We start from the raw sequence: 72,089 nt of genomic DNA, 5'->3' as shown, positions 1-72,089 counted from the left end.
GAGTAATGTTGTGTACCGTTGTTCTTCTGGCCATTTAGCCGCCAGGCCTCTGCTGAGGCCAGACGTTGCCCACACTTTGCCCCGTGGAGGCAGACCAGGTACACCAATATTTTAAATAAGTACTCTGGCAGGTCCTGCCACCTAGTTTCCTGAGATTTCAGTGGCTAGGACCTAAAAAAAAAAAAAATAAAATAAAATAAAAAATAAAATAAATAAATAAAATAAATAAATAAAAAATAAAAATAAAATAAATAAATAAAATAAAAATTAAAAATAAAAATAACTAAGTAAAAAAAAAAAAAAAGACAATTGAGAGGTTATCGCGTGGTAGTTGTGCTAGAATTGTGAGGCCGAAAATTGTGGGCGAATCTAATTTGGCTGTAATTAAGTTTGGATGTGTGGGGCATTCGCTTGCGTGCAGTTAGAGTGGGAGGGAGACTGAAGGCTCGGGGGGGACGACAGACAGAAGAATGGAGTCGATAGAGAAGGTAACTCCAAGATTTGGTGGGGCATGCATACCCCACCAGAAGGGAAAGTGTGGGTGGCAAGGAGGGAAGGAGACAGAGGGACCATCACCTCCCCCCCCCGGCCAGGGAAAGGGAAGAAAAGTGGACCAGGCAAGGGCGCCAGGTCAGATCGCCAATAAGGCTAGTGTGCAGAGAGGCTCTGCAGTTTCTTCAGTCGGTGGAATGTCATTTTTGGGACATTGTCCCATCCGAGGTTTACAAAGTCCAGTTTATTTTGTAGCCATTCATTGGTTAAGATCCCATCTGAGGTTATTTAGTCCAGTCAGCTTGGATGTGCATTTGCGATTTCATTTTGTTCCTTCTGTTATGAAGTCGGATCCCTGCGGGTTTGATTTGTTTTGGTGGTCCTTTGTGGTGTCGAATTGTTTTCAAATTATGGGCAGCTTTGATAGGTACTTGCATTCTCTTCATTGCAGTGGTTGCGGCTGGGGGAAGGTCCGTCTTCTGCTGAAGAGGCCCTGAGCGAATTTTGTTAGCGCTTTGTAGCTGTCTTCTTCTTCTAGGATGAGGTGTTCCTGGTTTTGCAGTGTGAATCGAATTTCAGTGATGAGCCGGCAGCGTAGATCTTGATACAGGTGACAGTGATACATGAGGTGTTCCCATGTTTCTGTTTGGCCACAGTGGCAGAGAGGAGTGTCACTGAGTCGGAAGCCTGACAACTTGTGTCTGAATGCACCGTGTCCGGTGAGTAGGTATGTGACCAGGAGTCCTGGAGACAGCCAGTGGGGATATTTTGGATATACCGTCTGAATTGTCGGCACGAATTTCCGGGTGATTTCACCTTTGATTGAATTTTCCCAGCGGGTTTGCCAGGTCTGTTGGAGATGCAGTGTGAGTCGCTTCTTTTCCATTTTAGGGTCATTGGTTAAGTCAATCGTGTAGTTCAGGCAGGTGGACGTTTTTCCTTTGCTGAGGTGGTGTAGGATTCCGCGACGAACGATCTCCAGGTCCAGGGGGAGGGCACCCATAAGGACCTGCAGCGCGTGAGTACTCACCGTCCTGCAGGCTCTGGAGATTGTTAGCAGGGTATATCTTTGTATCGTCTCGAGTTTTCTCCTGTTGACCGCGGTGGTCGCTTTGTGGTACCAGACTCCGGAGGCATATGAAATGGCTGGCAGGAATACTGTCGTATAGAAGAGGGCGAGGGTCTTTTTCCTCAAGCCCCAGTCCTTACGGGTGACTCTTGCAAAGAGTGCAGAATAGTTTCTGATTTTATTCCTGATGTATGTCAGATGTGGTGTGAAGGATAGATTCCTATCAAGCATGACTCCCAAATGTTTTAATTCCGTTGCGAGTTTGACGGTTTTCCCCTGGACTTTGATTTGGGGAGGCCTCCTAATATCTAGGTTCCCCCTGAGTAGGACTGAACATGTCTTGGTTGGAGAAATTGTGAGTTTGTTGTTGTCAGCCCAGTCTTGCAGGATAGTGACTGCTCTATTTGCGGAGTTCTCTAATTGTGCTCTGGAGTCCTCAGCAAGCATCAGAATAAGATCGTCTGCATAAGCCTGGGATGTGACGTTTCCAAGGTTGAGATTTAGGAAGCCGTCTAGGACGACATTCCAAAGAAGAGGGCCCAGAACGGAACCCTGTGGGCATCCTCTGTGTATCAACCGTGATATGGAGCAATACGGAGTAGTGACTGTGACTGATCTGTCTGAGAGGTATGTACTGATGCATTTGTATAGATTTGCTGGCAGGTTAGCCTCCCGGAGCCTGCCGAGGACACTTGGCCACCAGAGAGTGTCAAACGCCCCAGCAAAATCTATTGCGATGACGAGGAAGTACTTTCGGTTGGTTGTGGTTGCGGCGTTAACAATATTTTCCAATGCATCTACGGTGGAGTGTCCTTTTCTGAACCCGAACTGATTTCGGGATTGAAGGCCTGCGTTTGAGTAGTGAGTTTCTATCCGATTTCGTAGAAGGTGTTCCATCAGTTTGCTCAGTACAGACAGTAAGGCTATGGGTCTGTAGGACCCTGGGAGATCCTGCTGCTTTGTTGGATTTTTGAGGATGAGCCGAAGCGTTGCCGTTTTCCAGGTGTGTGGGAAATAGCCTTCTTTTAGGCACTGGTTAAATAAATTTAGTATTTTTTCTGGGACAGTCTCAACTGACTTTTTTACGATTTCTGGCTCTAATAAGTCTGCACCTGGTGATTTCCTGTTTCTTAGTTTGGCGGCTGCAAAGTCCAGTTCGATCCTAGTAAAGGGCTCCTCCTCTTCGATTGTTGTGTAGGTACTATTTCTTAGGCAGAGCGATGTTTGTTCTGGGGTGGTTGGATCCAGGTGTTTCTGGAACATGGCATCTAGGATATTATTGATGGATTCCTGCCACGTTTTGGTGTACTCCTCTTGTGGCTTCTTGGTTGTGGGGATGACTTCACCTCTGGGGAGTTTATTTGTGGTCACTCTGTAGACCACTCCCCAGGGGTTGTCGTTTCCAACTGTGGATACTAGGTGCTCCCAGGAGCGTTGTTTTCGTTCACGGATCTTTGCTGTATATTGATTCCTGGCCGTTCGGTATTGTTGTCGTAGTGCTTCCACCTCTACTGCAGGCCAGCTACGCCTGGCACGTTGAAAATTTTTTCGGCAGGTGTTTACCACACGTCTGAGTTGTTGTAATTCTGGGGACCACCAGGGAACAGCTCCCGGAGTAGGTTTTTTCCGCTTTATGGAATTGTTTGCTGCATCTGTGATAAGCTTGACAATTTTAGCTTGGTGTCTATCTGGGTCTAGTCCTTCTGTGTCAAGTGCTTGAGCAGCTGTACGTAATGACTCCTGGAAGAGAGGCCAGTCTGCCTTCTCAACAGCATATCTGTGTTGCATTTGTCTATGTACCATTTGTCTATTTAGTTTCCGGTTTAGTTGAAAGGTAATTGTTCGGTGATCAGATGAGGTCCAGTCTTCTCTGACAGTCCAGAATGCAATGTGGTCCGCTAGAGATCTGGTAGCCAAAGTAACATCAATCGTGGCCTCCCACATCGTGTTTGAAAATGTTGGTAGGTTGTTTGGTTTGTTAAGGATCATATAGCAACTGTTTGCCAGATACTCCTCCAGGTGTTGTCCATTTACCGCGCCACGTCGCTCCGGGGTTTCACTAAACCACGCCGGCGAACGGCAGTTTGCATCAGCGCCCACTACGATTTTAGCGTTCGAGAATTCCTCCAGAACGTTTTGCAGGTAAGTTATAGCTGGGAGGATATCTTCTCCTGGCCGACAGTAAAGCGATACTGCATAAAATTCGCCCAGTGCAGTGATGACGTGGGCACATACAGCCCATGAGAGACAGTAATTTGTGATTTTGGTGACTGTGTAGTCTGGATTTCTGATTAGAATGGCGGCCCATGGCGTTTCATCATCAGTTTGCACGATTTTATACTTCAGGGGATATCCCTTGACCTTCTTACTGTGCGTATATGGTTCCTGGATGAGCAAGATATCCAGGTTTTCCTCGTTTGCTGTCCTGGTCAGCTGCGCGGCAACTGCCTTGGACCTCTGGGCGTTTAATTGTGCAAATAGTACCCTGTTGTTATTATATGGTCTAAGATGTGTACCCATAATCGAGTCTCAATTGGTATGTACTCCTTGCTTTTTGGTATATAGGGCACTTATTGTCCCTGATAGAGTGATCCGCCTGCAGCTTTTGTGACTTGCAGTTTGCACACATAGGTGGTTTGTCCTTTTTTGGGCATGATTTAAATTCGTGGCCTCGTTCAGCGCAATGGCCACATGTAGGCTGGGTTTGGGCACAGGTATGTGTTGTGTGCCCAAAGCGGCCACATCTAAAGCATTTGGGTACAGACACATGTTCCCTGTAGCGGTGGCTGCCCCAGTTTATAAATACTCTGTTTTGCTGGCTGATGGTTTTCCACGCAGCTGGCGATAGTTCCACGACCCAATTTGTGACCATGCCTGATCTGGATCTCGTTTGATGTTTTGGTGTTATTAGGCTTGTGGGTTCCATGTCTGGGTAATCTCGCTGGAGGTTTCTTGTATAGAGTTCATCCTGCAACATTTCTGGGGTCATATCCTTGTCGGTGTCGTAGATTACAATACTTGGTCCTCTTCTTTTTGGTGGCGCTGCTTCCAGGCCAAGGATTTGAATCTTTGGATTTGTAATTATCTTTTTAGCATCCTCTGCTGTCTGTGTCTCAATTATCACACCTATGTTACGCGTTTTGCGGACTGACTTTATTTTAGTCGTTTTTAGATCGCCTGCGAGGTTTGTTATGACAGTGTTTTTTACCTCTTCGCTTGTGGGATGTTCCTCTGTGGAGGTTGGTCGGAGGATGACCAAATGTGGTGTTGGCAGGAGAGTCTTTCGTTTGGGTATGTTTTCTGCGGTTAACACTTGCGGTTCTTGTGTTTTGATCCTCAGCACGTCGGAGTAGGACGGGGCGCGCTGTGGCATTTCTTTCGCCTTTCCTTCCTGATAGACTTCCAGTTTGGCGTTTGCGATTTCATACTTTGATTGAGTGTCAAGAAGTATGGTCTCTAGTTTGCTCCATATGGTGACTATGTCGGCCCGAAGCACTGTTGTTATTCTATTTGTTTGCTCTTTAAAGAGTGTTTCGAGTGCCGTTCGGAGCACAAGTATTTGTTGGAGAACAGGGCCCTCAGGGATGTTAGGGTCCAGGACATGTTTGTCCTGTTTTTTACTATCACCTGCCAGGTCTATCTGTGGTATTGCAGGATCTTGTTGCTCTTTTTGCTCTGTCTGGCTACGCGTCTCCCTCTTGTTCTTGCGTTTTGGTGCTGGAGTGGCCCTCACCTTGTCTGGGCTTTCCTGCTGGCTGGGTCGATTCCCGGTCCCATTTGGGCATCTGCAGGTGTTTTTTCCATTTTTCCTTCTATAGTTCTCGGATTTTACGGATAATCGGAAAAACGTCGGATTAGCGGGTACTGGGTCAGCAGTTATAAAGGACTGCCAAGTTGATGATGAATGGAAGTTGCCACAAGTCCGTAGCTATAATAGTAGCTGAGTTACAGCTGGCAGCAGATGTGTGGGGGGGGTGGACAGTCAAATTAAGAGATGTTCCTAGAACGGAGCAGATTTCTGTGGGGGTATTTCAGGGAGCTGGAGGCGTTAGCGACACTTATATTTGCATAACTTAAATACTTTACAATTTGAAAACAAAAACCATGTAGAGTCTATGGTGGGGGGGGAGTCACTAAATACATGTTTTTAAGTTCATTTTACACAATTGAGGGCACAGTTTGTTGGAACAGTCTTCCAGCTCGGATTTACACTGGTGGGGCACCCTTCCCAGTCAATTGCAGCGTACTAGCGTGGCCACCGCGTTATATCGGCGCCTTTCTATAGCCTTGCTGCCAGCCACATGGTGACCAGTGCAGTCTGGCAAACAAAGGATATAGATACTAACGCTAGTAATCTGCTAAATTCCCAATAGAATGTTCAAAATTTCTTACCAGGGGGATCCTCTAATCAGCATCTTTGAAGGAGACCACAATTTAAAACTTAAACTTTGGTTTAACCACATATTTAAACAGAACTTTTACGGAGCGTTGCGACAGACGTCCACGCTGGTTCGGCGGCCATATTTCTTTAACGTACGGTGTAACAACGTGGTCAAGCTGAAATTTATGAACGTCCGTAATTTAGCTTTGCCTTAGAAGTTTGTCACAAAAATAACATCAGTCAATTCGCCAACCCAATAGAAATCCAGTAGACTTGATATTTTAACAGAAATATCCAAATACACCACTAAATTTTAACATTTTGAAGAGCACTGAAAAAACGTACGTCTGGCCAGTACTTGGTCAGCGCCACCTCAGATGATAATCAAAATGTGAAAATGAATGAAGTAGTAATTACACCGAAAAAGGACTACAAGTTGAGCAGAACATCAAATGACATCAGTTAACTAAGATCGCCACTTACATAAATGTCCCGTACAAACAGCAAGACAGGACAAGATGCCATCGCAATATGCCTTGTGTATATTCGACAGGTCGATGTCGATGTTGAGCGAGTTGAGAGTGTCCAGAGTCACATTTGGGAAGTGTCTCTTGAAATTCTGTAACCGCTGGAGACTTGAGCATAAGGAGGGAGTACTACGGAGATGTCTGCCTGGCAAACGCCAACCAACCGTGTTCCAGATGTTGATGTGATCCTGCTTAACTGAGCACAGATGAAGGAATGACTTTATTTTTAGCACATGGGCTCTGTGGACTGTGGGCGTACATTGCAGGTTGCAGCAGAGAGTAGATTTAGATGTTGTGTAGATGTGGTGCGACCACAAGTTGGCCCACTTCAGCACCCAGAATTCGAGGCCCCATAGTTTCCTGAGGCTAGTGGGTGGTGCTGCCGACCAAACTTCCACGGCATAGGAGAGTACACTACAGAAGTAAGTTGCGAGGTACTTCTTTATTATTTTCTTATTGTGCGTTTTACACAGATCAATTTTCATTCCCCAGAACGCTCTCAGGGCTTTGGAATACTGAGCTTGGATTTGTTTTTTATAGGTGAGGTTGGCATCAAGGATTACTCCTAGGAATTTGATACTGTCTGTGGGAGTCAGAACATTTCCTGCCAATTCCGGAAGTAGAGAAGATGCAGTATCAGTAGAAGTCATCCGACTTGGCGTAAAGATGAGATAGTTTGACTTCTCTGGATTGACTGACAGGCCAAAAAATTTAGCATACTTATAGAATGTATTTAGGTAGCTGTTTACAGATTCAGAGGCTGTTTGTCTTTCTTGTGAGTCACCAGCATGGCGTTTGCATGGCAATAGCATACAATATCATCAGCATACGATAGGAAAGCTGGAATTTGATCCACTAGTGGAACGAATATTTCTGCAAATAGCAAGGCTGAGAGAGAACCACCTTGTGGATCCCTACTTCGACGCTTTTAGTGACTGTAATGATATCGCCTTTGAAGTGAAGCATTCTCCTAGATAGCAAATTATTGAGGATCTCGAGCATATTTTCGGATATCCCGTAGAACCTCTCAAGTAAGGCAAGAAGGGGTGTTATTTGGACTGAGTCGAAAGCAGTTTCATGTCCAGAAAAATGGTGTGAAGATCTTCGTTGTCATTCCAGGCGCGAAGTATTTTCTGTGATAATGTCTGTAGGCAGGTTACAATAGATCTATTAGGCATGGCATAATGGGTGTGTTCCGGCCTATGCGCAAAGATTGCGAGTGCTACATCATTATAGATGCACTTCTCGAGGCATTTCAGGAAGGGAGAGACAATTGATATTGGCCTGAAGTCAGTCGGTCTTTTTGCACGAGGCTTTTTCGGAACTGCCACGGCTCTGTATGATAACCATCTTGAAGGCACCTGTGCAAATTTGAGTACTTTGTTGTAGAGTTGAGTGAGCTCTTTGCTGATGAAATAAGAAGCAAAGAGCTCACTCATTTTAGGCTAAAAAGAGGTATTGCGTCAATTCCTATGGTGGACTTGTCAGGTAGTGAATTTATTATTTTTATTAGCTGTTCTTCGGAAATTTCTGTATTACTAGAAGGTGAAGAAACGTTAAACGCTTCGTTCCAAGGATATGCTTCGGACACACGGTGATCTCGCTTAAAACGCAGCACATGCTCACACCATTTCTGGACATCTAAAGATAGAGGGGTGCAAGTATGACTAGTGGACCACACATGTTTTCCCCAGGACAGCCGGCCGTTCGTGTAATTGTCAATAGCAAATTGTTTACTCTTCTGGAAATCCATCCTTGCTTTGGAAAATTTGGCGTATCGTGTCGGGCATGATTGCTGCACGGTAGCAATCATGCGTGACGGGCCTTTGAGGTTGCTGAAACTGATTCTAAGTAGGAGCCTTCGGTACACTTCATTTGTTTCAGGAATTCGGGAGGTTTTTTGTCAGATTATTTATCTCAGGTGCGTCGAGTCGGACTGTGATTAGTCTGACCAATGCAAGAATGTTAGCTGCCACAATCTGTTGTTTCCATAGGGTGACTTCAAGATTTCGTGTCTTCGGCGCACTGGCAACTAATACACTAGAAATAGTGTATTGGTCGCCAGTGCGCAGATTGAGCCATTTCAGGAGACGGAATTCCAGGCTGAGGAACTTGTTGTGTTGTAGTGACAGTGGATATTAGCTGCATAAAGAGGAATGGGATAAAGACATCGGAGGACGTATTTCTTTACCAATTCTGCATTGTGTATCCACGTTCCTGGCGGTTCACCGCATAGCAGAATACATTTTTTTTTTTTGTGTGTGCAGAACTTTGTTCCATACTAACCCCAGATCATTGTACGTTTTAGCCTTTTGAATGGATGATCCATTGATGGTGACAATGATGCCATTGCGTGACTTCTTCCAAGTGAAATACATTTGAACTGTCTTGCTTGGTTAATCTGTAAATCGATTGAGACTAGAAATTGTTCAAGTTGATGGATTTTTCTTTTTGCCTGCAGAGTAGTGCTAAGATCCTAATTTCGAGTCAGGATGTGATGTAGAGTTACAGGTCATCAGCGTATGACTGTACGCCAGTTTGGTATGCCAAGGATATTCAGGGGATATTCATGTGTTGTTGTGGCGGACCCCAGGGTTTCCCCCATTAGCCGCTATTACTCCTTGTGTTGAGGCTCACGCCAAGACCAAGTTTGGTAAGCCAGCAAGGACTCTAGCTCTGGGAAAATTGGGTTGATGATAGGACTCCTCCCTTGTGGAACACCCCTATTAGTAATGCATAGAGGCCGCCGGAGCCAAGTGGTCACCGCGAGGGCGCATAAGTACACGTGCCTTGAGTGACCGGGGTTCAGCCCCGTGACTGCTGAATACGGGGCTGTTTCTTGTATTCTGTCTGTCTATCGTATGAACTCCTCTGACCGTTTGGTCGTCCCGGAGTAAAAACAGAAAAAATTATTATTTTTATGTTGTCTGAAAGCTGCGATGCTAGATGATGAGATGTCTGTGCTTCAGGATTGATTTGAAGTAATGCTGGAGAATGGTGATTAGTCTGTTTTGTCATAGGCCGCTTTTATATTATAGAAAAATAACATCAAGCTGGGTTCTGTCGTCGAGGGCTTTCTGGATTGTGATAACGGTTTTAAGGAGGTTGCTATTAGTAGATCTCCCTTAATCACCGTATGGAGGTACGGGGACCTGTGATTGAAACAGTGGTCCGGAATGGAGGGCTGAATTGCTTTTTCAAAAATACTTATATCTTAAATATCTTGCAATGCTTACGTAGCATGGACCATTCGCTAGTAGCAACAGGGCATTTCAAGAGTCGTAACTTCAGTTGCGTTTAATCAAAAGGAACAAAGAAAGAAACTGTTTCTTACCTGCAGAGTAGAAAATATTCAGTTAGGTGTTAAACTATATCACGGAGAAAGACTCTTTGTAGTTTGTGTTCGGTTTGAGCGTTTCCTAAATTGTTTGTTTTACGAGTTGTGACGAGCACGTACATCTACGGGCTGTCGTCTCTTTACAATTTTTGTGAACGAAATTTAATATTTATAACACGAACTAATCGACGAAAACATCTCGCTGCGCGTCACGTGATCAAAACAGCATCCTCCGAAATAAATAATTGCGAAAGCAATTTGCGGGAAGTGATAAGGGAAGGAATCATCTCGAGCGTATTACACGCGCAAAGTAAACAATTTTGCGAAAACAGCATTTGACGAAAACCATTTTTCAATAAAAGTCTCGCTTTTTTTCTGAAGTGACGTGAGAAGTTGCGGGACGAACACAGAAGCGGCGTATTAAAGTAAAACACTTTCCGGATTTATCGAAGACGTTGCTTTTAACTGTTGATTCCTTGTCACGAGCTTGGCAGACGCGATGGAAGTAAAACCCAAGAGCACGAGGTGCAATTCCCTCTTAGGCAGAGATGCTGGAAAATGGATGATGAGGCTGTCGTACGTACACCCCGCAGGCATCTCCACCCGTGATCCATTAAATTCTGAATGGAAGGTGACAGCTCTCATCCACAAAGATGGCATCGCTCATTCGCTAAAGTACCGGCTTTCTTGTAGCAGCCGCTAATCCACCCCGATATTCTTGAGCACTTTCTTCCCTGCGCGCGGAACGAGGAAGTTTATTTTGTTTACATAATCGAAGGGAGGAATTATTTATGCAGCGGGTTGCCCGAAGAAATGCCCCGAGGGATGCGGCAAATTCATTTCGGTAATCCCCGAGGATGTAGGAAATGGTTGAGTGGAAGAAATGGATCTGTCTTCGGACGAGCACGGCTGTTTCTCTTCGCTCATTAAAAGTTTATTTATTTAATGGCTCGCTAATGCACTTTACTTGAATAAAGCTTCCTTACTTGAAAAGTGCGGGGCTGAAATTATAAACTTGTCTCAGAATTTTGCCCACATTTTGATGAAGCGCAGTGAAAATGGGAAGAATTGTAATTAAAATGGTTGTATAAATTCCAAGACCCTGGTTTCAGAGTTTATCAAATTGTTTACTCCCCACCTGGACGAAGATGGAAAACCAATAATTATCAGGGGAAAATGTGCTTTCCTTCTTTGCACACTCTCGCTCTCTCTTCCCCCTCCCCCTTACCAATTTAAAAATATGTTTTTAACTCCATTTGATGTATAACTTAATCCTGTTCGCATTGGATATAATCACCATCATCCCTATAGCGGCTGAACAAGAAAAAAAAAAAAAAAAAAAAACTGGGTACGAATCCCCTGAGACGTGAGTCTGTGACTGGCGAGGTTTGCGCCATTTTTCTACCGGAAACAAGTTTTTTTTCCCAGAATAAAAAAATAAATAAATAAAGTGGCAGATCGACCGCAGAATATTTACAGACACAATATACTGATGCCACATAGCCATAACAGACACGCACAGGCACACGCTGTCGTGTAACTTAATGAGGTCAAGCCAACAGAATAAGCGAATCACCTCATAATTTCGTTATTCTTACGCATTCCTTTTGCTCAAACACTTTTGTCAGACTGTGTGGACACTTACAGTGTTTCTCGCAACGGAAAGGTCAGAGGTTGTCGATGCCTCCGAAAGTAAACACCGCAGTCTCATCGCTTGATTGGTTTAATGCACTTGTCAATAGTCGAGGTAATGTAACAGTTCCCCTCGCGTGCAGGGCAGATTCTTGATGACACTCAAGTAGCAGTTAGTGAACAAAGTGAAAGTAATTCGTGGCACACACACCGCTTTTCTCCTCAGTGACCTTCCCAGACGATGGCTGTTTAGAAATTTCCTCAGATTTTATATCGTCTTATTAAAAAGATCGGCGCTTTTCCTTTGAATTCTAAAAAGCATCTGTCGGACCACTTTGTTTTAAGGGTTTCCTTCAGACTGCGTAGAGTAGAGCGGACCAACCCTGATCGCATCTATATTGCAGCACGAGAACGATGAGATGACGACAAGATGGAGATGCTTCCGGCGGTATGGGTGAATACACTGGTTTCCAAAAATTAAAGAATGAATACCTAAATATGAATATCTTGAAAACCACGAAAAGTTTCTTACTAACATGTCACTACACCGTAAACCTTTTTTTCCCTGAAGCTTGGTCTCCAAAACGGAGAACACACATTTATCTGTGCCGTTGCAGATAAATGTTACATTACAGACACCAAAAATATTCAAAAGAAGCAAGTGGAACCTTACCTCTCTGATCCAACTTTTCTCTGATTAAGAAACCTTCTGCATGCGTTCTCAAACGTACCAGTCAGTTTATAATGGCCCTGACCTCACTGGTCTTCTTGTCATCTTTTGTCCACAACGTTTGCTCTACATTCGGATATTTATCCTGACCTCTCTAAGCAAATCGCCTTTCGAAACAAAAATTTCGCTGAGAACTTGAATGTTTTTCTGTTGCTTGGTGTGTGTGTGTGTGTGTGTGTGTGTGTGTGTGTGTGTTTGCACCGGGTAACTAATGCTGTACCTGGAAATGCGGGCATTCTTCAGTCGGTTTGCTGTTCTTTGGAAGAAAATATCGTATTTTCAGTAGAAAAAAATGTCACTGCCTCAGACCGACAAACTCATTCACTTAGTGAAAAAAGCCCATAAAAATTCGTCACGTCATTAACGAGTTCGATCATAAATGAGTATAAAGCCAATATTACCCCTCGCTACCAGCGAGTACTGCAAACAGGTAGAGCAGCAGAACACACACGGAAAATCAACGTTTGATCGAAACAATCTGCTACCAAACTGCAAACTATAATGTTTTATCTAAACATTATATGGGGTTTACTGGAAGGACAAACGTGGTTGTCTCCGAGACTTATAAAGATTTTGCGATCGATGTAAATTCTTCGGAACTTCAATTTTCCATTCTTATTCGCATCCTCCTTAAAACATCGATACTAACTTATTTTTAATAATACGCGTGAAAAGCTTTAACGGGGCTGCAACGAGCAAAGCGTGTCCCGAGCCTACATGGTTGGGTCACCGGATGTGAATGAAGCCATCTTTGCATGCAGGAACAAGGAATGTCGTGTTTGTCCTGTTCTGTGGGCCGCTATGACGCTGAGATTTATGAGTCGAGAACGCCACAGCAAGTGTGCCGCCATAAAAGGGAGGGGGAGGGAGCATTTTGAACTTGAGGACATTGTTAAGGAAGCAAAGATATCTCGTGTTTGACAAGTTTGAACTTTAGTTGGTAGTTAGAGAAACTTTATCATCCACAGTTAATGGCAAATATTTATTTTCGGAATACGATCAATAGCAGGCGGTTACTGCATGCAGAGTACACAAATAACTGTTGATCGCCGCATCGAAATCTCGCAGGAAGCAACCATGCGAGGGACCCTCTTAAAATGACACGATTTTACGGACGGTGGATGCTATGCAGGGGTGAACAGAGTGTAAAGTGAACGTCACACTCCACGAAGCGACGTTGATGGTTTCCGGTAGGACGAAGTCTCCAAACTGTGAACTGCTCCATCCAGCGGAAGCCCTAGCATCGACTCTTCATACTCTGGTGCTTGGAAGGCATCACCACGATTTTCAGTTTGCACACGGCATTCAGTGTAGATCGATATCCGTTCAGAAAGGATTTAATAAAGGTCAGGTTGAACTGCTTTTTTTTTTTTTAATGAATTTGATGCTGAAACATGAAACACGAAAGTTCTAACCTGTAGTACTGTCAATGGATTTATTTCGGATATGACAGAAGATGCTTTCCAACATTACACTTCGATTTCTGTGTATTGTAATTTCCAGCAAATACACTGAAGGAAATTGTTCTAGAAGACAGAATTAATAAGGAAGAGAAGACAGAATTAGTAAGGAATAGAAAAAGTTGATTTTGCAGTTGGACAACCAATGAATGCAGATTGGTTGAGGCACATGTTCGGGCTGGATTGGAATAGAGTGAGGGAATTACAGAAAACACTTCAGAAAAACAGTGCCCGTGGAAGTATCTATAGAAATGGCATGTAGAAATAAAAATGTCTATGAGAAAGAGAATGAGAGCAAGAAGCTGTAGAGAGGCTTTTTGCGCACCTCAGATGTGGGAACACTAGTCATACTGTACAATTCAGAGTGAGTGGTTGTTTAGAAGAAAGGTAACGCCGTGAGCGAAAGAGAAAACCCAGTTTCTTAGGCGCGTTCGCCTATATATATATATATATATATATATTCTTCAGCGTGTCCTTCCGAATGGATTTTCATGCAATTTGATATTCTGTTTTGTTAAAATTGTTTGTCGAGTCAAACGAAATTTCATTAATGTCGGGCAAAGAGAAATCCGAAGCCGCAATTATTCTTTCTTTCTCAATAAAAAATTATATATATAAAAAAAAATATATGTGAAATGTAGTTTTAATGCGTTATTGTACTATTTTTATGTGTACACCTTCCCCCGAGAGAAGTAGCTGCAGCACGAGAGGCTTACCGTGTGATAAGAAATGCATATTCCAAAGAAATACGCAGATGTAAGAAGGAGTCATGGCAAACTCTAGTTTCCACAGTGGGGAATGACGATCCATGGGGCATTGTATTTTGGATCATTACAAACAGGTTACCCAGAGATGAAGTTTTGGAAACCACACTCAGGCCGGATGGCACCTCGACATACTCTTGGTCTGATTCTCTCAACAACATACTGGACAATATCTACCCAACTGATGACTTGGCACCGACACTGGAGCAACAAGAAATCATTGACAGGAACAGGGCATACATATCAGGTACTAGTGAACCGCTCTTCACATCCCTGGAAATCAATTTGGCCCTGGCCAAAACGAAGGAGGGTAAAACCCCAGGCTTGAATTTGCTGGAAGTTGACGTAGTAAAAAAGTGCGCAGAACGCTATCCTATAACTCTCTTAAGTTTATTTAATAGATGCCTAGCTGAAGGAACATTTCCTGACTTCTGGAAAATTTCAACACTCAAGTTAATCCTAAAACACCCGAAAAAAACACCTCAAGTTCCGACTTCTTACAGACCAATAGCCTTGCTTCCTGTTTTGGCCAAACTCCAAGAATGTCTTTTGCTCTCCCGTTTCACCGACTACTACAAAAAGCAACAATTACCATCTCCGCATCAATTTGGTTTTAAAACAGGCTGCAGTACAGAAGATGCTATCCACAGATTAATCTCTCTAGCTACCCAGACAGAATCTAAATAGTCTCTAGCCATAATGGTGTACTTTGCGGGGGCCTTCGATCGACTATGGTGGCCCAGCATACTTCAAATACTTCGGCAGGCCAAGACGTCCAGCATTCTATATAACTGTATAAAGTTCTACCTCAGCAATAGAACAGTGCAGGTAACCAACAAATACCAAACAGTCACCAGGAATATACTGCGAGGCTGTCCTCAGGGCTCTGTACTTGTGCCATTTCTTTGGTCCATTGTCTTGGACGAGTTCCTGGGGATGGATCTCGGCGAGGTCAAGCCCCTGGCCTTTGCTGATGATCTCGTACTGGTTATTCATTTTGGTACAAGAGCCACATTGGAAGTACAAGCCAACATTGCACTGGGAAAACTTCAAGACTGGGCTGCCATGCACAAATTAACAATCTACAGTGAAAAAACAAAGTCAATCCTTCTAAAAGGAAAGCTCCAAATCCGACGGCCACCATGATGAAAATTAACAACACCCCAATCCGTCTCTACACAGAAATCAAGTATCTGGGCCTGAATCTAGACGCCAACTTATCCTTCCATCCCCACTTAAAATACCTGTCAGCTAAAATCCGAAAATACACTGCAATGATAAGACGGATTAGCAGAGCGGATTGGGGCTTAAAGAATAAAGCTCTATCATTAATATATAAGGCAGTATATGTCCCGATTTTGTGCTATGGAGCCTCCATCTGGTGTGAAAAGGCAATCCTGGAAAGGAACAAGCGTAAGCTTGATTCCATTCAAAGGTTTATGTTATTATCGGTTACCAGGGCGTGCTGTTCTGTCAGCACCCCTGCATTACAAGTCATTGCAGGATACTTACCTCTCTATCTGGAAGTTGTCAAGAGGGGTCTTTTCCAGCACCTGAAGAAGGGAATCCCAACTCAATTGTTAAACCTGCAATTGAACCATGCAAATGACCCTAAGAAGGAAAGAAGAAAAATTGCAGACCATCTACAAAACCTCTGGCAAGAAACATGGGACACAACGTCTAAAGGAGCAATCATCAAAAGGTTTATTCCGTCAATTAGTCGGACTTCCCCAAAGCCTCCTCCCTGGTACTCGCCTGGATTGCAAATAACCTTCCTGCTTACAGGCCATGGACCGTTCCAGCAAAAACTAACAGCCATGGGAATAGAAAATAACCCATATTGCCACTGTGGTAAAGAGGGTTCCTGGGAACACCTTATGTACGAGTGTCTCACTTACGACAACGCCAAACTTCAATTTCTCACAGAGATTCAAGGAAACCCCCGCAATCAGGAGTCAACTTTACTTCAAAAAGAGGCCACATACCTAGTTTCAACACGCTACGCCCAGGCTGTTTTCAATTGTAGAAGAGCAAGACTTGCGGAACTCAGGGCAGAACAGAATAACGTGCCACCCCTGCAATCCCCTACTGGGATAGGATAATGCAATTTACCCTGGGTGCAGGATACTCACAGGAGCACCTGCTCCTGTAATTTCCAACTCCCTTCTCCATCCTCTTCCTTAGAGTGGACTGCCTTCCCTCTTTGGTCCACTCCAACTACTGTTCCCCACATTTGACCTCTTCTTCTTCTCTTACTTACCCCATATGCTCTCTTAACTTTTTATTTTATATATTTTTATTTATTTATTATTTTTTTATTTTTTTATTTATTTATTTTTTTACAGCCTCTGCTTTTTTTTTATTTTCACTCTTCATTTTTTTATTTATTTTATTTTATTTATGATTTTTTATTTTATTTATTTTATTTTTTTATTTTATTTATTTTTTTATTTATTTTTATTTTTTTATTTTATTATATATATATATTTTTTTAATGGCTTCTGTCGGGTAGCTTAGGCAACCCTGGCAGAGGCAGCCAGAGTATAATGGGTAGCCTGGCTCACCTCCCAGTGGTTGTGGCGGGCAACGTGGAGTCCCAGTAGGGGCCCCGCGACCAAGCAGCCAGACACAACAACAGAACAAAGCACAATACTACATTAAGCAGACATTACACTTTTTTCTGGCTGTGCAGTAGTTCTGCATTTCATCACAGAGTACATATGGTGCAGATGTGGGAAACCACCGGTGGCGCCTGAACCTAAATACTATGCCACTATGCCACTGTATTATTTTTATTTGTGAAACAAAAAACAACAACAACAAAAAAACATTTTCCTGGAAACCCTGGTTTTTCATTCTGTAAAACAGGCAGACCGACCACGTCATACACGCAGTTTACAGACTTAAAGCACTTATGGCTCACAGCCTCAGTTTGCTCGGTACCAGAACAAAAACATAGAGCAAAATAACTTCGGGGGCTCCTCGAAGAAAGAGTGGCATACGAAAAACGAACTGTGCAGACGGCTCTTAGCTTGAGTTTTGTTTTGTTTTGTTTTTTTTTGTGTGTGATTGTATACCTGCTCTTCTGACGTTACAAAACAAATCACGTGCTTCGGTATAAACGATGCTCGTCATCAGAATGAGCGTCGGAGGAAGGGTTGTTCTTGATTTGCTCTTTAGAGTGCAAAATGGAAGTTTTGAAAATGTCGACACTCATCACGATGCTGTTAAAACAACAATCGCGATCTCCTGTGGGGTCCTTCGTTTTAAAGTTCACATCATTAAAAAATAATAATAAAAGAAACATAATTAAAATTCTCATGACGTTGTCTGAGGATTTGCCACTTCGTCTTCAGGTGATGCGATTCAATTAACGGGAAGTACGACGCTCTCAGACCAGAGCGTGTTGCCCGAGAGTGCATTGATTCCACTTAATTCAATTTAATGCCGCAATAACATTGCCTCGATAATGCTACTAATAATAGATGACTGATGTTGCTCACTGTAAAGTAATGCAGGTGTGAATGATGAAGCAAAACTAACGTATCCCCATAGATAGCAGCTGTCAAGTTTACGATTATTTATTTACGGTGCATGTGACAGGGAACTTGCTAAAAAGCTTTCGCACACACGATTACTACAAAAATGCAAAATTATAACTTAATAGGCTGGATATAAAATGCGCAGAAAATAACGCAACAAAATTATAAGTAGCATACAGGAAATCTTTGATCGGCCCAAGAAACCATAGCTTCCGAAACTATTAGATTAAATATTTGCTAATCAATGAAATTTGATCTCAAAAAGAATCCCTAATTCAGAAAAAAAATGTTACTAATAATGAATGGCTGATGCAAGAATTCACTTCTGCAATCTATAATCATCATCCTCCCCCACACCGGTGAAGGATTCCCGGGTTCAAACCCCCGTTAATGATGCGAGGAACTTTTATGGGCTTTTTTTCACTTCGTGGGTAAGTTAGGCGGTAGCAGATGAGGACAGAAAGGTCACTCCTCCCCTTCCCGGAGACTAGGCTTTTTCGTCCAGCAAAACAGACAATCCGACCAGAGAATACACGCAATTTACAGACATAATACACACGAATAGATGAGGTAATTCTCAGGTGGACCTAATATGCCATATTTGTTTCTTTATTTTCATTTCTTTGTGCTTGTTCTTGGAGCAGAACAAGTTCCAATTTTTTGAGTCCTCATGGGTAGCACAGTTGGTAGAATCGCTGTCCTCCCCACACCGTGTAGAGAAGATCTGAGTTCAGACGCCAGGAAGTTTTATGGGTCTTTTTTTCGGAATGTGGCTGAGTTAATGTGGCCAATTTCAGGCGATGGTAGCATGTTTTTTTTCCTAATATTAATCATGATATTTCCTGCAGTAAACAACAAATCGACCAGAGAACACACAATTTGCATATATATAATTTACGAAGCAAATATAGCCTAAGTTGCTGATGTGTCTAAAACTGTACAACGACCAGTAACTTGTTTACAATAACCTTTAAATATTTAAGTTACTTAAATTATTTACTTAAATAATTAATTATTTAAGTATTGTGTTTTAAAAAGATATAATGTTGTCAAGAGATGATCACGCTATTCCTTTCGAAGGCTAGACAATGCTATCACAGCCTGCTTTAGAACGCTTTATTCCTCTATTAGATAGCACGTCCCTATGGCAATGCTCAGGCAGAAATCTGTAAAAAAGCACCATTCACACACAAACGTGTAACTTTTGTCCACCATTCTTCTGGGACTTTTCCATACAGGTCATCTGCTATTCTTTTTCGTAAGGTGTCAATGAAACCAAATAATTTTTGCCATTTTTTTTTAATTTTGGAAGAGTACCACGTTTTATCTTGGAAATGCACATAAATCAGTTATTAACCAAACAGCTAGCCGAAACTGTTTGGGTTTTGATTAGAGCGAAAAGGAGAGTTATACATTTTCACTTGATATTTTGCTTCGTTTTTAAATGCATGCAGGTGATAATGCCATTAAGAGATCGATGAAACTTTGCCCTAATTTTATAAATTAACGCCCAAAATAATTTCAATTTTGAGTAGTGAAACAAGGTTGTCATATCCAGTCAAATAAGTTTCCTTCAGCAACAAAAATAATCTCAATCCAATAACTCTTCATTGAACAGTTTTCAAAGATTTCTTCATGCGAATGAAATTTCATTTATCGATAAATGAGCACCACTCGACTTGCATAGAACACCATTAGAGCGCATGTTTCTTTATACCTACACGATGCGACTGGTACTACTTTTCTTCCTAGAAAATCGCCGACAGCGCCACAAAGATTAAATTTCGTTGTTAGCATTTCTTTGGCCTGTCCAACAGCAATTAATATTCTCTTTTTTAAATGATATCTTCGTGTGCAGGATTCTTACTACACTGAAAAAAAGAGAACGTGAGATTTTTGAAAGTTGGTTGCGCATTCTAATGCCTTTGTGGAGTTTGTTTTACTGCTTATTAAAATTTAAAAAAATAATAATTTCTGATTTTTATCGCCATAATATAGTCGGCTTTTAGTGAATTCAATTTGACGCTCATAATAAATTTACTTTTCGTAGTAAATATTTATCTTTTGTGCAGAATCGAACGCCCAAATCATATATAGATAAGTCAACTGTTAAGTCCTTTCTGGAGTATTCCAACAGCTAAGTCATGAGCTAAAACAAACAAGCATCTTAGCAACAGCAAATTCAAGTAACCAATTCCAAGTATGTGTCTGTGATACTTTGCTCATTTAGGAAAGAGCATTAGGGCGAATTACAGGTACGGTTATGATCAGCAAAAGGCTGCGCAAATGTCCTTTCAACGTGGTTCCTGTTTTCCTGGTGGTTATGGCTGATACGTGCCTCAGACTGTGAGCTAATTGAAGTAAGTACATTATACTCGTACATGAAAGAAATGCAGCGCTACTTGGAAACCATCCGACCGGGCTAGCCAGGTGGGTAAAGTGCTTGCCTAACAACCCATAGGTCCAGGCTCGAATCCCGCTCAGGCTTGGATCACCGTATAATTCAAAAACTTTGGAAAGTGCATTATGGACACAGAAGCCGATGGGCCAACAACTAACAAAAAAAAAAAAAAAAAAAAATCTTGGAAAGTAGTCGCACTGTTAGAGAAAATTATTATTTTTAAGAGTGTACAAGTTTTTAATTATTTTGAATAAAATCTTTTTTTTTTCTGAATAAAATATTCCATAGGAATATTTTATTTCCGATAATGTGATAATTTAATCTAATTATATAAATTGAAATGGCATGCTAAACATTATTGCCATTACCTGTCTATTACAAAATTAGAGGATTTCAAAGAAACTCATAATATTACCTGAAAATCATGAAAAAGGGGCTTTGGCAAGAATCTCCTTCTTTTAAGGCGAGTCAAATGATACGTTAGTATCAGTATTAGAAAATATAATGGAAATAAACCATGCGCTTTGACTACCCCAGCCAAATAAAAAGTGGATAAGAAAATACAAATTATGGGATTCCCTCTACACATAGGAAACTATCTAGTTGACCTTCGAATTTCTTCAAACTGTGAACCTCGTCTACCTGCAGAGGCTACATTTCTTTCCTGCGGAGATACAGCAGCGGCTACATTTCTTTTCTAAATCAGAATTTGATATTCTCTTCTGCTGGATTCCCGGCCACATTGGGATTTTGGGAAATGATTTGGCCGCTAAATCAGTGATATTTTATAACTCTTGCCTGTTAGTCCCCTATTCATTCGACAGGTAATTAATACGTAAGAAACTCTTTCTCGATGGCAACATTTTGGCATGGGCAGGCTGCAAACAAGTTATACGAGATTAAGCCTATAATCGAACTTTTGCAGTCTAGTCTGCGCAGGGATTGTGAAGAGGAAGTTGTTCTTGCTCCGTTCTGCATAGGCATAGTCATCTGACACACTTTTTTTCTGGGGGTTGATGACCCTCCTATGTCGATATTAGTCCAGACGCAACTTGAAAAGCAGATTGCCCAAGCCAAGCTGAAGGTCCTTCAAATCAGTGGAACGAACCAAATGCCACAGCGCGTTCCCACATACTCATAGGTGCTGAGGAACAACATAAATATCATAAGTATGAATACCGACACAGGATGCCCCAAAACGGGGCAGAAGCAGTTAGCAGTCTGTAGCAGTCAGTGAAGTAGTTAAACAGACCGTCATGGACAAACTGAAGGACGACTTTAAACACACAAAAATAAGATCCATCAGGAAAACGAGAAATGTTGGCGTGATCATTCAAACTGAAACGGAACAAGACATACAGGGGATACTAAAAAACCCCAAAAATATCCTCGCTGGGGCTGCTTGCCGAACCGCCAGGGAAAAAGGGCCCTGCATAATGATACATGACCTAGATAATGATATCACCCCTGAAGAGTTAGTCCAAGAAATCTACAGGAAAAACTCAATGAATTGCAACTGGACGGAACGCCAGAGCAGCACATCACACCTAGGTTCAAGACCAGGGCCAGGACTGGGGGTGTTGTCAACTGGATCTTGGAGCTGTCCACAGCTGCATAGAAATCCATAAAGCAACAGACAAGGGTATATATAAATTGGGGAAGTCACCGCTACAGGGAGTTCGTGGCTGTCACCAAATGCTTCAGGCGTTGTCGTTTTGGCCACACGACACAAACCTGCAGACAAACGCACTCTACAAGTGGCCACCGTGCTAAAGATGGCCACGAATATAAAGACTGTACAAACAAAGCTGAAGCCACGGTCTGCATCAACTGCAAAACCCTGAAGCTGCCACATGGCCACTCTGTAAGGGACAGCACCTGCCCAACATACAAAAAAGCAAGGAGTACACAACAGCTACGGATAAATTATGGGGAGTAATCCACAATAATACAATCACTTCGGGATAAAAATTGCACAACATAATGCACAGCGTTCTAAGGCAGCTGCTGCACAGCTAGTTAAGAAATCTCATTAAAAAACCTGGACGTGCTCATACTCCAGGAGCCGTATACACATAACCTAAGAGTGAGAGGTTACCCCCCTAAAGTTCAAGATTGTCCAAGTGGAAGGGGACACTCCTCGGGCGGCTGTCATGGTTTGTAACCAAGACCTCACGGTTACAAAAATAACCGACTTTTGCACAAACTGGGCAGTATGTGCCTACATTGCCTCATCACTGGGGGAATTTTACGTCTCTTCGGTCAATGCCAGACCGAGAGAGGACATTGTCCCCGTCACAACGTATCTTCAAACCCTACAGCGCCAGCTTCCGAGTGCCAAAATTACTATTGGAATGGATGCAAATTGCAGATCCCCGGCCTGGCATAGTGAGACGCCAGATAGGAGAGGTACACACAATGGACAGCAACTAGTGGAGTGCATAGCAAACAGTAACTTTACTGTCCTGAACCTACCAAATCAACTTCTCACGTTTTTAAGTACAATGTGGAAAGCAAACATTGATCTTATCCTTGCAAGCCGCACAATAGCAGGACACCTCACCCCCTGGGAGGTACAGGACCATTGGACCACATCTGATCATAGGGTTATAACCCTCAGTCTGCACTGAACCCTTATTCCAAGATAGATCGTCAGAATTCTCTCGCCAAGGCACGCCATTGCCAAGGCCGACTGGGATCTCTTCCAACGGACGCTGATCATGGGAGTAGAAAACATCCGTACTGAAGGCCAAAACATAAATGACCTCCAGCAGCAGATGACAAATTTAATCGCGGACGCAGCGGACATGGCCATAAAAAAGAAACACCCGGCCCCCAGGGCTGTTCCCTGCTGGTAACCAGAACTAACTGACCTCAGACACAGAGCAAACAGAGACCGAATGCATTTCGGTCTCTGTTTGCCCAGAGACCAAAATGCATTTCAACGAGCACGCAGAACCTGGTCACAGGCGGAGGTGGACGAGCTAAGGCAGAGGTATCGCGAGGCAAGAAATGACTACACGACCAAGATCAAGCAAAAGAAAAAAAGAAATATGGGAAACCCTGGTCAATGCAAATGGCAATGCTGATCCATGGGGAATTGTTTATAGAGGTGTCACTAACAAGCTACCAAGAGAGGAAGTGGTTACAGCCACCGAAAGTGCATCGGGAAGTTATACCAGAACCTGGAAATCATCAATTCATAACATATCAGACCACATCTTCCTACCTCAAACTGAGCCTCAGACTGAGGAACAGAGAAAACATTTTTATTGTACCACGGCAGTTAAACCCTCCTTTACAATCATGGAGCTGAGCATAGCGGCAGCAAACATCAAAAACAGGAAAGCCCCTGGTGATGATAGTATTGAACCAGAGATGCTCAAAAAGGCAGTAGAGAAGATACCAGATATCATTCTAAATCTCTTCAATCGCTGTCTTTCAGAAGGCTATTACCCTAATAAGTGGAAAACAGCAAGGATAAGACTTACACTTAAGAATCCGACCAAATCCCAGGATAAGCCCTTAAGAATCCCACCAAACCCCAGGATAAGCCAACATCGAACAGACCCATAAGGTGTAAGGTGTAAGGTATAGTGTTGTCATGCGGCCCCAGGGGTTTCCCCCATCTCCGCGTTGCTTTCTTTGTGGGTGTACCAGTTTCCTGGGAATGCCAGAGGTTTAAAAGTGTGTGGGTATTGTACCTGTGTAATGTCGTGTACCGTTGTTCATCTGGTCATTTAGCCGCTGGACCCCTGCTGGAGCCCAGCGTTGCCCCACCTTCGCCCCGTGGAGGCAGACCAGGAAACACCAGTAGACTAAGATTTACTCTGGCAGGTCCTGCCGCTTAATTTCCTGAGATTTCGGCAGCTAGGACCTATAAAAAAAAAAAAAAAAAAAAAAAACTTATGTACACATACACATATATGCACATATACACAACAGTGATACATAATATATACGCATCCATGCAATCGTAATTACTTTGGATGTTTGCATACAGCACGTGTGCATGCATTCATATGGCAGGAGTAGGGCATTGCGTAGGATAATTAGGCCGAGACTGGGCGAAGATTATTTTTTTGCTAGATTAAATTTAGTGTGTAGGGCGCTCGAGTTGTGTATAGATAGAGTGGGGGAGGGGAGGAAGAAGGTTGGGGGGGAAAGGCAGAAGTATGGGAGACACAGAAGAGATTCCCCCAGGTGGTCAGTGAGGCATGCCCATGCCCCACCTTTCCTTCTGGTGAGGCATGCCCATGCCTCACCAGAAGGAAAGGTGGGGTAGCAGGGGGCGAGGCGACTGGTCATCTCGTCCTCCTGCCAGGAAGGGATATTAAAGGAGAGCCAGGCTAGTGCTTGGCTCAGGCCGCCAGAACAGCTGCTATTCGTCCTTCATTCAGATTTTTTGTCTATCTTCATGGTTGCTTAGTAGTCCATCTTTGGTGTTATGCACATTTTAGCTTCTAGCCATTATGTGGCTAATGTGCATTCAGGTCCCGTCTTCTTCTGTACAGGGCTTCAGCGAACTTTGAGAAGGCAATATATTCCTGTCTCCCATCCAGGAGGTGTTGTTCTCTATCTCTGGGCAAAAAAGTGATCCGAGTGATGAGTTGGCAGCGGAGGTCATCATAAAGCTGGCATTCATGCATGAGGTGGTGCCAGCTCTCCAGCTCTCCACAGCAGCAAGTAGGGTCATCTGTAATGCCCAGGGCTGTAAGTTTAGCCTTAAAGGCACCATGTCCTGTTAGCAGGAAGGTCGCGTGGAGTCCCGGCGTGAACCATGCTGGAGCCATTGGATAGAGTTTTCCAACGTTGGGGAAGAATCGTTTGGTGACTTCTCCCTTTGGGGAATTCTCCCATCTGGTTTGCCAGGTTTGCATGAGATGATTTGCAAGTCTCTTTTTCTCAGTCAAACGATTTGTGGTAGGATCTGCGTCGAAGCCGGCGAAGGTGCAGGCTCTTCCCTTGGAGAGTTCATATAATACTCCACATTTAGCTACTTCGAGGTCTAAAGGTAGGGTTCCCGCCAGCACCTGCAGCGCGTGGGTGCTAACTGTTCTGCAGGCCCGGGTTATAGCGAGCAGCATGGCTCTATGGATAGAGTCGAGGATTCTGCGATTTACAGCCATGGTGACTTTGGGGTACCAAGCTCCGGAAGCATAGGTAGCTATCGGCAGGAAGGCGGCTTTGTAAAACAGCTTGAGGGTCTTCTTTTTCAATCCCCAATCCCTTTTTGCGACTCTGGTAACAAGGGCCGTATATCCCCGTATCTTCTTACGGATGTATTTCAAGTGTGCCTGGAAGCAGAGAGTGGGGTCCAGTATTACTCCCAGGTATCTAAGTTCCTTGGACAGTCGTAATGTGATACCATCAATCTTAATCTGTGGGGGTCTCCTGTAATCTAGGGCACCCTTGAGGAGAATGGAGTCCGTTTTGGTTGCTGAGATCCTAAGGAAGTGGATATTGGTCCATTCTTGTAGGATTTTAAGGGCATGATTTGCCTTTCTTTCCAGCTGGATTCTGCTGTTTCCCTCTATCATCAGGATGAGGTCGTCTGCAAAGGCTTGTGAAGACGCCTCTCCAATATTGGTATTTAGGAATTCATCCAAAACGATGTTCCATAACGTAGGTCCTAAAACGGAGCCTTGTGGACAGCCTCTGTTGATTTTTCTGGTGAGTATTTTATATGGAGCATTCACCATGATGAGTCTACTGGAGAGGTAGCTTTGGATTACTCGATAGAGGTTGCCTGGCATCCCACTCCCCCGGAGCCGGGCCAGGATGCTCGGCCACCAAAGGGTGTCGAACGCCCCAGCAAAGTCGATAGAGATAGCCAGGAAATATTTGTTTTCTGTGGCAGCTGCACGTGCAAGGACGTTCTTCAGGGCATCTACAGTCGACGTTCCGGGTCTAAAGCCGTACTGGTTTGGGGACATTAGGTTTGCCTGTAGGTAGTGAGCCTGTATTCTGGTTAACAGGAGTCGTTCCAAGAGTTTACTGCAGACTGTTAGTAGGGCTATTGGTCTGTAGGAAGTTGGTTGGTCTGGTGGTTTTGTCGGGTTTTTAATTATGAGTTTAATATTTGCTTTTTTCCAGTCCTTCGGATAGGTTCCAGTTTGGAGACATAGATTGAAGAGGTTCAGTAGCATGTCAGGGGCTATCTCCACCACCTTCCTGATGATTTCGGGCTCCAAGAGGTCCGGACCCGGACATTTCTTACTTTTAATAAGGTGCGCAGCCGCTTGTAGTTCCTCTATTGTGAAATCCGGTTCCCTGTCTTCTGTTCGGTAGTCGTCATTCTCTGTGCACATCTTGATTTGTTGGGGTGTCTGTGGGTCTACATGAGGGTGGAAGGTTGCATCCAAAATATTGTTAACAGATGCCTCCCAAGAATTGGTAGCATCTCCCTGTGGTGTTATGGTGGTTGAAATTACCTCTCCCCTGGGAAGTTTATTAGTGGTTACTTTGTAGACCACCCCCCAGGGGTCAGTGTTGCCAGTGGTTGCGACCAGATTTTCCCACGAGAGTTGTTTACTTCTGCGTATGAGCGAGGTGTACTGGTTTCTGGCCTCTTTGTAGATTTCCCGTAGTGCATCCACTTCAGGGGCAGGCCAGGAGCGTCTGGCTCTCTGGAATGCTTTTCGTTTGTCCTGGACTTCTCTTCGGAGCCTCTGGAGCTCCGGACTCCACCATGGTACAGCACCTGAGGCAGGTTTTCTTCGTTTTATGGCAGCATTCGCTGCTTTAGTAATGATCGCTGTGATTATTTTTTGGAGTTGGTCAGGGTCTTGGATTGTTTGAATTGCAGCTTGCTGTGTATCTTTTTCTGCTATTAGGGTGTCTCTGAATTGGTTCCAGTTTGCAGTGTTCACCGCATATCTCTGCAGCATTTTTCTCTCAGGATATTGTCTCTGATGGTCTCTGTTGATTTGGAAGGTCAGGACCCTGTGGTCGGACGTTGTCCAGGCATCCTGAACCGTCCAGTCTGTTATATTGCCAGCAATGCTTCTAGTGGCTAGGGAGACATCGATGGTTGATTCCCATCGTAGGTTGCAGTAAGTCGGTAGTTGATTAGGTTGGTTTAGCACTGTTATCGTTGATGTTGCTAGGAATTCCTCCAGGCGCTGCCCATTCCTTGTTCCCTGTCTGTCCGGGGTATGGCTGTACCAAGCTGGTGACCTGCAGTTCACGTCCGCTCCTATTATTAGTTTCTGGTCAGGGAGGATATTTGTTACATGTTCTAGGTACCTTGTAGCCATCGTTATGTCCTCTCCAGGGCGGCAATAAAGGGCTACGACGTAGAAGGCTCCCAGTGCTGAGATAAGATGCGCACAGACTGCCCAGGCCGTGCAGAGGTGAGTGATCCTGGTAGCTGTTATATCTGGGTTTCTGACCACAATAGCGGCCGAGGGGATTTCATTTTCAGGTTGTATGATCTTGTATTGTAGGGGGTATCCCCTTACTTGATTGGCGGCTGCGTATGGTTCTTGGAGTATGATGATATCTATATTTTCGTCGTCGGCTTTCATCCTGATCTGGTCGGCCACTGCCCTGGTTCTATGAGCGTTTAGCTGGAAGAATTTGATTACTTTAGTGTTGAATTGTTTATGGTGTGGTGCCATAATCTGTTCTGGATTGGGTCAAGCTCTTGTATTTTTGGTATATGGGACACATGCTGTCTCTGAGGGAATGGGAGGCATCCATTTTCTGACTTTTGCAGTTTGCACAAACGGCGTCTGTGCTCTTATTTGGGCAGTCGGTGAAGTTGTGGCCCTTGCCAGCGCAGTGGCCGCAGGTTCGCACAGTCTGGGAGCATGTGTGCGATGTGTGTCCGAACTTGCAGCAGTTGTAGCATTTGATGATAGCCACATGTTCGCGGAATCGGTGGCCGCTCCAATATATATAAACTCTAGTCTGATTTATAAGTATTTGCCAAGCCAGCGGGCTCAGTTCTACCGACCAGTTGACTGTGCTCGAGGACTTGGTCTTGATGGTGTGGTTGGGTATCACATGATCATTTAGATTTTGATCTGGCAAATGTTTGGACAGATTTCTATCAAACAATTCTCTTGCGACTTCCTCGGGTTTGATATCCTTATCAAGGTCGTATATAAGGATGGAGGGCCCCTTCCTTCTTGGGGGTTCCGCTCTGAGTCCCAGGGTTGCTATCTTGGGGTTGGCTATTATTTCGTTTATTTCCTCTGTGGTCTCTGTTTCGATGACTACACCTGGATTCCTTGTCTTTCGTACCGATTTTATTTTCGTGGTCCTTAGGTCATCGGAGAGTTTATTAATTATTGCCTGCTTAATGCCTTCACTAGAATGTTTGTCCACTTTATTAAAGGGTCTCAACACTACAATGTTAGGTCGCCGAGTGGTGGATTTCTCCTTGGCTTGTATTGGTTGGGTGGCTGTGTGGTCACACTGAGCCAGTATCCTCAGCGCATCTGCATAGGAGGGAGTGCGCTGTGGCATATTTTTTGCTTCTCCTTCCTTATAAGCCTGCAGTTTAGCTGTGTCTATTTCAGATTCTAAGTATGTTTGGAATAAAACGGACTCCATTTTATTCCATAAAGTAGCAATTTGGCCTCTGAGACCTGCTGAGATTCTGTTGCTCTGGTCCCTAAATAGGTCTTCTAGGGCTGTCTTGAGAGTGCGTGCTTGATCCAAGGGGGATCCCTCTGGGAGTGCAGAGTCCAGGGGGGAATCCTTCGGCTTGGTTTCAACTTGTTTTCCTGGTTGTAGGGAGCCAGGATCATCATGAGCGTCCTTTGGTGGGCTCTGGCTTCTAGTTGCTCTGTCCGAATTAGAGACTATTTGATTTTTATTTTTTCTTTTAGCCAAAGGTGTCGGTTTAACTTCTTCAGTATGGAATTGGTGTTCAGGGTTAACTTGTTCACAGTCAGAGTCACAATCTTTTTCGTGTGGTTCTCCCATCATGTTTGTATCCATTTCGGATTTTCGAAGTTATCCGGATTAGTGAGGTCTAGACGCGTTATTTTGTTTGAGGGCTCTGAGAGCTGTTGGAGGATATAAACCACTAGTCCGTGGGTATATTTGTTGCCGTGTGATCTGCAGGCGAAGATTCGGGCTCTCCCCCACTGGCAGTATGGGGGGGGGAACAGCCTAGTATATAAGTGGCCCTAGGAAAACGGGGTTAATTTCTCTGGGGGTTTTTCTTGGCGCCGATAACAGTGGTGACATCAGTTTTTGCACTACACGTATATTTGCTAAGATCCATTCTGTTCACGGTATGTCTATTGCAGAGGGGGGGGGAAGACAAAAAAATACATGTTTCACTAGCACAGTAACGGTAATTCAGCACAGATGATGGAACGCTCTTGCAGCTCGGGTTTAACACAGTTGGGGCACCTCCCCAGTCAAATGCAGGGTATTTACGTGGCCGCCGCTTTATATTGGCGCCTCTCTATATCCTTGCTGCCAGCCACATGGTGACCACTGCGGTCTCGCAAACAAAGGATATTAGATGATAACGCAAATAGCCTGCTAAATTCCCAGTTGAAATTTAAAAAATTTCTTACCGTGAGAGTCCACTAGTTGACTTCTTTAGTTGAGAACACTTTTTATGGCAATAACTATAATTAAAACGCATATTTAAGCACATTTTTTTTTAGCGTTGATCAGCACGTCCGACTAGTAAGGCAGCCCTCTGGCGGTGGGTCGAACAGACCCATAGCTTTGCTTTCTATCTTGAGCAAACGTTTTGAGCGGTTTCTATACTATAGATTAGAGACTCACTTCCAGGAAGCGAACATGTCGCCGAACCAGTTCGGCTTCAGAAGAGGACGCTCAGCGGCAGACGCTTTGGAAAACATAATTGAGGCAGCAAAAAACTGCGACATGAAGTATTTTCTCCTCATATCAATAGACTTTGCTGGAACTTCTGATTCTCTCTGGTGGCCCGGGATCCTGGCCAGACTTCGGCACGCCCAAATTCCAGGCAATCTGTTTTGCTGCCTTAGATCATACTTGGATGACAGAAGGATTACAGTGACTACTCCCTTTGCTATTCTCTCCACTGGATCTCGAAGTGGCCAGATGCACACTAGCATACTACTTATCAAAAGGAATCTCTGTGACCTACTCGGGCTTTACGATTGAACCCACAAACAATATAAAAATGGAAAAGGCTCGGCTCTTGGCACACTTAAAACAAGAATGGCAAAACACGTGGACAGACTAAACCAAAGGGGAGGTGACCCGACGCTTCATACCTGATGTAGACAGGGTTTTCCCGAAACTACCTGTATTGTTCCACCCAGGCCTATATGCCACCTACTTATTGACGGGTCACCGCCACTTCAATGAGAAACTAACATCTCAGGGTCTCCTCCAAGACCCCAACTGTTCATGTGGCGAACCGGAAAGCTGGTCCCACCTCATGCACGAATGTACAAACTACGAGGACCTACGTGGAAATCTAATAACAAGATTGACCTACGTGCCGCGAGGCCAGGAGCATAATCTCTTGGACACAAGCGAAGAATATAAGAACCTCAGCAGATTTGCACAGGAACTCTTTGCCAGAAGAAGAACCTGTTCTGCGATCAGGAACTAAGGGCCGAGTATGCCTTGTAGAAGACATTAAACTTCGACAACACCGGACTATGAGCAAATACACCAGCACTGAAACTCAAATTGTCTGACCCTACCAACCTACTTGAATAGGACGCACACCACAGAAACGATGGGCTCACTGGATAGAAAAGGCACTGGATCGCCTTCCCTGATGATGGAAACAGGATCAACGGATCAGAGCCATCCGGGATGCAAAAGAGACACTCCACGAGACACTACCCTGGGCGGGTATATAACCCATAAACGTGACTGACCTCAACCTACCTGGATGGACACATAGCCCATGAATGACATCGGGGAACTGGTACCGACTGCTTCGTTGGACCCATATCTTTTTCCCCACCTTGAAAAGCAGATTTGCTGCCAGTGCGCCAATTGGCAACCGAGCTGGGCTCTCTTTACTGGCTTTGTTTTCACTCCACTTCCCTAGCAGGGGGGGAGGAGGTGCCTGTCCTCTTGTCTCCTCCCTTCCTCGCCACTCCCATTTTTCCTTCTGGTGGGGCATGGGCATGCCCCACTGACACCTATTGGAGTCGCCTTCCCTATTGACTCCATATTTCTGTCTTTCCCCCCAGTCTTTAGTCTCCCTCCCCTACTCTATCTGTACACAAGCGATTGCCCTACACGTCCAAATTACTGTTTGCCAATAGTTTCGGCCTTTCAAATCCTAGCGCTCTTACCCCCCACGCGAAAGATCAATTTTTTTTTTTTTTAGGTCCACTGAAATCTCAGGAAATTAGGTGGCAAGGCCTGCCAGAATAAATAATTATAATGCTGGTATACCTGGCCTGCCTCCACGGGGCTGAGTGTGGACAACGTTAGGCCTCACCAGGGGTATATAACACTATACGTATTTAATATCCACACACTTTTAAATCTCTGGCCTTTCCAGTGAACTGGCACACCTACAATGAAAGCAACGCGGAGATGGGAAAAACCCTAGTGCCGCTTGACACTAAATACACTCTACACTCTACACTCTCTCCAGGCAGGTCCACAGAGGCTGCCCCCAGGGATCAGTTCTGGGGCCCCTTCTGTGGACTCTTGTGCTGGATGAATTGCTCAATATGGAAATCCCTAATATGAGAACGGAGGCATACGCCGATGATCTTATGATGATGTTGCAGGATAATAACAGGACCCATGCAAATCATGCCATTTCTGTTCTGCAAGGATTGGCAAATGGGAACCTACTGAACATCTCACCGGAAAAAAACACATTCAATACTCATTAAGGGCTCTTGATCTGGGGAGGCCTCCCCAGATCAAGATAAATGGAACAACCATTAAACTCCAAACAGAAGTCAAATATCTAGGCGTTATCCTCGATAGAAACTTCAGACCGCATCTTAGTTACCTCAGAGTAAAATTCAGGAAATATTCCGCCCTATTCGCTAGAGTTACACGCAGAGACTGGGGTCTAAAAAAGAGGGCGCTCGCCAACCTCTACAAGGCATTCTTCATCCCGGCACAGGTTTATGCAGCGGGAGCTTGGTACGCTAAGTTAAGCACTGCTGTTAACAGAAGGAAATTGGAAACCATCCATCGAATAATTCTCCTCACAACAACCAGAGCATGCTGCACGGTGAGCACACACGCTCTCCAGGTCCTTGCGAGATGTCTCCCTCTGGACTTGGAGATTGTCGGCCGTGGGCTGCTGCACCAACACGCCAAAGGAAGGGTAATCACACATTTGGGATACACTACGGATTCAACTCTGACTAGATCACAGGAAAAAAGACGTCTTACAGACCACATGAGAACAGTGTGACAGAATTGGTGGAATGACTCCACTAAAGGCTGCATAACTAGAAGCCTCATACCAGACATTGGACGTGTTTACCATATTTCCCCGACCTGGTAGTCTCCTGGGCTTCACACCACTTACCTGCTGACAAGGCATGGCTCCTTCAGGAAGAAGCTACTCGATTTTGGAATCTCGGACATAGCGCAGTGTAGATATGGACAAGAAGAAACTTGGGAGCATCTGCTCTGCGAATGTAATATGTATGAAGACCTCTGTGGCCTGCTGTTTACCAAACTACGCTCAACCCTTAGAAATCAAGAGGATATAGTGCTGCTGGAAGAAGAAAACTATAAGGCTTTCACGCTTTTGGCTCAAAATCACTTCGCAAGGCAAAGAGCGTTTCCACCACCCTGAAACAAACTTCAGACTTTGGATCATCGATGGACCCAAAGAACACAACTGGCCATTGACGACCAGCTGAGTGACTACAGGACTTGAACACAAGTGGTGGAGACAACCTACATCAACTGAAAGACAGCCGAGTCCTAACTGGATGCGACCAAACACTGGGACCCAGATAGAGCTGGTCTGTCACGTGTAGGTTTCCATCCTGGCCTCTGCCGAGACTAAGTCCACCACCTGGAGAGTCAAAGTGAACGACTTAGATTGCAGCCTTGTTACCAACTAGCCAAATGGCGACCCAGGTCCGACACCTTGCCGGGCCTGCTTTATCTCCTTTTCCAGGTGGGGGGCAGACACCCCAGTCCCCTCCTCTCCCTGCCAAATCCACTTTCCCTCTGGTGTGGCATGGGCATGCCCACTGAACATTTGTGGGCCACCTTTTCTATCGGTTCCTTTCTTCTTTTTCTACCCTCCAGCCTTCCTTCTCCCCACCGAAATCTGTCTTCACAGCGCACAGCCCAACATGTCAAATTGTAACTACACCAAAATTGCTTTCCCGACCCTTTTCGGCCAAAAATAAAACTCATCCAGCGTACAATCCATTCTCGCTCTTAAAGCAAATCTCTATGACCGAACAAAGCACCAACAGCGATTAAAGCAATTTTTTATTTTTTTTATTTTATTTTATTTTTTATTTTATTTTTTTTATAGGTCTTAGCCACTGAAATCTGAGGAAAGTAGGTGGCAAGACCTGCTAGAGTACTGATTTCTTACTGGTAACACCTGACTAGCCTCCACGTGGCGCGGTATGGGCAATGTCGGGTCCCATCAGGGGTCCGAGGGCCAATAAGCCAGATGAACAATGGGCAAAACAGATTACACTATACACGATCCACACACTTTAAATCTCTTGCTTGAGAGGGTACTGTCACTCGATACAGAGAACACCGAGGAGATGGGAGAAATCCCAGGAACCGCTAGACCCTTAACATACCAAATACCAAATACCAAAATACCCTCCTTTGTGATCAATGCGCCACCTTTTTATCCCTGAAGCATATTTTAATTGAATGTACCAATTTTAGAAATGCTAGTTTTACCGCTTTTAATCATCTGACTGAGCCAAATACACTCATACAGATTTTGTCTGACAATGACCAATGTGTCAACAATTTTTAATTTCTTACGAGCTATTAATATGTATAAACTTGTATAAAATATGCAGTTTATGTTTACTCTTCTACAGCTTTTCATTGCTGATTTGTATATACATAAGCTTTTGACAAGGTAACCTTGTCATATCTTTTATGAAAATCAGTAAGGTGACCAAAATCACGATACATTTTAAATATTAGATTTGATGTAGAGCAACAATACAACCTCATTGTTTTTCTCCATAAAAACTGAAACCAAATCATCGTACAGTAGTCCTTCTGCAGACCTCACCAGGCAAGTTTCCAGTCTTTAGATCCTTTCACAAAGCTCAATGTCTTTTTTCAGATGAGGTCTCCATACTTGGACAGAATATTCCAAATGCAGTCTTACAATTGCCTTATGCAGTGAGATTATAGCTTATCTATCTCTACAGGATGTTGTTCGTCAAATCATGGATAAGACACCATGGGATTTCCTGAACGTCTGTTTACATTGCTTATAAAACTTCATATCTGCCCGTATCGTAAATCCTAAATCCATTTATTCACTCCTAAATCCATTTATTTACTCCTAAATCCATTTATTCCTCTACTGTTTTTAATTCAGAAAGTGTACAGTATAAGTTATTTTGGATTTGCCCTTCTCCAAGTGTAAGACCTTCCATTTTACTGCATTAAAACATAACTGTCATTGTCTGACCATTCTTGAATCATGTTCAAGCCATTCTGAAGGAGCACTACTTGGCACTGATCATTAACGACTCATCCAATCTTTACGCTATCTGAAAATTTTGACATCATACTCTTTACCCCTTGGTTGATATCTTTTATGAAAATCAGAAACAACAGTGGTCCAAGAACATATCCTCGAGTGACCCCATTTCCGACGTTACACCCATATGAAGAATATCCACTAATCACAACCCTCTCTGCCTTTTTCCTTGCAGCCAAACTGCAGTGCTTTTTTAGAATCTTTCCAGTAACCTCAACATAGTCCGGCTTATACAATAATCTCTCATGAAGGACTGAGTCAAATACTTTATTAAAATCCAAATAAACTATGTCGAAATTGTTCCTTCATCCAGCTCATGAGTAATTGTATCAAAATTGGTTTCCGCGTTAGTCAAACCCGATTTTCCCTTAACAAAACTATTGCATGTCTTTCAGAATTCCATTCCATTTTTATCTAAATTTCTCTGATCGTACTTTTCTTTACCACTGTAGTCAGACTAACCAGTCTCTAGTTACCGAATTTTACGTTGGTACTTCTTCAATCCAGCCAGTGACTTAGCAATCGAAACTATTCAACGGGAATGACGTATCGAGCATTTTTCAGATATTCTGGAATCTCAACTGGGAAGAACTTCTATAAATGATTCATCTATCTCTTCATCCTACCAGAATTTGAATAACTGTAACTCTTGTGAAAATACCTTTCTGCCATGTCCCTTGCCAACAATTAAACCAAATAACTTATGCCTTACTACAGCATCAAAAGATGCAATTACTGTATCCTATATGAACGCACGCAGTCTTGTAAAACATAATGATGAAATCCTCGCTCAACTGACATCATGGAATCTCCATCCAGACCTGATGGTTTTCACTGAGACCTCGTTCTTCCCTGAAGTTTCAGTCCGATTTCAAGACTATGCTCTCTTTCACAGTTGCAGATGTGATTCTAAAGGGGGTGGAGTTGCTATTTACGTTCACATTCATCTGCGATGCTCTGCCTTTCCTATCACAAATCTGCCTCATCAAGCTTGTGAAATCACTTTTATCCGCATTGCTTCTCTGGTGATTGGGTGTCTATACCGACCTCCCTCAGCTTCAGTCAACAGTTTCCTTGTAACTCTTGACAATATTCTATCTCACTTCACAAGCAAATCCCTTAGTCTTCTGCTGATTGGGAGACTTTAATATTAACATACTTCAAAGCTCTTCCTCTCAAGTGCAAGACCTCCTACATGTCATTTCTTCCAATGGTTTTTCTCTTCTGACTGACTGAATTATCCCGACTAGAATGGGAGAGTCCCACAATTCCCTTCTTGACTTCGCAATTGGGGAATTCTCACTAACCTATGCAGTCTGGATGCAACCATTTCTGATCATCGTCCCATCTTAATGGCAATTGAAAATGAAGAAATTGTGGAAGAGTTCATGCACACTTACAGATCTGTGACTCCAGACTCTCTCAATCAGCTCTGTTATGATCTCCAGCAGTCTTCGTGGGATGGAGTGGCTGCTAAAGATGATCCTGAAATTGCGACGTAACTTCTTCTTTGAGCATATCCTAAACAGTTACGAAAAACGCGCGTCATACATCAGGATCCCAGGGAATAAAAAGCCCACTAGGCCAAGATGGAAATTATGCCCATTTATGACAAACAAAATTTGTAACATGCTAAAGAAAAGGGACAAACTTGCAAGAATTGCTAGAGAAACAGGAAAGGAGGCGGATAAAAACAAATACACAACATACAGAAACAAAGTCACCGACAGTATTAGGTCGGAGAAAAGGAAATATTATAGTTCCCAACTTAAAGGCGTCATTACAAGCAAGGAAAATTGGACAGTCTTGGACGAGCTACTACCTGGAAGAAACACGAAATCACAGAGCTACGTTGTGGATGTAGTTGAGAACGAGGTACTCATTTCGGTTGACCAGGAAAAAGCCGCAGCATTCCGTAATCACTTTATCTCAAGCGTGAATAACCTTTTTAAAGACGAAGTTGACTCTAGAGATAATGCAACGAGAGAATCTATCAAGCACTCAATGAGGAGCTCTTTTTTCCTCGCTCCGCTCTCAGATCAAGAGATTTTAGAAGCAGGGCATCAATTAAAAGAAAAGGGAGCCCCTGGCTATGATGAAATATCTCCTGCTCTGCTGAAAAAGGTCCTTAACTCAATTCTAACACCACTGAAGTATATTTACAATCTTTCCGTTCAATCTGGGTAATTCCCGTCTCAATTCAAAAAAGCAGTCATTGTTCCTGTTCCTAAGGGGAAAAATTGTAACTCTATCAACAATTTTCCTCCAATAGCTCTACTCTCAGGTTTTGCAAAATTATTCGAAAAATTTCTTCACGGCAGACTCATGAGCTTCCTGGAAGTCAATCAGCTTCACTGATCACGGACTATCTTGAAAAGGGTCACTATGCAATAGCACTGTTTCTATACCTATCAAAAGCTTTTGACTGCATAAATCATAATATCCCAATCAACAAGCTCAACAATCTTGGCTTGAGAGGAAAAATGAACCTGCTCCTTGAAGACTACCTTACTGATAGGCCATTTGTCGTTAAAACAAACGAGTCTTTTTCAGACATTTCTTATTTCTCCAGTGGAGTACCTCAAGGCTCACTTCTCGGACCTATCCTGTTTGTTCTTTACGTTAATGAATTTCTCTCTCATCTTCCATCTTCCCACCTAGTAGCGTATGCCGATGACATTTCCATTCTAATCACTGATAAAGACCCTAACCAACTTCAATGAAAGATCTCTGCCCTACTCTCTGAAATGCATAGTTGGCTTCAAAAGAATCAGCTGATACTAAACCCAGAAAAATCCAAATATATGGTGTTTAGGACGAAAAATAAACCATTAAATATTGATTTCGAAATAACATACAAAGGAAAACGACTGGAAAGGGTGAATGACATCACGTTTCTAGGAATCTGGCTAGATGACCAGCTGAGTTGGGATAAACAAATGATCACCTTATGAAAGAAAACTTCGTCACTAGCAGGAATACTCGCCCGAGCCTCTGCCTGAATACCTCCTTCCCTTCTCAGACTAGTATTCCTTTCCTTAATACAGCCTCACTTCACATACGGGATCATCTCATGGGTTACGACCAGTCAATATAACCTTACGAGAATCAATTCAATTGTCAATCGATGTGGTCGTTCAATTTTGGGCTTTCCCTGGAATGCATCGGTGACTTCGAGATATAAGGAAGCGAGACTCTTAAGCATCTACCAACTGATACAAAAAGCTGAGGCGGTCTTTGTCTACAATGCTTTGAAAACACCGAACTTTCCTTCTCTCTTCAGATCCTTTTTTATAACAATAGAAGAAGAAGGAATAAGATATAATTTAAGAAATGAAGCGAACCTGAAGGTTCCGCTTTTCAGAAAAGCCATAGGCCAGAAAAATATAAAATACAGGGCTCAAAAACCTGGAATAATCTTCCTGAAAACATCAAAAACGCCATTTCACTAAATAAATTCAAGAAGCTCCTGACTGAACACATCACCAGGGATGTCTGATCTAAATCACCTTCCACTCAACTCCTGAACTTTCCACAATGCATACCAGTTTGTAAATCATGTAAACAAGTTGAAGGAATAGCTGTCAAAAAGCTTGTAACACTCTATGCAATTATGTCATAATCTTTTTCTTTCATGCTGGTTATTGTAAAAGTACTCGCAATGTAATTAGAAGTACTGTTGTTAACCACGCGACATGTGTGGTTGGTTTACGTAGTCTCTGTAATGTAGAAACACGTCCGATTCATGATGTATCTGTTTTTATTGTCATCTTTTTCAAAGGGAACACCCCCTAAAAAGCCTCTGTCTTATGCGTTCTTCTTCCCTTCTTGCTGTTATCTCCCAACAATTGTAACACAAAATAGGGATAAATAAATTATCAAAGGAATCTCTCCCTAGTCCAATAATGCCCTCATAATTAAGAGGGCATTATTGGATTCGGGAGAGATTGGTTGCATTACCTCAGAATTACTGGTACATGCCATCAAGTCCACGAGTTCTATTTGCCTTTAGGTTAGAAATGGATTAGTATATCCTGATTAGATTAGATTAGATTACTGTAAACAGAGTGGTATAGTGTGTTCAAGATTATATATGCAGTTATAATCAAAGCAACAACTACTTTCTGAAGCTATAAGCCTTTGCATGCTAGAAACAGAAAAAAAAAATAGAAAAATAATAAAAATAATGTCTTGATGATAAACATTATGCTTTAATGGTCGCACTCATCACAAATAGAGAATCAGAAGATGATTTAATTCCGCATTTGGTCATCAAGCAGCACGTTGGAAATATATACTTTGCCCACTGGCAAGTTTTTCAGTTACCTTCGCAAAGAAAAGATTGTCAAATATTACATTTTCCCTACGGTGTGTTATTAATCCTAATCAGTATGTGCGAATCAAGTAGGCTTGCAGCTATTTCTGTGTTCATCTTTTGACCTATCGATTTTAACGCATTTCATTGAGAAAATTAGAGACTGTCCAACATCTGGAAACAATTTATAATTTTATTGACAGCAACACGTGAAAGAGAAGCCTTCGTTACAGCACTCCTTAGCGCACAATGTATGCATGCATGATTGGTACATGGTGCTCAAGTAAGTGCCACAACAGGATACACAAACACCAAGAGAAGAATGCCAAGCATGGTGCAAGTCTCCCATCAACATTTTCCGAACACATGAGAGATTTATCATTTCTTACATCTTCCTTTCTGTATCTTCATTAGGGGGGTGGAACTCCGAAGAGAAATCGAGTAAGGAGATAAAAAGAACTTCACGAAGTTTGCCTTGCAAAAAAGCAATATTTCTTGTTGACTTCGATGCCAATCAAAATTAAGAAAGCTCATAAAGGTTGCTTCCAAAAAAGCTTATGTGGTTCCCAGTATTGCTTCAAGAAATGACTGTTGCCACACTGGCTTTAAAATATGTATTGAGCACTGTTTGATCAAAAAGCGATGTTCTAGGCCACGCCAGTACTGCACTTTAATGCAATATTTATTTACTCTGGGAACTCCAGCAAGACTAAGCGTCATGTTTTATTTATGATAATTTCTGGCTAAAAATGCGGGGACTCTGATAGTTTTTGACTGCTTGGCTTAAACCTTCCGTTGGGTTGTTTTGTTCGGCGTTCGAGCCGTCCTAGTGGCAGTAAAAGAAGGTCTGTTGTCACAAATATGACAGATTGCCCACCAGCAAAAACGGTTTCTGGAAAGCTGCGATATTTATCGAATCACAAGGCAGAAGTTGTTCGCGTAATCCGGTTAGGAACTCAATGAGATTAGGACATGTTTAAAGTACGCAGACTTCGGGGACAAGCCGCATATGATTTAAACGAATTCTTGTACGGGGCTAAGTGATGAGAAATGATTATGTTCTACGACAACAGATGAGATCCCGAAAGAAGAAACAACAAAAATAAGCCAGACAGAAGGAGTGGATTAAAAAGGAGGGAGGGGGAGGGGGAGGGTGGGGAAGATAGCAAGAATGCGAAGGCAAGGGAAAAAAAGAGAACACCCTCTGCTTAATTTTTGGACAACAATAAAATTTTAGCCTTTTCAGGTGAGAAAAAAAAAAAAAAAACAAACCAGATAGAGAGTGGGTAATATGGAAGTGAAGTGGGAGGGAAATAGTAAGAAATACTGAGGCGTAGATGAAAGCGTCCTTAAATTTATTCGGTGGAGTAAACTCCACTAGGTGAGTGGGGGATGAGAATGGGAGTCAAAAGATACCAGACAAGAGAGTCTAGTATTGATCGCCACTTGGCACACAAATCATGGTCCTTTTCTGTGGTTTAGTCATGTTCAATGTACTTCCTGTCTCAAGACATACGGAAGCGAATGTCTCGCGTTGGACCTAAAGAGGCTCGGAAAGCAGCGACGGAAAGTTTGGCAGTGTCCCCCCCTGTAAGGGAGAAAATTATATGCATTCACTCGGAACAACTGGTGAAACTTTTAACGACGTTAACCAAATTTCGGATTCACCTGAGCACAGGACCCAACCCGAACCTGAGGTAGACACGGAAAAATTGACATCGCCAGATGCACATGTGGAATTGACACCCGACTCATTACAGGAAGAACAAAATGACCATTCAGATCTCATCATGCAAAAATCTAGTAGCTCCCAACAGGATAACACCCTATCAACAGAGATCTCCGCAATAATTAATCAAACATCACTCGAACACAGTCCACTCCTGGTCTCGCTCCTCACAAATATTGAGACAACTCTATGTATAAAGCTGTCGCCAATTCATAATATCCTCGCAGACCTACTGCTGGAAAACAAACGACTACGAGAACACAATGAATGCATACACAAAACATTGGAGGTCTTGCGGAAAAATTTTAAGGACCTGAAGCAATCGGTTTGTGATCTTGCTGTTCAAACTAACCATCATGAGCAGCAGCCTCCGGACGAACACTTTCATGCGAAACCGAGAGCTCCTACCCAAACCACCCCATCTTTATTACCACATGACCCCTCTCCAGCCCCCATTCTTACAACGTGTGAGTCTGAAGTTGTGTGCCCTGAACATAGCACTAGACCAGTATATATTGAAATCACAGCAGATGCCAACGGATACTCAGGAAATACTGCCTCACAGAAGACCCAAAGAATTCATCAGGAGCAGAATCTGCCAAATCGCACCTATTCGCGATCACAAAACTCACATATGGGGTTCGCTCGCTCAAAACCGGATAATGCTTTGGCTGCTGAAGTACATCGCAATTGTAGTTCCGCCTCAAACAACGTGAGAAGTAACCATTATGCAGGGACTACGATTGCATCTAAAGTAAAGACCCATAGAGACACTACAACGTATGCAATGATTGCAAGCCAACGAACAAAAGAACAAACACTGACCCGCAATCCAACTCTTAAGGAACTGAGCCCCAATCTTAAAGTTATTGGAACCAATTTGCACTTCAGCAAGATGCAAATTGCGAACACTGGAATGATGAGCAAGCGATTCCGTAATGTCTTCATTAGTAGGCTCTCCCCTGCTACCACAGCTGATGATGTGGAACACCTTCTTGCTGCTTTCAAAATGAATGGTAGAGTCACCAAGCTATCCACAAAATATCCCACCTACGCCTCCTTTAAGATCGATGTAGCTGATGCAGATTTTGAAGCACTCTTCAATCCTGAAATCTGGCCTGCTGGAGCTCTTGTTATGCCATATCTCGGGCATAAAGGGCAGCGATATAGAAGTAATGGAAAGGACTCTCACCAATGGTACCCTGATTCATAGCAATCCCAGATCTCGTTACCGCAACTAGCACCACAGACACGGAACACCAATATGCCGATCCCTGTGCTCATCAGTCCTAGACACACCCCGCTGAATCGAGTCGTGCTATGTCAGAGACCACCCGTCCGTATCAAAGTACCTACAGTACCTGCCTGCACCATATTTTATCAAAATGTGCGTAGTCTTAGGAACAAGCTTGACACTATGGAGCAAATTCTGCTCCCCGGATATTTTGACCTGCTCGCCATCACCGAAACCTGGCTCAATGACGATGAAGAATTCCTAGCAGCAGCTGCCCCAGCTGATTATGGGGTCGTATTCACATCTCGGATTGCACGCAAGGGTGGAGGCGTCGCAATATTTTACAAGAAATCCACTTTCAAGCTATTGGATAATAAATCCAGTAACTCCCCTAACTATGAAGCAATCCTCGTTACGTTAAGATACAACTTCGTGACGTTTGACCTCTGTGTGGTGTACATACCTCCAACGCCTTCCCCGCAAATCATCCTTGAAGTTTCCAACTGGATAATCAATCAGCTGCATCCCACAGCTTCTCACGTAGTTTGTGGTGATTTCAATTTACCTCCTCAGCTATCTAATATGAAAAAGGATCTTCTGGCACACTTGAGATGTGCTGATCTACAACTTATTAATGAAGCTCCAACCAGGGGGAATAACCTCTTAGATCTAGTTCTAGCCTCTATCCCTTGCACCCTTGATTACATTGCAGAAACGTCATTCGACTCTGATCATGTCCCAATACATGTGACTGCATATCTGCCAGCCCCCAAATTAGAAACCAGAAGGACAACAAAAAAGGTTGACATCACTAGCCCAAACTTACTTGACGTAGATAAGTGCATCAGAGCCGCCTCTCTCATTCCCTGGGTGGCCTTAGAGACTTGTGACCCAGAAATAGCTGTGAACATTCTCACAAACTGGATCAACACGGTTGCCAAATATGCCGCCTCTAAAAAAATCACAATCAGTCCATATACAAGACTTTGGTGGAATTCAGAACTCAAAATGAGTTTCCAGCTGAAGCAACAGCTCCATCGCACATGGAAACAGTCGCAAAATGTCAATGATCGCATCGTGTATTCTAGGGCACGGGCTCAATTTAATCGCATGAAATCTGAGGCAATCAAATTATACGTTAACCGAGATCTGGCTAAAGGAAAAATTCCATACAAGAAAGTGAACCATCATTTTCCTCGCCAACTTGATCCTGAATTGTGGCTCGATTTCGTCACAAGATTTAATCGTAATCCTATGCCAAACTCAGATCTGGCTCTACTAACAGAGCCCACCCAGCAGGAAGTGTTGAACACCATTCAGATCACAAAACAACAGCTGATCGTCGCCATCAATTCTCTACCTGCCTCGTCAACCACTGGTGATGATGGAGTTCCCCAATTCATGCTCAAATGCCTAAGTCCGTACATTATTCAGCCACTTTTAATTATCTTCAACCAGTTACTCTCGAACCAGATTTTCCCACAGCAATGGGAAAACTATCTTATCAAACCTTTAGCCAAAGTTCAGTCGCCATCGAAACCTAAACATTTCCGACCCATCTCCAACTCCTCCAGCCTGCTGAAGCTCCTGGAGAAGACCTTACTCCCGATCCTCACCAAGCAGATCATGCCCAGTAATCCAGCCCAAATTCACTATTCCCTTCCAAACAGATCAACGATCACAAATCTGCTAGCCACAACGAATACTATCTTGTCAGCATTCGAGAAAAGGCACGAACTAGCTGTTACTTACTTAGACATTGAGGCTGCATTTGATGCCGTCCAAGTAAACCAACTACTCACTCTCCTGGAATGCCACTTCCAGATCACAGGGAACATATTATGCTTTCTCTCCTCTCTTCTGAATAACAGAGTTATAAAGCTTCATACAGGAGATCGCACCCTTACTAGATCCGTCACCGCAGGAGTCCCACAAGGAGGGGTCCTTTCCGGCCTTCTGTTCTCATCTATTATCTTCCCACTGGTTGCACATTCTCGATGTCTACTGAGCTATGCAGATGATATCAAGATACTTACTCCCATCATCCCTGGTCAAGACCTTGATCTGGTAAAAACGGAAATTAACAACACTCTCACTGCAGTCACATCTTACCTCTGCCAGTTCGGGCTCAAGATCAATCCTGCTAAGTCCGAATTCATGGTGTATTCATTGAAGCAAACTCCTTCTTCTCTCCAGCCTTCGGTCGGCAACACCCTCATCCCAATTGCATCCAGCCATCGTGATCTGGGCGTTGTATTCGACTCCAAACTTCGATTCAACGCCCACATAGACATGCTCCTCACACGTGCTTCAAGACTCCGGTGGATAGCAAAACAGCATCTCCTTCATATCAGAGATAAAAAGACAACCGTGAGGTACATAAGAGCAATCATCTTTCCACCTTTACTCTATGCTGCTGAAATTTGGGCGTCAGCGGCACCATCAATAAAGAAACCACTCTTTGCCACAGAATTCTGGCTCCTAAAGTGGGCCAACAGGAAGCACAACCTTCCAGCTCTGATTCATACCACGCAGCTCGCCAACTCTCTCGGGATTCCACGGCTTCCCACCTTAGTCGAAGACCAACGCCTCCTAGCAACAGTCAAGATGATAACAGGCATAATCGCAACACCTTCATTCTGGGATACCTGTGGCTGGAGGATCCCCCCTGCTGCCCTTAGGGCCAATCCCGAGCTCTACTCGCATTCAGCGCGACTCCATCTCTCGGACAGGTTCCTCCCTCAGCAGATGTTCAAGCAAACCCAGGCACTTGACGCCGACCTGAACAAATTCGCTGTTGACCGGACTTACAGGAAAAAAATTATGTCTAGTAGGACTAATCGGCATTGACATGTGTACCTTGCATCTGTTCCTGTCTGATTGAGCTGGTGCTCTTATCTCGATGTTAAGTCAGCTCAATCAGACCTAACTCTCGTAAGGAGTTCTCTCCTTTGTATAAAATATGTTTTCTTTTGTAAAATTACCTGTTTTTGTAAATTTATTGTTCTATTTTCCCGGAAGTTTCGGGAGGTTGTAAAAATGTAAACCCCTGGCTTTTTGGCCGTGAAGGGCATTAAAGATTATCTCTCTCTCTCTCTCTCTCTCTCCAAGTAACTGGCACAACTTTGAAGATGTGCAGGTCACATTTGGGAGAACAAGTCCCTCAGTGGCTTAGTCATGTCTAAGTATTTATTATGGTCGAGAGGCAAGGTCCTTTCGTGTGGTTTAGTAACGTCCAAGTAACCGTTTCAATCGAAGATGTCACAAGTGAAGATATGCAGATCATGGTTGGGAGACCAAGTTTCTGGTATATTCATATCCAGGTATTTGTCATGGTTGAGCAGCAAGGTTCTTATCTGTGGTTTAGTCACGTCCAAGTAACTGTTTCATTTGAAGATGTGTTTCAGTTCAAGATGCGGAGGTCACGGTTGGGAGACCAAGTCCCATTATTGGTTTATCAGTCATGTCCAGGTGTAAAAGTTGCAATTGACTCAGTTGGACTCTCTGGGGAGATTCTTCCCAGCAAATACTGTGAATTATTTTAATAATTTAAATATAGATCCAGAGAAACTATGTACAGACAAAATGTATAGGACAGAAATATTTGGTAATGTGTACCGGCAGATATAGAAATATAATAAGAAGATTAATTTAATAATTTATATAATAATATTTAGCATTTAACAATCATTTAGTAATTAATTAAACAAACTTAACAATTAATTCATTAACCACATGCTCTGTATTTTTTCATCTCCAAATTTTGTAAATTAGTTCATGTAAATATGCTTGTAAATACTGATATAATATAACCACACCTTCTAGCCACGTGCTGTTTATGGGTGTCTCAAAAGAGAAATAAGCAGATAATAAATAAAATTAAAAAAAAATATGGAGCACAACGTGTTTCCTCCTTTAGAGCCAACGAGCTATCGGCAGACATAGAAAACAAACACGACACGTCGCAACCAAAGAGGTTTAAATCCAACTCCTCAGCGACAGATTTTCTCGCATTTCTAATAATGCACTCTCATACAGACCAGCCGCTCAGTAAACCGTATCCCTTCCTATCTACACAAGCAGATTATTCAGTCTCAAGTCCCGTTTGCCCCAACTGCAAAGAAAGTCACCCAGCCTTTTCTAAATCGTGTGAAATGTGGAAAACAGGGAAGAAAATTCGAAAATATAAAATAGAGCACAAAGTCACATAGACTGAGGCACGCAGACAGGTAATGTTGACCATGCCCAGTCGTTCATATGCATCTCACGCTCGAAGCTTTCATTCAACAACAGCTCAAACAGATGTATCGATACCTCCCAACACATCTCTAGCTAACTGGGTTAAAAGTACATTATCAAACTCTGGAAGAGGCACACATCAAAGTAAAACCAGTGGCTCAACCAACACTTCAGTCAACATCCCAACCGATACTTGGATGGTCTCGCATGACAAAGAAAAATTGAAAAAATCTACTAAAGACAACAAGAAACCTGAATCATCCACCAATAGTATGGAAGTAGATGTACACTCGGATTATGAGGAACCCATATCAGAACTTGACGCAAACGACACTCTGGATACCGGACGCCCCATCTTCCCAAAAAAAGACCGAAAAATGCTCCTCAAACAAAAATCAGTCAGATGAATCATCCTCAGCTAAATCCAAATGAACCACATATTACAATTGAATTGCAGATGCTTTCATTGCAACACAGATGATATTCAAGACCTAATTAACCGGTTAACCTTTGTCTGTAGGATACTATTTCCTTTACCGAAGGGATCGTAATAAAGCACATGCTGCCCATGTTGGCGTGGCAATCCTGATAAATTCAAAGATCCCAACTAAACATATCCCGCTGCAGACTGAATTAGAAGCTGTTGCAGCTGATATAACTCTCCATATTACAGTAACATTTGTCTCAATCTACCTACCGCCAAATCATGCTTATTCTTTAAAAGATCTTGATACCGCAACCTCTCTGTATATTAGGGGATTTTAACGGGCACCACCCCTTATGGGGCGCTTCTAAATTAGATTGACGGGGTCGACTCATTGAAAGCTTTCTAGAGGCAAAAAAACCTCACCATACTCAACACTGCTGCGCACACTCACGTACAGCTTCCAAATGGACACACCTCAGTAATAGAGCTCTCAATTTGTTCTCTGGTGTTGGTCACGTCCATAGAGGGGTATGCTATAGTTTATCCCATGGGCAGTGACCACTTTCCAATCGTATGCAACATTTTAATAGTACAGACTCCTTCAACTCGACCGTGCAGGAAAAGGAATTTGTCCGAGAAAACTGGACAAAAATTCAGTCATCAATCTCTCTCAATGGAGAAAAAATCCGCCTCCAGTATGTTGATTATGTGACAGATTACATCACGTCGTATCTCCTGAAAGTCGCCAAAGACACAATACCATTATTAAATTCCTGGGCCGAAAGCATTATAGTTACTGGTTGAATGATGAATGCACCAGAGCAAAGAGACCGAAAAATAAAGTCTGGAATTTATTTCGGTAATGTCCAAGCACTGCCAGTCTCATTATTTTTATGAAATTAATAGCAAGAGCACGTTTCATTCAAACAATAGCCAAGAAAGAATTCCGGACCCGTTTTGCGTCCAGCTTTAACAGAAACACTGATCCCAAAATAATATGGAAAAAAATTAAACAGTTGTCTGGTACATGAACATCTAGTAATGGTTTCAATAGATATAGAGAAGGCTTTTGACACAACTTGGCGGTAAGACATACTTTGTGATCTTTACTCTCTTGGACTACGGGGCAACGTTCCTATATTTGTTCAGAACTTTCTACATACTAGATCATTTCAAGTTCGATATCAACATGCCCTCTCCGCAACGTTCATTCAAGAAGAAGGTGTTCTAAAGGGATCAGTACTGAGTGCCACTCTTTTTGTTCTTAGAATAGATTCTATCACTAAACAGCTTCCAAATGTAGTTGAGACCTACCTTTATGCAGATGACCTTTCCAACTTCTCCGTTCCAAAAATACGAGATCTGTTGAAAGACAGCTTCAGATATCACTAAATAAAATCCAGCAATGGGCCAGCCTCAACGGCTATCCACTCAAGTAGCTATCCATTTTTGTAGACAACGCAAGATTCATCTGGACCCTGAACTTCATATCTATAATATTTCCCTCCCAATCATTAATAACGTCAGATTTCTAGGATTAACCCTTGACAACAAGTTAAATTTTCTATATCATATTAAAAATGTACGGACATCCTGTCTAAAATAGCTAAACATACTCCGAACTTTATCCGTCCTAACATGGGGTGCATATCGTACCGTCCCACTTCGGTTATACAAGGCATTAATCAGATCCCGTCTTGATTATGGTGCTCCCCATCTATGATTCTTCCAGACCAGTCATTACGCTGGCTTGATCCTGTTCAACATTCCTTTGAGAAAATGCACTTTGTGCATGCAGAACGTCCCAACTAACTTTACCTAGGAACACACTGTCACTGAAGTGTGCTGTCAAGATACAAAGTTGTGCCTCGCATCCCGTTCAGTCATACCTTTTCAATCCACCATTGGAAAACCTTTACAGAAATAAACCTAGCATAGTAAAACCAGCCTTCTTGAACTACCGCAGGTTTGGAATGTGTCCATCCTTTCCGTACAACAGGTCAACTTGTAGTCAACCACCATGGGCTCCCCCTCCTCTATCGACTTGTGATACTTGATTTATTATGTGGACATGTTATATGTTCATTTCACTTTATGACATTGTAATTAACATTACTTTGAATCTGTATCATCTGTATATAATATAATGCCTATATATGTATACAGCGGATTTGCCCCTTTCTGGCTAGGGGTTGCTTGGAATAAAATTGTAATGTGACACTTACCTCTGTTAATGGAGAAATAATATTTTGCAAGCGTTAAATATCAAACAACTTCATGCAGTTCATACTCAAAGATATACATGTATTGATTTTTCCCCAATTTATACAGATGGTTCTAAATCTAATTCAAATGTTGGAGCAGCCTAGTGTTCTCAAATACCATTATTTCCACAACCCTTCCATCCAAATTCAATATCACCTCATCTGAATTATATGCAATAAAACTAGCTTTACAAAATCTGTATTTTGACTGTTCCTTAAAAGCTGTTATTTAGACTGATTCCCTCAGCTCAATCATGACGTTATGTAATTCTTCAGATTAAATTTGCCCTGTTCTAGATGAAATCAGAAGCTTATTACTACAAATTGAAGAACGCCGTAAACTGGTCCATAAACTGGTCACTTTTTGTTGTATTCCAGCACATTCCAGTATTTTAGGCAATGAACTGGCCGGCAAAGCTGCAAAAACTCCAAATACCTTATATTTAACCATTATCCCTGTTCCAACATGAAATTTTGCACTAACCGTTCCTGCCGCATGCCTATCATAATGGACAGCACTTTGGCACTCTCAGAGTAATAATAAACTCTTTCAGTTTATTATTAGTCTGAATTAAAAGCAAAAAAGTTAAAATATAAAGGGTGGAATTTATTTCGTAGAACCCCAACCACAGTTATTAACTACAAGCGGCTAAGAGCAAAAGGACGTCTCATTCAAAGACAAGCCAAGAAGAATTCCCAGATTCACTTTGCATCTACCGTAAATAGAAACACAAACTTCACGTTATATGGAAGAAATTTAGGCAGATTTCCGGCAAGTTTCCAACCATCTCTTTCCAATTCTTTCGTGGAATGGACAAGAACTCTTTGCTCCTGAGGAAGTAGCAAATGCCTTGGGCGAAACTTTTGCCCAAGTTTCATCAGAATCAACTTATTCTCAGAATTTCCAGAAAATAAAGACCACGGCTGAACAGCGATCCATCAACTTTCGAACCTCTGTATTCCTTCCATATAACCAACCTCTTCAATATTCTGAACTTCTACACGCTATCAAAACAACGCGCAATAGTGCCGTTGGGCTGGACGCAATATATTATATCATGTTACAACACCTTGAAGAAAACAAATTGCAAATACTGCTGTCTTTTATAACCGAATCTTTCTAGAAAACCTTTGTCACCCCTTTTGGTATCATGTCGCAGTTCTGGGGGTTTGGAAATCTGTAAAAGATCCTACTATTCCTAAAAGTTACAGACTTATCTCCCTCTCCAGTTGCCTCGGTAAATTACTTGAAAAAAAATGATCCATAATCGACTTGTTTGGTTTAGCAAAACTCAATATCTAATGAGTAATAATTAGCACGGCTTTCGAAAGAACAGGTCCTCCTTAGATCTCATGATTAAGGCTAAGTCTGCCATTCGCCATGCCTTTGTGAAAAACGAACACCTTGTTATGGTTTCCATAGATAATAGCGAAGGCATCTGATACCACCTGGCGTCATGGCATTCTCAATGACCTTCATGCTCGTGGTCTACAAGACAACCTGCTTATATGTCAAGGATACTACTGACACTATGCTGCTGCAACAGGATCTGGTAAGGTTGAGCAGATGGGCTGAGAGGTGGCAAATGAAGTTTAACATTGACAAATGTAAAGTAGTACATATGGGAAACAGCAACCCCAGAGCAACGTATCAACTCTGTGGTACTACACTGACAGTGGTAGAGAATGAAAGGGACCTGGGGGTGGTTATGCAAGCAGATATGAAGTTCTCTGAGCAGTGCAGACGGGCTGCAAGAGTAGCTCATGGTGTATTATCAATGATATACAGGAATTTTTCTAGCAGGGATAGGGAGGTGATTATTCCCTTGTATAAGGCAATGGTCAGGTCGCACCTTTAATACTGTATTACAGGTCTGGAGGCCTCATTTCAAGAAGGATGTAGAGCTGCTGGAAGGAGTACAGAGAAGGGCAACAAGATTAGTGAATGGAACAAAGGGGTGCTCTTACGAAGAAAGGCTTACGTTTTGCAAATTACAGTGTCTGAAGACTAGGCACCAGCGAGGTGATCTGATAAAGGTGTATAAAGCCTTGAATGGTTTGAGCATGCTCAATGCTGATGGGATTCTTCCTCTTGCTCAGAATAATCACCTGAGAGGGCATAAATTCAAATTGAGGAAAGACAGATGTAGGATAGACGTGCGGAAATTTGCCTTTAGCCAACGGGTGGTTGGTTGGTGGAACAGACTTCCATCCCTTGTCGTGGAAGTTGATAGCCTAAATAAGTTTAAGGCTCAGCGGGACAGGTATTTCGAACGAACAGAGGGGTGAAGTGGAAGTGGTTATTTTTTATTTATTTATTTATTTATTATTATTTTTTTTTGGCTGAAGCTGCATAAGCTTGCTTTCTTGCATCAAATGCCTCTACTAATGCTAATGCTAATGCTATTCAATAAGGACTTCCTTCAGAATTGTTCGTTTGAAGTTCGATATCACAATTCGCTTTCTATGACATTTTTACAGGAAGAAGGGGTCAACACAAGGGTTTGTACTAAGTGCAACCCTTTTTTTTCCCTTAGAATAGATTCCATCACAACAGAACTTTCAAATATTGTCGAGACCCATCTTTTCGCTGATGATATCTCTATTTCTTGCCATTCTCAGAACACGACATCCATTGTACGGCAATTGTAGATTTCCCTGAATAAAGTCCAAAGGTGGGCAGCGTTCAATGGTTATCGTCTATCACGGCAGAAAACTGTTGCAATCAGCGTAAATTGCATACATATCCTGAACTTCGGATGTCAATCTTTAAGATTGTATTAGGTATTAGGTATTAGGTATTAGGTATGTTCGGGGTCTGACGGCACCTGGGATTTCTCCCATCTCCGCGTATGTTCTCTGTATCGGACAAGCCAGAGATTTAAAAGTGTGTGGGATATGTACTGTGTAGTTTGTTGTGCCCATTGTTCGTCCGGCCTGTTAGCCGCCGGGCCCCTAGTGAGACCCGACGTTACCAATACCTGCCACAGGGAGGCCGGCCGGGTGTTACCAATATTTGTACTCTGGCTGGTCTTGCCACTTACTTTCCTGGGATTTTAGTGGCTAGGACCAAAAAAAAAAAAAAAAAATCGAGGTTGATATTAGTGATACAAGTTAGTATTAATATTGCGCGACGTGGGGCTGTGCGGTGAAAGTGAGTTTTAAAAACCAAATAGGTTCGGGCAAGAATTTTGATGTTCTCTTTTGATTTTGACATGTAGGGCTAAACGCTGTGCAAGACAAAAGTTTGGGGGGAGGATGAAGACTGGGGGGAAGAAATTGGAAATAAGGGGCCGACAGAGTAGATGGCCCCTGCAGGTAGTGAGGCATGCCCGTGCCCCACCAGAGTGAAAAAATTGGGGAGGCAAGGAGAGGCAAGCCTCTCCTCCCCAGGAGTTTGGAAAGAAAGATCCGCTCAAGAGAGTGCGGATTTGGGTCGCCAATAGGCTGTTCCGGCGGGAGAGTGCCACGTATGTCGTCTCCATCAGTTTGCAGGCCCTAAAAAATTGGCCGTTGAGTCTCATCTAGGTGGGACACTAATAGGGGATTAAATCTGGATGTCATCCTTCCAGACTGCATGTGGTCTGGGGCTTATTTTCTGGTCATTATCTTGGGGTCATAATCAAGTCTACTGGCTGTCATTATGGGGTTTTATCCCTTCCGTGATGTTTGCTAGTCCTTACACTACCTTTTGTCATTATGTAGTGGGTCTATGCTGGGGCAGTGTCCCTTTGTTCTGATGTCACGACTATTTAAAGGTGTTTTTTCGCTTCTATTGGCGGTAATCATGACTCTTGTAGTTCGACAATCTATTGTCACTTGTCTTTTCCTAGTGCATTTTGTAGTCAGTCCAAGGTCTGTATAGTCGGTTCCTCTGTGTCGTCTCGCAGCTATTTGCAGTTTTGTTTTGTCTCATTCCGTTAAGGTCTTCGGTATATGGCGGCTAGTGTTTGGCGCCTGCTAAATAATCCCTGGGCAAAATCAGTTAAGGCTAAATATTCTTCTTGTGTATCTAGTAGATGTGACTCGAGATCCCTCGGTAAATAGTGAACTCTAGTTATTAGTCTGCATCTAAGGTCTTCGTATTGGACACACTCAAACATAATGTGCACCCAGCTTTCTTGTTCCCCGCAAGTACAACGCGGATCCTCCACTATTCCCAATGCTGTAAGCTTTGCATTGAAAGCCCCATGACCCGTAAGGAGGTAGGTCGTGTAAAGTCCGGGTTGCAGCCAGGTTGGAAGAATGGGGTATACTCTGTCTACGTCCGGGATGAACTTTTTGGTGATGTTCCCTTTTGTTGTGTTTGTCCAGCGGTATTGCCAGGTTTCTTTTAGGTATTTCTGCAGCCTGTTCTTTTCAGCCTTGTGGGTTGCATTGTTATCCACTGTGTAGTCTTGGTGGGTGCAAGGCATTCCTTTGGTTATATAATAGGCTATTCCAGTACGTATGATGTCCAGGTCAAGGGGAAGGGCTCCGGCCAAGACCTGTAGGGCAACAGTGCTAGTGGTGCTACAGGCTCTGGTAATGGTTAACAGGATAGTTCTATGGATTGAGTCGATTATGCGTCTATTTACGGCGGTTGATGCCTTGTGATACCAAACCGCAGAGGCGTATGTTATAGCTGGTAGGAATGTCGTTTTATAATATAAGGAGAGCACGCGACGTTTAAGTCCCCAGTCCCGACGAACCACACGTGCTAACAGTGCAGAGTACTTCCTTATCTTTGTTCTTAAATGTGTGAGATGCTGCTTGAAGGAAAGATTACAATCTAATATCACCCCCAGGTACTTAAGCTGGCTTTGGAGTTTCACTGTGGTGTTGTTCACCTTTATTTGAGGTGGCCTGTGCAGGTCAAGGGAGCCTTTCAGTAAGATTGAGGATGTCTTAGTTGGTGAGATTTTTAGGCAGTGTAAGATGGTCCAGTCCTGTAGTATCCTGATGGCATGGTTTGCTTTTACCTCCAACTGGGTTCTACTGTCGGCAGCAATTTTCAAGATTAAGTCGTCGGCAAAAGCTTGGGTTTGGACGTCACCAAGGTCCATGGCCAGGAACTCATCCAAGACAATGTTCCACAACAGCGGCCCCAGGACAGAACCCTGGGGGCAACCCCTGCAGACACGGCGGTTTACCCTACCATAGGGTGCCACGACACTAATACTCCTGTCGGTAAGGTAAGACTTGATAGTGAGATACAAATTGCAGGGAAGGTTGGCCCGCCTTAGCCTTGCCAGGACACTTGGCCACCAAATGGTGTCGAAAGCCCCGGCAAAATCTATGGAGATGATTAGGTAGTATTTACTGTTGCAACTGGCCACACCGTGCAGCAGATGTCTAAGTGCCTCTACTGTCGAAGACTCAGGCTTAAAGCCGAACTGGGTAGACATGTGCAGTTCAGCACTCTTGTAATGTGTGTCAATTCGGGCATATAGCATTCTCTCAAATAGTTTGCTGATCACTGGTAGCAAAGCTATCGGTCTGTAAGTGGTTGGCTGTTGTGGAGGCTTCGTGGGTGTTTTTGGGATCAGCTTCAGTCCCGCAGTCTTCCAGTTTCTTGGGAAAATGCCTTGATGCAAACAGTTGTTAAACAGATTTAGAAGGAGTTCGGGGGTCAGATCCGTTACTTTTTTGACAATTTCCGGTTCGAGATAATCGAGGCCAGGGCACTTATTATTTCTTACGTGATTTGCCGCGGATTTGATGTCATCTAGCGTGAACGGTGGTTCACGGGAGTCAGTGGTGTATATGTCATTTTCTTGACATATTAAGATTGTAATGAGTAACAACATCAGATTCTTGCGAATAGCATAGTAGTATAGTATTTTTGGGTCAGGCGTCACGGGTGGTTTCCCACATCTGCGCCGTATGTACTCTGTGATGGAATGCAGAACAACTGCAAAGGCCAGAAAAAGTGTAATGTCTGCTTTATGAAGTACTGTGTTTTGTTCTGTTGTTGTGCTGCTTGGCCGCAGAGCCCCTAGTGGGATCCTACGTTGTCCGCCACCACCACTGGGAGGTGAGCCAGGCTACCCGTTATACTCCGGCTGGTCTCTGCCAGGGTCGCCTGATCTTCCTGACAGAGACCAAGTAAAAAAAAAAAAAAAAAACCTTTTTGTTGAAGACAGCTCACTAGGAATTAGAGTAAGAGTAGAGTGGGTCAGAATTTAGGGTAAGGAACAGAGATGGACCAAGGTGAAGGGCCCACCCGGTGATTTAGGGCGAAGTGGAGGAGAGGGTATAGGGAATTAAAGTCACAGGGGCAGGTATCTGATGTTGTTAGTCATTAGACTTGACAGGAAGTTAAATTTCCTTGACAGGAAGTTATATTTCTTTGAGCACATTAAATTGATGCGAACTACTTGCCTCAAAAAGCTAAACATACTAAGAGCTTTATGTGCCCTGTCTTGGGTAGCAGACCGTACATCTTTTCTGCTCCTATACAGAGAATTGATCGGATCCCGTTTGGATTATGGTGCTCCACTCTATAATTCTGCCCGACAGAGTACACTACGCTGACTGGATCTTATACAACATAGGACATCTCCGACCCATAGTTTATATATTGAAGCACATGAATCCCCCCTCTTTGCCTCCGCAGAAGAACACTGCTACTTATGTACGCAGCAAGAATACTAATGTGCTGTCAGCATCCTATTGAACAATACATCTTCAATCCACCACTGCAAAATCTCTATAGAAATAAGCCCAGTAAACTACACCAGCAGTAGCTTATTGAACTAACACAGAGTTGGAATGTTCCTATTTCCAACAAGTAACGAATTACGCTCAACCACCTTGGTCTCCTTCTCAATAAACCTGCGATACTTATCTTCATAAATGGGGAAAGAATCACCTACCGACGCTCAATGTGAAATAACTTCATGCAAGCCATTTTCAGAAATATGTTGATTTCTTGCCAATATATATATATACATCCAATAGTTTAAATTAAATAAAATAAAACATAAGCCAGTAGTATGGCAAAAACTGTAGAGCGAAAATTAACATAAAAATAACCCAAATAAACAAACGAACGTAGAAAAAGAATAGACATAAATAGTAGCCCGGAAATCCTTATATAATTTCGAGTTTTAAATCCAATTAACAAAAACTATAAATTTTAGGATAATGCCAATTACATATTAATTTAGCCGTACCCCCGCGAGAGGTACCAGTTCCGAAAGACGTGAAATCCAAAAAAGGGTTAAAGGAACTACCAAACGATAACAAAATCAAAATAAATTAAAATAAAATAGACTGACCATTATGCCCCATATCGACAGAGGACCACGAGGCCAATAATGGTCATGGAATCGCTGCATTTCAATCGCTATACAAATCTTCGCCATGGTGAAAAGATCGAAGTACCAATTCACCCTCCCTCCTCCGATCGATCCACCACTGCAGAGGATTTGCACGGCGGTGGTCCTTATGCAGCGAAAAATAAACTATAGAACAGACAGCACTCCTTATGCAGCGAAAAATAGACTATAGAACAGAGTAGAGCCACCGCCGAATAGGACCACCGCCGTGCAAATCCTCTGCATCTTGATATTATATACTTGGATCTTAGAAAGGCTTTTGATACTGTTGCACATGGAAGACTGCTGCACAAATTGGAGCAGTGTGACATTGGAGGCAAATTGCTGCTGTGGCTAAAGGGGTGGCTGAGGGGGAGAAGACAGAGAGTGGTAATCAATGGACACTGCTCATCGTGGACTAATGTTATTAGTGGGGTCCCTCAGGGCTCAGTGTTGGGTCCATTATTGTTTTCTGTATTCATAAATGATATTCATGACGGTATATCAAGCTTAATGTCGAAGTTTGCAGACGATACAAAGGTAGGCAGGGTTTTCAAGGACACTACTGACACTATGCTGCTGCAACAGGATCTGGAAAGGTTGAGCAGATGGGCTGAGAAGTGGCAAATGAAGTTTAACATTGACAAATGTAAAGTACTGCACATGGGAAACAGCAACCCCAGAGCAACGTATCAACTCTGTGGTACTACACTGACAGTGGTATAGAATGAAAGGGACCTGGGGGTGGTTGTGCAGGCAGATATGAAGTTCTCTGAGCAGTGCTGACGGGCTGCAAGAGTAGCTCATGGTGTATTGTCAATGATATATAGGAATTTTTCTAGCAGAGATAAGGGGGTGATTATTCCCTTGTATAAAGCAATGGTCAGGCCAACCTAGAGTACTGTATACAGGCCTGGAGGCATCATTTCAAGAAGGATGTAGAGCTGCTGGAACGAGTACAGAGAAGGGCAACAAGATTAGTGAATGGAACAAAGGGGTGCTCTTACGAAGAAAGGCTTAAGTTTTGCAAATTACAGTGTCTGGAGACTAGGCACCAGCGAGGTGATCTGATAGAGGTGTATAAAGCCTTGAATGGTTTAAGCATGCTCAATGCTGATGGGATTCTTCCTCTTGCTCAGAATAATCACCTGAGAGGGCATAAATCCAAATTGAGGAAAGACAGATGTAGGATAGACGTGCGGAAATTTGCCTTTAGCCAGCGAGGGGTGTTGGTTATTGGAACAGACTTCCATCCCTTGTAGTGGAGGTTGATAGCCTATATAAGTTTAAGGCTCAGCTGGACAGGTATTTTGAACGAACAGAGGGGTGAAGTGGAAGTGTTTTTTTTTTTTTTTTTTTTGGCTGATGCTGCATAAACTTGCTTTCTTGCATCAAATGCCTCTACTAATGCTAATGCTAATGCTAAAACATGTCACAACACAACTGAATAAACGAAGTACACACCTCCAGGGTGAATATGCATGTAAACTAGGTATGTTCGTGTCAGACGGCACCTGGGATTTCTCCCATCTCCGCGATGCATATAGACTATAAAATATTTAAGGGCAAAGGCCTCGTGCTACGAGGTAGAATGATTAACTTAAAGGTTAGTGCGAAAGCATCATTTTAACGTAGCCAAAGTAGTTAAATTAATTAATTAAATTGGCATCGGTTTGGTTATATCTCATATTGTGAATGCCTTCAGAACGAGTTGCCACGGTATTGTACTACCTCGAATAAATAACACTTCACAAGTGGAGAAGACTACTGTTACTTATTCTCTGCGGATACCACCACCCAGACGGCACCTACTTCGTCCTTCATCACTGGGTTGTCACTATTGCAACAACAGGGTACCTGCCCACCCACCGAGGAGAAGGCAACAAGCTTTGAAAGGGTGCCCTGTTGGGTGGTGGTGATGTGAAGGCATTCATAATATGAAATATAACCAAAACGATGCCAATTTAATTAATTAATTTAACTACTTTGGTAGATGGCTATGTTAAAACGATGTTTTTGCACTTACCTATATGTTAGCAATGCATATATTAAAAAAAAGGAGCAAAGCCTTTTAATTACTTCGGCATCCGATCGTAATTTTTAATTTCAAAGCTGAAGATTGAGGAGGGATTTTGTTTTAAAAAAAGTACTAAATTAAATCTGGATATTTATCGTGTTAAAACAAGATACCCGACACATTCCGATTTTCTAATTATCTGTTCATCAGCTGTGAAGGAGAGCATCGAATCCTTTACTTTAATTAGTCCTTATCTGGATACACAATCTAAACAGATTAATTTGAAAACTAATTAACAATAGCAATTCAGGAATGTTAATCAAAAGCATCGAAATAAATGAAAAAAAAAATCGAGGTCGCAGATTCACAGACTTCGCTGTATGTTTACAGTGTTATCAAAACTATCGAAGCATGTCAGAAACATTTCCTCCGTCTTGGAGTGCAGCACACCGAAAAGTTTGGCTTAAAATCACAGACAGAAACATGGCTTCGCAAGAGTATCGGGGAATACGAATTAGTGAGGCCTCGTTTTAATCTACTCAAGAAAAACAGATGCGTAGAAGATGCGCACTCAACGATTTCATCTAGACACCACAAAACCGGAAGAGTTCTATGGTAAACATATGGAAATCTGTACGATAGTTGGGAGCGATTCCAGGACATATCATTAAATCACAACCACCAAATTGTCTCTTTCCGTGGCGACATAAGAATAGAATCTGGTGGCCAGTTCTGTTCTGATAAAAGTGAGCCAAGAGAAAGTTGAAATCTATTTCAAGTCATTATCGCAAGCTATATAAAATTTCCCTTTTTTTTTCTATTTTTGAGCGCAGTAAAGATAATAGACAATAAGTTCCGTTCAACCCTTCCTCATCTCTTCCATCATGCAGTATGACTGATGACTTGTGAGGTTATGATGGACATCATGGCGAGATCCAATATTCCTCACATTTCGAGGGTACAGCTCTAAAACGGTTTTCGCAGGCCGGCCGCTAGTTAGTACACTGGACAGAACCTATTGGAAACTCTCTAGGAGGCTTCCGGATCAGTTAGTGTATAATCTTGCTGCCTCTACTCTGTTAGACAGTGACTGGAGGGAGTCCGAGTAGTGTGTATGCAGGGGGGCGCATTGTCGAGGCCAAGTTATGTCAAGGATCTGGGTATATTCTTACCATGTGCATGCCATATCCAAAAATGTGTATGCCATATCATTACTTCATACAGCCTGCCCCCCCCCCCACACACTTTTTCTTATTATCGAATACACCATGAATTGTCAAACTAACACAGCAAGCTTATCTGCGAAAAGATCTAAACCTCCCAAACACTTCCTAGTTCATTTAACAAATATACATGGTCTCAATTTTAATCTCAACGACGTCCATTTCCACTTGCATTTCGATTTTTTCCATTTTTTTGTACACACAATTATTTACAAATTATATACAAAACTTACAAAGAAGATACATGTACAATTTTATATACATTGGCATTCTCATTATACATATATAGGATACTATATTATACGTGAACACGTGTGTGTGTGTGTGTGTGTGTGTGTGTGTGTGTGTGTGTGTGTGTGTGTGTGTGTGTGTGTGTGTGTGTGTGTGTGTGTGTTTTACCTGTATCAAGGGTGGCTCCTAGGCCTAAGCCCATCTTCACCTTACACGTCTGTGTTGGTGCAGAAATTCTACAAAGCTTTTTGTATTGGTGTATCGCTTGTATCAGTCCACCTCACCACCAGGGAGCAGCCAACACCTAGACAGCCGCTGCCCGCCAACAGGCACAAGCAGCCGAGCCTGGGTCTACTATCACCTTTAGTGCCTTGTGCACAAATCCCTCACCCACCGGAGATTTCCACTTGCATTCATTCAACTCACCTTCAGCATGTCCACCTAATCCTCTTAGCCACAGCCAAGAAGGATATAGTATTAGCTATCATCGTCTCACATATCCTAATTGGCTGTGTTACCGTCCTCAGCCACGAGGAGGCGGGAACTACTATCTAGTCTTGCTCTCCGTTAAAAAAACTAAACTCACAAACTTATTGAAATACCATAGGAGAACCCTATCCGTGAACATGATCCATAGATCTTGTTGTTCAAGTCTATCTAGACTTATCTCCAGTTTATGCCTTAGATCAACATATTGATCACAATGGAGCATAATATGGACACTAGTTTCTTGTAACCCCTAAGAACATAAATCATTTTCCAGAAGGCCCAACTCATGGAGTCTTTTTGCCAATCCATGTCCAGTGATAAGGAAAGTGGCATGTAGTCCAAATTGCTGCCAAGGATTTACCCGCACATTTAATACGTCAACTCTTGGTAGATACATATAAGTGACACGGCCTTTTTCACTCGTGTCCCACCTCTGTTGCCATACAGCGATCAGTTCATTTTTAATTCTTACCTTTTCTTGTTTATAATCAGATCTCGAATATATCTTATTTAGATCTGGGCAAGAGGACACACCCAACACAATTTTCCTGATGTTCTTTCTAGTGCAATATAGTAACGCCGACAAGATGGTCTGCAAATCAGCCGGAAATCGTACAACTGATAGCTGCAGAGAATCTGTCGACACTGTTCTACAGGCTCGTGTTGTGCATAAGAGAGCGAACCTCAGCGCCTGGAGCAAGTATTTCTTTTCAACAGTATTAATTCGGTGCAACCAAGCCACAGAAGAATATGTGATTATGGGGACAAATACACAATCATAAAAGAGATTTAGGCCTCTTCCTTTTATCTCCCAATCTTCTGATCATTCTTCTCAGCTTCATGTGCTCCAAAAACGCCATCCTCTCCCCTACACACACACACACACCAAGGTACTTTACAGAGGTCACATACCTAATTGACATATCAAATGCTTTTAACTACTGGATTTCTATTCATACCCAGGCGTCCCTTGAGCAGCATCTGTACAATCTTTGTTTTTGAGATCAGTAACTTATACAATTTGGACCACTCCATCAGTTCCTCCATTATTTGAGAGGCACGTACCTCTCGTTGGGACCTTTGCATTTCCATATACCAGGATTAACAAGTCATCAGCATATGTCACTACATTCACACCAACGTGATTTCTACTCAAAAAATCTTCCTTAACTATTGTCCAGGCGTGAGGACCAATTACCGAGCCCTGTGGACAACCTCGTTTAACATTCCTTTTTATTTCAGTATATTTTGTCCTAACAATTTTCTTTCTATTTGAAAAATATTCTTTAAAAACTGAATACAATTTTTCAGAACATACAATGGTTCTAATCCTGGAGAGGATTCCCTCCTACCAAAACATGTCGAATGTGCCATGAAAATCAACAAAAATTCCAAGAACGTAATTTCCACTTGCAGTCTGCCAAGAAAATTTCCACTTTCAGTCTGCCAAACCCGATGTACATTTTCTGACAGAATCTCAGTTAGGTTGATTCAACTACTGTTCATCTTAGTTGCCCAAATTATTTGCTGTATGATTCCTTTCGCGTCAAAGGTGGTACTTATGCATATGTCCGATCCGATATTCCCTGTCAGAGACTTGGTAATTTGGAATCTCGATCTTCTCTTGTTTAAAATTTCGATCTTTTCGATCTTCTCTGGTTTAAAATTTCTGTACCTCATTGTGCCAAATTCATCTGTTGTCTCTACCGTTCTCCCAACTCCACTAATCACTTGGAACTCTTAGACTTCCTCTCTTGGCAACTTGACTTTCTCCAGTGCACCTTTCCTCACAGTGAGGTAATTTTCCTTGGTGATTTTAATGTTCACAACTACAGCTGGCTTCCGTTTTCAAGTCACACCGACCCAGCAGGTCGAGATGCTGAGGATTTTGCAATTAGCAATTTACTTTCAAGAATATCGAACAATCCTAACCATACAGTCGACACGCTTGATCTTTTTCTCACAAACAACCCTTCTAAATACACAGTCGAAATGAATGGTACTTTAGGCACCTCAGGTGACAACTTGGTGATTATCTCTTCTCCAATGGAGCTTTTATCTCATGGCTATTCCCAAACTCGTGTTGTTTGGCATTACAAGAATGTAAAATGGGATGACCTGCGAGACTTCTTTTCTTCTTTTCCTTGGTCGGATTACTGTTTCAAAACTTCTGATGACAACGTTTGCTCAGATCGTGTCAGTGAAATTATTCTTGTAGGAATGGAATCTTTTATCCCACACTCCACTTTAAAATCTCATCCTTTATCTAAACCTTGGTTTACCAATAAATTTTCTAAGGCCGTTCAGGAGAAGAATATTGCATACTGGCTTCTTTCCAATTCTTCAGTTTCATTTCTTGCCTACACCAAACTCGCAACAATTGTAAAGCAGTTATTAAATTTGATTTTGATCAGGCCAAGAGTAGAAAATTTGCTTCTTGTTCTAATGGTAGCCGAACAATTTGGTTTCTTGCCAAAGCTATTAGCTGCAACCTTTGCCCATCTCTGTTCTCACCTCAGTCACGGATAAAGCTGACTAGCTAGCAACCCATTTTTCTTCCAACTCATGTATTAATGATCTTGGTAAAACAGCTCCCACAATTCCCAACACGATCCATTCGCTGCCTCCTGTGGTCATCCGTCGAAAAGATGACAGAAGAAATTTTACGAACTTGGTGCTAAGAAAGCTCCAGGTCCCGATGGTATTTCTCCACTTGTTCTCAAAACCTGTGCTTCTGAACTTGCTCCTGTTCTTTGCTGCCTTTTCTCACTTTCTGATTCCAAAGGTGTTTCTTCTTCTGCTTGGAAATTTGCTCATATCCAGCCAGTTCCTAAAAAAGGGTGAAAAATTCCTCCCGTTCAATTATCGTCCCATTGCATTTACTTCTACGCTTACTAAAGTAATGGAGAAATCAATTAACCGCCAACTTTAAACTACCTAGAAACCTTCCGTCTGATCAACGATCGCCAGTATGAATTCCGTCAGTGTCGATCCACTGGTGATATTCTGGCTTATGTTACACATTTATGGACTAATTCAATGGAAAATTTCGGTGAAACACAAGCTGCTGCTCTTGACATCTGAAAAGCTTTCGATCGTGTTTGGCATAAGGTTCTTCTAAGAAAGCTTCCACCTTATGGTTTGCAAACTGTTTATTGTAATTGGTTATCTAGTTTTCTCTCTGATCGCTCAGTGAGGGTGATGGTAGGTGGCTGCCTGTCTTCTAACTTCTCCACTAATGCTGGTGTCCCCCAAGATTCAGTTCTTTTCCCCACAATTTTCCTCATATATATTAATGACCTTCTTCCATTGACTGGAAATCCTGTCCATAGTTTTGGCGATGATAGCACATTGCATTTCGATTTCCATTTTGAGAAACCTTGCCCTGCTAAACCAAATTCAACTTCTCGAATATCCCCTACCAATTCCTTAAATGCTGATCTACAGGTAATTCACCGGTGGGGCAAAGACAACTTAGTTGATTTCAATCCTTCTAAAACCAATCTTCTCTTATATCTCGCAAAAAGGATCCTTCTGCTCCTATGCTTATCTTTGGTGACACTCTAATTTCTAGAGAAGATGATACATCTCTTTTGGGGATTACCCTGACATCTAACCTCTGTTGGCACAAACACATTACAAATATTGCTTCCTCTGCATCTAAAAAACTTGGTTTTCTCTTTCGCTCTCGGCGTTACTTTTCTTCCAAACAGCTTTTCACTCTGTACAAATCAAAATCCGCCCTTCCATGGAATATTGTACCCACATCTGGGGCGGTACCCCCAAAACCTCGCTCAGGCTTCTGGTTTCCATTCAGAAGAGGGTAGTTAAGTTAATTAATGAGTCTTCTCTGACTCTATCCACTCCCTGTGTCATAGACGTACTATTTCTGCGGCATGCCTTTTCTTCAGATATTTCCATGGGCACCATTCTTCTGAATTAGCTTCTATAATTCCCGCTCTCTCTTTCAAAACAGTCAGAACACGTACCGCCACCAGCCAACACCCATTTACTGTCCAACTTCAAACTCACAGAACCAACTTTTCATCTTCCTCGTTTATTCATTCAACTGCCGTTTTCTGGAACAACCTTCCTTCGTAAGTATTTACTGAAAATTACAGTCTACAGAGGTTCATGTCCAATGTCAACAAATATCTTCTTTCGTCTTCTCCAACCTAAGCACGGTACTAAGTACTATAAATTCTATTGCCTCTGGTGTTTGGAGTTTTCATTAAAAAATAGGGGAAAATATACTGTAGAGGATTGTTTCTTCCTCCTATCGGTTCTGGAAACAAACATTTTAGTGATGTTCATAGTAATGACTATAAAAATTGATAATTTGCTAATTATACTCCAAGTTTCTTCAGCTACGGAAGTATCTATTCAGTGAATTTTTCCCTCCCGATCAATAGGTGGGAAAGTTCATTTTTCACATGGCTCAGGCCGGTCCTGACTTAATAACCCTGCTGATGTAGTAACTGGTCTTCTCGAAGCGATCTTCGGTGGGTGTGCTGTGGGTTTTCTCATTTGAAATTCCTGGACTATCATTTTCTCGCCTCAGCAATCATTAGTAGTAGCACATTATGCAAGAAACCAAGCTTATGCAGCATCAGCCAAAAAAAAAAAAAAAAAAATCTTACATTTCACCCCCCCCACGTTCGTTTCAAATACCTGTCCAGCTCAGCCTTAAATTTATTTAGGCTACCAACTTCCACAACAAAGGATGGAAGTCTGTTCCACCAACCAACTATCCGCTGGCTAAAGGCAAACTTCTGCATATTTATCCCACATCTGTCTTTCCTCAATTTGAATTTATGCCTCTCAGGTGATTATTCTGAGCAAGAGGAAGAATCCCATCAGCATAGAGCATGCTCAAACCATTCAAAGCTTTATACACCTCAATCAGATCATATTACCTCGCAGGTGCCTAGACCCTGTAATCTGCGAAACATAAGCCTTTCTTCGTAAGAGCAACCCTTTGTTCCATTTACTAATCTTGTTGCCCTTCTCTGTACTCGTTCCAAAAGCTCTACATCCTTCCTAAAATGAGGCCTCCAGACCTGTATAGAGTACTCAGGGTGTAACCTGACCATTGCCTTATACAAGGGGATAATCACCTCCTTATTCCTGCTCTGCTAGAAAAATTCCTGTATACCATTGACAAGACACCATGAACTACTCTTGCAGACCGTCTGCACTTCTCAGAAAACTTTATAACTGCCTGCACAATTATCCCCAGGACCTTTTCGTTCTCTACCACTTTCAGTATAGTACCACAGAGTTGATACGTTACTCTGGGGTTACTGCTTCCCATATGTAGTATTTTACATTTGTCAATGTTAAACTTCATTTTCCTCCTCTCTGCACATCAGCTCAACTTTTCTAGATCCTGTTGCAGCAGCGTACCTAGGCCATTAAGCTTGATATACCATCATCAATATCATTTTTAAATACAGAAACAACAATGGACCCAACACTGAACCCTCAGGGACTCCACTAATAACATTAGTCCACGATGAGCAGTGTCCATTGATTACCACTCTCTGTCTTCTTCCATTCACTCATCCATTTATCCATAGCAGCAATTTGCCTCCAATGCCACACTGCTCCAAATTGTTCAGCAGTCTTCCATGTGCAACAGTATCGAAAGCCTTTCTAAGATCCAAATATATGATATCAAAGTTATTCCCTGCATCCAGGTCCTTTGTGACCACATTATAGTATCCAATCAAATTGGTCAGGCAAGACTTTCCCTTAACAAAACCATGCTGTGTCCGAGCTATAACTGAAGTCTTGTCTAGATAAGCCTGCAGTGCTTCTTTTACCAGTGCCTACATTAATTTTCCTGGAACAGAAGTTAAACTAACATGTCTATAATTACTTGTTTTGCCTTTTGATATCTTCCTTTGTGAATTGGGGTCACATAACTCTAGTCGATGGGTTCCTCCCCTGAGTCCAAAGAAGCTCTCATAATTATGGCTAAGGGTTTTGTTTACTTTCTTTGCTACCTCCTTTAATATAACTGGATAGATCCCATCCACCCCGGGTGCCTTTTTTTATGTTTATCTTCAACAATTTCTCCTCCACTTTTCTCTCAGTTATTACAAAATCATATAGCTCTCTGCCAGAGTTCAATTTGCCTCTGGAATTCCCCTTCCTAAATACCTCCTCATGTGGGAATGTAGATGCAAAATACTCATTTAGTTTGTTAGTCATCTGAGCAGGATCACCAACTGTTGAACCAATCTGATTCAGCCATTTCCTTCTAGAGTTTACATAGGTAAAGGACTCTTTGCATCCTTTGCCAAAGATTTTTCATAATATTCCATTGCCTGCCTAATCTCCTTTGTGGCTTGGTTACAGACCAGCTATTTCTATCATAAGCTTCCATGTCACCCAATAATTTATATGTAACCCACGCATTTTTCTTCTATGCCTTATGTCTCATTAGTTCATCTGACATCTATTTAGGCCTAAACCTTGAACAATATTTCTTAGTTGGTATGTAAAGCCTAGTAGCTTCCAAGTTAAGTTCTTTGAATGCTTCCCATTTTGAATTTGCTGTTGGTAACATCACCAATTGGTTCCACCCTATAAAAATTAAATATTGTCTCAGACCACCGTAATCGCTTTTACGAAAGCAAAAACCTTGCCTTTTACCCCTGATGGCAGTTACCTCTTTGAGTAAATCCCACTTCAGCACACTGTGATTACTGCCATCTAGTGGGTCCTCTATCTGCCGATTCTTAATGCATGAAGAATCACTACTGATAATCAAATAAAGAGTATTACTCCCTCTAGTTGCCTCCCGAATATGCTGATATAGATAACAATCATCCAATAAATCCACAAAAGCCTTGCTACTGTGTGAGTGATCAATCTACAAATTCCAGTCAATATCTGGGAAGTTAAAATCCCTCATTTTAAGACAATCTGCTTTACTGACCCATTCTATTTCTGTGTAAAGCTGTTCATTATACTCATCACAGTCATCAGGCCTATAGCACACTCCTACTCTCAATTTCGATCTCCCAATGCTTATGTCACAACCAAACTGACTCGACACTGCACTGTCCAGCAATGTCGACTGGCTTAACTTTTGTATTTTATGTGTTTCTTAACTAATAGCATAACCCCTCCTCCCTTCCTATCCTGTCTATCCTTTCTGTAGACATTGTACTCCCCAAATTCCAGTTCTGCATTCCTTATATCTGTGTGACACCACGTCTCTGATATCCCAACATCTGCCTTTGATGTTTTGAGCAATACCCCAAATTCATCAAATTTATTTACCAAACTCGTAGCATTTGTGTACACGCAAGTATATATTCACCTGTTCCTTTTCTTAGCTACCCTAACACAATCCATGTGTTTACTTGTACCGCAATGACTCGCAGTAGTCTCTGAATTACCCTGCGTCTTGTTTTCCAGGCTCCTGCTCATTCCAATAGAAGCAGTGCAAGAATCACTTTCACCTCTCTGCCATCTAGTCTTTGTATCCCTCGAAGCTAGCAGTTTTCCGACCCACCTAACACTGCCTCGAAAACATCAGCAAATATTCTTGCACCCTTTCTATTTAAGTGTATCCCATCCCTGTCCAGGGATGGGATACACTTAAATCTTTCCAGGGCCGAATTGAACGACAAGGCTCTTATCATATACTCCCTCCTATCGCGTCTGGGCAGAATTGCAGACACTTTCAATTTCAACCGTAATTCGCAGCTTTTTTTCAACAGTGACCTGTACTTGTTACGTAATTCCGCCGGTCTCCTACTCTTAATATCATTAGTGTCAACGTTTGAACCATATCACCTTTTGTGCCCTTAAAAGGTTATATCCGCTCTACAATGACATCTACCTTTGCCCCTGGCAGACATGCCCTGGTCCTGTTCCACCTATCCTTTTAAAAAGCATGTACCCCGTTTCCCTGACAATAGAGTCACCAACAACTACTCGTTCCTGTAGGAACTAGTGTGCACGGAAAAAATCTCTCCAAGCTACTTCGTAATTATTTCAGTGCTCAACATTCGTCCTGGATAACTTCAATCTACACGTTAGACTTCAGAGGTGCCATTGCTTATTCGCACAGATATGGCTTCATTCTAAAATATGGCACGATTCTTGGCATACACAGGCCACAAATAACCTACATCAGATTAAGCTGTAATCATGCAATGTAAGTCCAGTCTAAGAAGGTCCGAAGTGAGGAAGTTGATCTTGCTCGGGTCCGCATAAGTCACCTCCATCTGACCCAATCCTTCTTGCCGACAGTGAATGACTAACTTATGTGTGAGAACTGTGAAACTGTTTTAACCGTTCGTCACTTTTTATCGAATGTCCCGTGTTTACAGAAGCACGTCTTTCGTGTTTTACGTCTTTTAATAATATGTCTGATGGTGAGGTTCTTTAGATGAGAGAGACAATGTGCTGAACTTTTTAACTTTTTAAACTCAATTAATTTAACACACAATTTCGAATTTTATCAAATTTTATTATATTTGATAATAGAGAGCTACTAATTGCTCGATAAATCCTATATTCTTACGAAACAACAGGAATTACCTTTATTTTAGATATAGGAAGCTTCTTTTCCAACGAACTCTTCTGGTCCAACTCACTAATAATTCTTTGGGAAGCCGATATCAATTTTACAAAACATGTAGGGCAACTTCCCCACTGTCAGAACCGTAGTGTTCAGACCCCACGATCTCAACCTTGAGCGCTCAAGACTTCTGTCTTCAAATACTATACCGCTATAGAGAATAATCCCCCCCCCATATCCATTAAACTTTTTAGACCCCTAAATTTAACTCTAATGTCAAGCTACTGAACCGAAGAAAATAATCGGTCCATATTTATTAAGCGGTTTAGACCTTCAAAATTTAATTTTATGTCAATCCATGTAATGGTTTTCTTGCTGCCAGGTCGAGAACGAGGGGTCTGAACACTACGGTTCTGACAGTGGGGAAGTTGTCCCACATGTTTTGTAAAATTGATATCGCCTTCCCAAAGAATTATTAGCGCGTTGGATCAGGAGATTTGGTTGGAAAAGAAGCTTCCTATATCTAAAATAAAGGTAATCCCTGTTGTTTCATAATATTTTATTATTTAACTCTATTTTTAGCATAGTGCTTTACATATACCTCAGCACATCATATTTATCATCTTGACCTTGCAGCCTCTTTACACCATCTCTAGGAGCGTGCTGTATGCAAACCTGTGAATGAAACCCTGGGAAACCATAGTCAAAGAGAGGAATCGACACACCACGACACAACTTCTATGCTGCCAAATTGATTCGCCTGACATCTGGGATGTTTCTGCAAACCCGCGGACCTCAGAACGAACCAGGTGCAGTTCAACACCTTATCTAGAATCTTCTCTTGCAAAATGTTCAATCCCTTAGATCAGTGTTCCCGGAAAATACGTTCGGAATGTATAACTCTCTGGGAATCGATGCCTGATCTTTCTGCAGCTCTAAACGCTGCAGAGAAGACATATTGAAAGAATTCTCTAAACACGAACAATGAGCATTATGTTATGTGTAAAGAATTCCCCGCATTCACAGTTCTGTTTTTTATTGTTTGTTATTTATTTATTTTATTGTTTATTATTTTATGTATTGAATTTTACTTTGTTGTGTATTTTCAATCAGTTTTGATCTCTTGCAATTCCAATGAATGTAATCAACTGGAATTTACATAATGTACACCCTTCTAGCCGAACCAGGCTGTTCCAGGGGTGCCCACTGATATGGAAATAAAATGATATTAATAATAATAGGTTACCACACGTATTTAGTACTGTTTTTATTTTGAATCTGCGCGTAATGGCCTAAGCTGCCAATGCGGCATTAAACACCAAATCAACCAACCAATTATAAAATAAAAGGACATCGTTACCTAATACAGAATATTGGATTGTCTGAGTGTTGCTCTATAAACCTTTATTATGTTTTCTTCATTTCTCTTTCTTATGTTCTAATTAGTTCATTTGAAGGTACTAACTTCATTTTGGATTTATATCTGCCCAATAACTTTGCAGTAAGTTATAAAGTAAATATGTTCATTGAGCGCAAAGATATAAATTCCATCAATGTCATTCATAGTTATTTTCTACATCCTACTTACTCATGGACTGTTTCAACTGCAAACGCTTTGCCTATTGCCCATTGACTAACCGCTGATGGAAAATATCAACTCTGTACGTACGGTGGACACGCAGTTTCTTAAAGGTGTGTGGGGGGGGGGGGTTATTTATGGTTACTGCAAAATTTAACCTGCCATCTATGGTTATGACAAAGTATTTTCTTGCGATCTGAGCTTATATTGGAGGATATATCTTTATGCAAAATCTTTGATAGTTACATTTTCTTCGGAAAACGGTTCATTTAAATTTAGTTAGAGAAATAGGAAGTTTATTGAAGACTGCCCATTTCTGAAGAACCGCATCTAATCCTGTACCTTGTTCCAAATCAGAACCTGATCTTCCATAAAGACTGTAAGATCATCTACTATGCAATAGCATGAGGGGTCTCAGATAGAATCCTGAGGACATCCTCGAAAACTTTCTCTTAACACAGGTTAGAAAACTCGGGCCTACAGTCCATTCCAACGCATGCGTCGCTACCAACATCTAAGTAAATGGAATAAAACAGAGTCTTCCAGCTGATGTCGCCTGACAAGAATTCAGCAATGTCCTTAAATTGTTCTAAGATGGGCAGTGGTATAATGCATGTTTCCAATCTTCTTTCAAAGCTCATTAGTGGCAATTTTCAGTGTTGGAAAGGCCGAAATAAACAGCACAAATAAGTAATGAAGATACTTAGAATGTGACAAGAAATTTTTTGAACTGAATCAGTTTTCCCTGCCAAATGACCAATTCAGGTCCACGAAAATAATGGTTGGTTGGTTGGTTGTTGGGTTTTATTGGCGCATTAGCAACTAAGGCTATAATGCGCCAAAACCAGGTGATATATAAAAAATACCATGTCAAGATATAAAATAACAAAGGTATAAAATGTACAAAAGATAAATCAATAAAGAAATAACAATAACAAGTAAATTTTAAATACAAGTAAAAACCTTTATTGATTTCAAAAAGCTAAAAACAGCAGACACGTGGTCATTGTCGGATAAAATCTGACTGAGTGTATACGGCTCAGTCAGATGATTAAAAGAGGTAAAACCGATATTGCTAAAATCTGGACAGTCAACTAAAATGTGTCTAATTGATAAAATTGTGCCACAGGAGGATCATCAGCCCTCAGACCACGAAACTAAACAGATGGTGTTATCCTGCAATCACTTTTACTCAGTGGATGCCACCTCACTTCATGCAAAACTTCTAAATCAGAAGAAGTCAACTCGTCTTTGTATGTATTTTTTGAGAAAAGACTCAAAGAAAGAAACTAGGCAACTGGTTGTGTCACTTTTCACAGCATAACAGGAGAGAATTTATGGGTTTCCTTTCAGCTCATTTATTGACTTCACATATTCGAAATGTGATATTTCCACTGAAGTGCGTCCCAACAAGAAGCTGCTGTGCACGATGCACTATGGAATGCATACATAGAAACGTTTTTGCTTGGGAGAAGCAGAAAGTCCGCGAT

This window comes from Mastigoproctus giganteus, chromosome 9 (genome assembly GCF_048544385.1).
Source record: "Mastigoproctus giganteus isolate SK-2022 chromosome 9, ASM4854438v1, whole genome shotgun sequence".
NCBI classification, from domain to species: Eukaryota; Metazoa; Arthropoda; class Arachnida; order Uropygi; family Thelyphonidae; genus Mastigoproctus; species Mastigoproctus giganteus.
This window is presented reverse-complemented; position numbering follows the sequence as displayed.